Here is a 64507-nt window from a genome sequence, read left to right as displayed (position 1 = left end):
GCGGGTGTGTTCTCAACTTCTCATGGGATCATGAGCCTATATATAGGGTTAAGGGTCTCGTTCATGTGTGAACCACCATTCCATGTGAACCTGCGAACTAAAAGAATGCGGGCACCGTAAGTACTACATGAATGTACTACTACTCCAGTTCTGTGACTACTACATGAATTCACCGAAATTACCACACGAATTAATGCACTGCACACATCCGTGCGCGTCCTCCAAGCATCCCTGAGAGTAATTGTTATGCATTCATTGAGAACTTACGGTGCATTCCTTCGTACGTTCGTAGGTTCGCATGGGAATGTTGGTTCTGATATGAACACATGGGGTAAGGGAGGGGAATTGTCCCAGTGCCCCCCTCTATAATATGCCTCTGCTTGCCAACATTTTTTCGGTCGAGCCCGTTGAGCTATTAGTCTATTACATATATGCATGGTATATAAAAATAATCTAGTTTTGGGGGTAACTCTAGCCAAAATCGTAAGAGATCCACACTTAATACTTGTAACCACAAAGTTACGAATTCGAATCCCTGTCCTCTTAATTAATTTGAGCTGGTCAACCATGGCTAATTAACCTAGACTGGTTTACAAAAATAACATATAGTTTTCGGCTATGGGCCACAAGCTATATATATATATATATATATATATATATATATATATATATATATATATATATATATATATATATATATATATATATATATATATATATATATATAGGCGGGTTCAGGTGCGGCAGTGTCTTACGGTGCGGTTATTTCTTACGGTGCGGCAACACCAATAGTTCAACAAATATGCACCATCAACGTTAGGAAAATACACCACACAAAACAGAGTAAACAGAGCCCTACATCACCAAACACACACCATTAGGTGTGAGTAAAAACACCATACACTGTTCGGAAATACACCATTGGGGGTTGTGAGTTATATGGTGTATTTTTTTTTAGTCTGTTGTGTATTTTGTGATGTTTTATTGCATTTCATTGTGGTGTGTTTTTATTACACTGTTGGTGCATATTGTTAACACTGTTGGTGTATTCTGAAATTTGACCGCACCGCCGCACGGTAAGACCCCGCCGCATATGAGCGCTCTTCTATATATATATATATATATATATATATATATATATATATATATATATATATATATATATATATATATATATATATATATATATATATAACTACAATTCGATCGCCATACGTTTTAGGACAGCATGCAAGAAGACAACATTCCTTAATTCCTTATTCTTCTTAATAACAGAAGATTAAGAAATTGAAGGGCGACAGATCATATCGAACAACTTTAATTTTATGCATGCATGTATTCCTTTTGTACACTTATATAGTTATATATTTATACATCTTTTCCATGTCTTCTCTGATGGATCTTGTGTTAGATGTACTTGTAATCTACTCCGTAACATAATAATCTTAATAATTTAACATGTAATATATAGTAATTTGATTATTCTTGTTTAAACCTATAAACTTTTAACCGATCATAGAATGGTTTAGGCCCGACAACTCTTTTTGCTGATGTTATTGATGTGGCTATGCTCAAATTTTTGTGATTTTTTTGTTTTGTTAGTTTTTTTTTTTTTTTTTTTTTTTTAATAATGTTGTGGTCCGCGTCATTTCTCTAGTCTTTATTTTTTTAGGTTTGACTCATTTTGTTGATGAGGACATGAGGAGCAAATACCAATTTTGATCCCACGAGTATTAGCAAAATGACAGTTTTGGTCCACATATTTAATTCATACCAATTTTCATCCACGACTATTGTTTTAGTACCAATTTTCATCAACGACTATTATTTTAGTACCAAAATTTATCACGTCGGTCACCCCTCCATTAAAGACATGCCGAAATCTAAAAATTTTAAGGGCATTTTCATCATTTTCAACTTAAGATTCCAATTTGAGCATGAATAAATGGATTTAAGCCTTAAGATCGATCTCAATTCGCAATTCTCATCCTCATCCTACCTTAAATTTGATGAGAGAACTACGAATTGTGACAGATCTTAGGGTTTAAATCCCTTTATTCATGCTCAAATTGATATCTTAATTTGAAAAGGACAAAAATACCCTTAATAATTTCATATTTCGGCATGTCTTAAACGAATGGGTGACCGGTGTGATGAGTTTTAACACTAAAATAATAGTCGTGGATGAAAATTGGTACTAAAATAATAGTCACGGATGAAAATTGATAAGAATTAAACACGTGGACTAAAACTGTCATTTTGCTAATACTCGTGGGACTAAAATTGGTATTTGCTCAGGACATGAGGTAACTAAGCCCAACTATATCTACATTTCTCTGTCTTTATTTAATTTGCATTTACACTCCCCACATAGTAAAAAAAATAAAAATAAATAAACAAATAAGCCCTTAAACTTTATCTGAATAGTTAATTAAGCCCGTAATTTTTTTAAAGGTGCAATTACGCTCATCAACAATTTATTTTAAGCAGGTCAGTAATTGATTTTTGAGCTTCATTGCATCAAAATAAATTATTGATAGGTGTAATTGCACTTTTAAAAAATTTAGAGGTCTAATTAACTTTTCAGGTAAAGTTCGATAGCCTATTTGACACGTAATTTTATTCATTTTTTCCATATATTAGGTGTTTGTCAATGTTTGTGTATATATAGAATTTGGTTCAGATTAGAATTAGCAACCTTGAAAATACATGGACTAATCTCATATGTCAATCTAGAATGATCAAAGATCAGAAATTAATGAAAAAATGTAATGGTATTTTCATAATTATGTTTGATGGGGTGAGAACCCCGGCCCAAGAAAAGAGGCCCAGAAAGAATGCATGGGCCGAGTCCAGGACTCGGCCCAGGTCCAAAGAGGGAGGCCCAGTTCAGAGATCGGAAGGACGGCCCAATACCAAACGGGGACGAGGAGTCGGCCCAGGCCCGACCTAGGAGAGGACTCGGTCCAGAGAGCCGTTGAGGGAGCCTTCAACGCAGTTAAGACAAGGAGCCGTTGAGGCATTAAAGGCCGGGCTCGGTCCGCCAGTTACTAGCCAAAGAGAGCCGTTGGCAGAATCCGTAACGTCGCCCAACGGATCGGCGCATTGAATGTAATCTTTAAGTCGGCCATCATAAGCCTTTAAGTCAGTAGAGGAGGAGCCACTATAAAGAGGGCTCCTCCACCCTTGTATGGGAGAGATTCAAGGACCCGGAGAGGGAATAGACAAGTACTACTAAGCATCATATTTTACGAAGACTCAAACCCTTTTTTGAAAGGTGTATCCACCAGCTTAAGGTTGTGTTGGACCTCCTTGGGCCCGAAAACCCAAAAACCATCACTGGCGCCGTCCGTGGGGATCGAAACGAAGAGTCACGTGTCCTCTTGGGTGAGGCGAGTCCGAGAAACAATAGTTGAATCAGGCCAACTCCAGACATGGCTGGAAGCGGGGAACAGTCGAGCCGTCAAGACAACGGACGAGAGGCCGACTTGAGAAACCAGCTGAATAGGAGAAATGCCCGAAGCCAAGAAAACGAGACGACACCGCCGCCGACGCCGCAGAGAAACCCGCAAGCACCTCAAGTGCTGCTCACCCCGGAGCAGTTGCGTGCAATCGGACGCGCCTGCGCGGAAGCGAGCCTAGGAGTGAGAGAACAGTCCATCACTCGCCAGTTGCAACGCGAGTTGCAACCGCCTCAGAGGCCAGACAATCGGCAATTGAGCCGACGGGCAGAAAGCCAACCGGTGCAATCCGTTCATTCCCGGCTGGGTCCCAGCGTCGGACGTCGGTCGGCAAGGGAGCGATTAGGCCGAAAGGAGCCCAGTCGTGCCCCATTAGTCGCCCGCGACCGACAAGCTGCACGAGAAAAGAGCCGAACCAAAAGGGCCAGGACTGAGACTCGCCGCGTGGAGCAACCTCCTCGCAACCCTGCCCAATCGGCTGAGTCTGAAGTCGGCGAAAGCACGGAATCCACGGGAAATCGCACCCGGGAAAGGGTCGAAGTGGCCAACCTAGTACAAGAGGTACGAAATCTAAGAGAACGGATGGAGGGAAAAGCCAAATCCCCGGGGCGTACGTTGCTAACCGCCCTGCCCTTCTCGGACGAGGTCATTGCCTTCAAGATACCGGGCGACTTTAAGTTCCCGGAGCAAGCCACATTTGACGGATCAGGCGACCCGCGAGAACACCTGTTGAGTTACCAAGCTAAGATGCAAGTTCTAGGAGTGCGGGATCCGGTCATGTGCCGTGCCTTCTTACCCACGTTGAAGGGGCCAGCCCAAAGGTGGCTTGTAGGTCAGCCCTCGGGGTCGATCCACAGCTTCGAGGAACTGGCAGACCGCTTCATGAGCCATTATGCCGCTAACATCAGGCCACAGAAGGATCTGACACACCTAGGCGACATCCATCAGGATGAGGGTGAGTCCTTGAAAGCCTATCTTGCTCGCTGGCAGAGGGAGATCCAGTCGATAGAAGAGGTGGAGGACCAAACAGCGCTCACCTTCTTCATTGAATCTTTGCGATCCGGACAGCTGTATCGAGATCTAAGGGACAACCGCCCGGCGACATACGCGGAGGCTGTCCAGATGGCCAATAAGAGGGCCAACACAGAGCAGGCCATGAAGCATAAACGGCAGCGCGAGGTCGGTGGGTCCACCAGCGGAAAAAGGACGCGGGTGGAAACGAGAGAAAGGCGTTCGGATGCCGCCCGGCGACCCGAGGTCAGGCGACCGTATGACCGACCCGTCGTTCACACCTATCGACCGGTTCCAGAGCGACCAGTCCGCGAAGTACAGGCGGTCGCCCCGCCTCCGCCTCCGCCGATGGACGATCGAGCAGCGGACGAGGATACGGGTAAGACTTCTAAATATTGTCGCTATCACAAATCTTATACTCACAGCACAGAAGAATGCTACTATCTAAAGAAGATTATGGAGGGGATCATCCAGCAAGGGACACCGCCCCCTAACCAATGGAAGCGAGGGTCGACCGGCCGAGGAGGTGAGGGACCCGTCGCCGGCTCAGAAAACAGCCGAGGCAAGCAGCCGGCTTCCGAAGAGGATGAAGCCCGATGGCGCCAGAAGCCGGTCATTAACATGATAGTCGGTGGGCCAGAAGGCGGCGATTCCGCGAACACCCGAAAAGCCTGGGCTCGGCAGCTATATGTCGGAACAGTCTATGGTCGAGAAGAGAGCTCCAAAAAGATATGCCGGGAGCCCATCGTGTTCACCGATAAAGACCTGCCAGCCGGGGAAACCCCGCATCGAGACGCGTTGGTCATCGCCATAGACATCAACGGTGTGGTCGTTCGCCGAATCCTGGTCGACACCGGGAGCAGCGTCAACGTACTGTACCTGGAGACCTTTACCAAGATGGGGCTGACCCGAGAACAGCTCAGGCCCGTGAACACCCCTCTCGCCGGTTTCACCGGGGATTCGGTGGAGGCGGAAGGGTCCATCACTCTTCCTGTGGAAATCGGCAGCTATCCGAATGTGCAGCAGTTGAGCATGAAGTTCATCGTGGTCGATCTAGCCTGCTCACACAACGCCATACTCGGCCGCCCGGGTTTGGAAGACCTCGGGGCTCTGATCTCAATCGAACATTTGTGCCTGAAATTCCGCACGCCGAACGGAATAGGAACGGTGCGTTGTGACCGCAAGGTCGCCCGCGACTGCTATCTGCAGGCATGTAGAGGTATGGGCAAGCGTGGGATGCAGGTCCATGAGATCACTGAGAGGCCCCCTAAGAAAACAGTGATACCACGCCCGGAGCCGGCCGTCGAGCTAGAGGAAGTTGAAGTGGACCCAGCGCAGCCAAGCAGGCGAGTGAGAATCGGAGTTGGCCTTTCGGAGAAGTTAAAGGGGGAAATCACGAGAGTACTCCAAGAGCACCGGCTGATCTTCGCCTGGGGCCCAGAAGATATGCCCGGCGTAGATCGATCGGTCATATCGCATCGACTTGCCGTAGACCCGGAGCACCGGCCGGTCGTGCAAAAGAAACGATACTTGGCCAACGATCGGAGGGAGTTTGTGAAGAAAGAAGTCAGCACGCTGTTAGCAGCCGGACACGTCCGTGAGGTCAAGTACCCGGAATGGCTGGCTAACGTGGTCCTTGTGCCCAAGCCCCCGACGTGGCGAATGTGTGTAGACTACACAGATCTTAACAAAGCGTGCCCAAAGGATCCGTTTCCTCTGCCCCGAATCGACCAGCTAGTCGACGAGACGGCCGGGTCGGCGTTGCTCAGTTTTATGGATGCCTTCAGAGGGTACCATCAAATATTCATGCACCCGGCAGACGAGGAGAAGACCGCCTTCCTAACTCCGGACGGAGTGTATTGCTATCAAGTCATGCCATTCGGACTCAAAAATGCCGGGGCTACGTACACCCGAATGGTCGCCCGGTTATTCCACCACCTGCTAGGAAAGTCGATGGCTGCGTACGTCGACGACATGCTCGTCAAGAGTCGAGAGGAGGACAAACACGCGGAGGATTTAGCCGACTGCTTTAAAGTAATGATAAAGTATAACCTCCGACTGAACCCCAAGAAGTGTGCGTTCGCCGTCCAGGGCGGTAAGTTCTTGGGCTACATGGTCACCAAACGAGGCATTGAGCCTAACCCAGAGAAAGTACAAGCCATCCTCGACATGCAGCCTCCTACTACTATCAAGGACCTACAACGCTTGACCGGACGACTGGCCGCTCTCAGCCGTTTTCTGAGCAAATCGGCGGATAAGACTGTGCCTTTCTTCGAAGCCATGAAGAAGAAAGAGGGATTCGCTTGGACTGCCGAATGCCAACAGTCGTTCGAGGAATTAAAACGATATCTGTCGACTCCCCCAGTACTGTCTACCCCCCAGGAGGGCGAGCCATTACTGTTGTACCTCGCCGCCTCGGCCAAAGCGGTAAGTTCGGTGTTGGTTCGAGAGGAGGACCGAGTCCAGCACCCGGTTTACTATGTAAGCCGCTCACTGAAAGCTGCCGAGACACGGTACACTGCCCTGGAAAAGATCGTGTATGCCTTGGTGGTCACCGTGCGCAAGTTGGCGCCTTATTTCCAAGCCCATACCGTCCGGGTCCTGACGGATCAACCACTCGGGAGTGTACTACGGAACCCCTTGTCTTCCGGCCGGCTAGTGAAGTGGGCCGTCGAGCTGACTCAATACGGGATCGAGTACCAACCCAGGCCCTCCATCAAAGGCCAAGCTTTGGCCGACTTCCTGGTCGAGTGTACGGCGAGCGAGGAGGAGAAGGAAAGTGCCTCGGAAAGCACCCCGGGCGAGTGGTGGGAGATGCATGCGGACGGAGCATCAAGTCGACAGCACTGCGGAGGCGGCGTTGTGCTCATCACCCTGGAGGGATTTCGGCTGTATTACGCCCTAAGGTACCTGTTCCCTGTATCAAATAACGAGGCCGAGTACGAAGCAGTATTGAACGGCCTCCGACTCGCCAAGGGTCTAGGAATCGAACGGCTACGAGTCAAAACCGACTCCCGACTAGTGGTCGGGCAGATCTCGGGTACGTGCGAAGCTAAGAACGCGAGGATGGCGTTGTACAAAGAATGTGCCACCAAGATGTTGAAGGGGTTCGAAGCTTACGAAATAGAATACATATCCCGGGCGGACAACGTAGAGGCCGACATCTTGTCTAAAATCGCCCTGGAAGGGGTGCCGGACCGCTTAATAAAGATTTGCCAGAAGGAGGAGCTAAGTCGGCCGAGTATCGAAGAGGCGCCGCTAGATGTCCAGCAAGTAAGCATCGAAGGGTGGGATCGAGAGAAAAACCCGGAGATGTTCTGGATAGATGACATCCGGCGATTCAAGGAAACAGGCGAGTTGCCAGCTGACCCATCAGTCGCCGCAAGGGTTCGGCGGAAAGCTCCCTCTTTTCGGATCGTAGACGGAGACCTATATAAACAGTCGTTCGGAGGACCCTTGTTGAAATGCCTACTTAAGCCTGAGGCCGAGAAGGTAATGGATGAAGCCCACAGAGGCATTTGCGCTGCGCACCAGGGTGCTCACACGCTCGCCCGAAAATTGGTCGTTCAAGGGTATTACTGGCCGACCATGATGCGAGATTGTGTTGAACGGATGTCCAAATGTGGCGTTTGTCAGGCATTCGCCAGGAAAGACACTCGGCCAGCCACCTTCTATACACCGGTCACCACTGCCATTCCCTTCGCCAAATGGGGAATAGACCTATTGGGACCATTACCCGTCGCCCCGGGAGGATTGAAGTTTTGCGTCGTGGCCATCGATTACTTCACCAAGTGGGTCGAGGTGGAACCCCTGGCTACCATCACCGAGTACCAGTGTCGACGTTTTCTGTGGAAAAAGGTGATCTGTCGCTACGGTTTGCCCGAGCACATCGTCAGCGATAACGGGCGACAGTTTGATTGCCAGGCGTTCGCCGAATTCTGCCGCCGACACGGTATCAAGCATACCAAGGTATCAGTGGCCTACCCCCAGGCAAATGGACAGGTGGAGAATGTGAACCGAACCCTGGTCGATGGGATCCGGAAGAAACTCGGAGACGTCCGAGGAAACTGGGCGGACGAGCTTGATCGAGTCCTTTGGGCCTATCGCACTACCCAGCGGCGAGCGACGGGAGAGAGTCCGTTCTCGCTCGCATACGGCTTTGAGGCCAAGGTTCCCGTCGAAGTGGTCGAACCCACCCACCGGGTTCGCACCTACTCGGACGCAACAAATGAGGAGAGCCTGCAGATTGAGAAAAATTTTCTAGAAGAAAGAAGGGAAGCCGCGAGTGCGCGAATGGCTGAGTACCAGCAGGCAGTGAAAAGATACCGCGACCGCAGAACTCGCCCGCGAACCTTCCAGGTTGGCGACCTAGTGCTGCGGGATCGACAAGCCAGCCAGCCCACCGAAGGGGGCAAGCTCGCGGTCAAGTGGGAAGGACCGTACCGCATCGCGACCGTAGTTCAGGCCGGAACTTACAAGTTAGAGACCATGGAAGGCAAGCTTATAGATCGAATATGGAATGCTATGCATCTGAAAAGATTTTATCAGTAGCCAATGACAAGTCATGTATGAGATCGAGGATTCCAAGAAATCCGAATAGAAGTGTGTGGGTTGCAGCCAATCGTCCCCAGGGACTCGGCAAGTATATATAGAAACAACGGGGCACTGACCCTAAACCGTTTCTGAGAACAGAAAAAGCCTAAAGGAGTCGCCTCGACTGAGGGACTCGGCGAGAGAAAGATAGGAAACAAGGGCCCAGACCCTTAGACGTTTCCGTGAAAAAGCCAAAAGGAGTCGCCTCGACTGAGAGACTCGGCAAGTATATATAGAAACAACGGGGCACTGACCCTAAACCGTTTCTGAGAACAGAAAAAGCCTAAAGGAGTCGCCTCGACTAAGGGACTCGGCGAGAGAAAGATAGGAAACAAGGGCCCAGACCCTTAGACGTTTCCGTGAAAAAGCCAAAAGGAGTCGCCTCGACTGAGAGACTCGGCAAGTATATATAGAAACAACGGGGCACTGACCCTAAACCGTTTCTGAGAACAGAAAAAGCCTAAAGGAGTCGCCTCGACTGAGGGACTCGGCGAGAGAAAGATAGGAAGCAAGGGGCCAGACCCTTAGTCGTTTCCAAGAGAAAAAGCGGAAAGGAGTCGCCTCGACTGAGGGACTCGGCGAGAAAGAGCTGGGAGACGAGAGCCCAGGCCCTTAGTCGTTTCTCGGAGGAAGCATGAAAGAGTCGCCTTGACTGAGGAGCTCGGCGAGGAAAAAGTAAAGTTCAAAGCCTTAGAAGAATGCCAATATTAAAAGAGCCCAAGGACAAATTCCGTGAAAAGAGATGAAAAAACTGTTTCTTTATTAAAATACGACCGATAAGGAGGCCAGCCCTTACAAAAAGAGGGTCTATTCTAAAAAGACCCTAGTCTACAGTGGAGGGGGTATCGACGGCGACCCCTTCAACTTGCGCCCCCGCCGATGGTCCAGCGAGGGGAACAGAGGAAGGGTCCTCCGCCTGAGGAAGGGACTCGGCAAGCTCTGGAGGCGTCGCCGCAGGAAGAGTCGCCGGGTCAGTAGGCGCAATCGGCCCATCAGCGTCCAGCACCGGCTTGAGGCCCCAGCTCTCGGGAGTAAACGAAGGGTCGCGGGCCAACAAGGTGGCGTGAATCTCCATCTGCGCCTCGCGGAAGCCGAGGCAGTAATCTCGCTCGCCCAGGTCGAGGAGGAAATCATCGCCCTCCGGGGTCGCCAGCCACTCCTTGGCCACCTCTCTCCTCCGAGCTGCCACCGCCGCCTACACATCCGCCTCGAAGGCCGCCGACTTCTTATAATCTGCGACGGAAGTCGCGGCGATCGTGGCCACTTTGCCCTTCTCCTCCTCCCATTGACGGGTGACCCTCAGCAGCTCGGCGTTGTGCACCTCCACCATCTTGAGTTGCTTCGCCTGCTCTTCCAGAAGAGCTTCCTCTGTTTGGCGCTGCTTGGCGGTCATGGCCCGCATATCGTTCCTAAAGCCCTGGAACCGATTGCCCAGTTCCATCTGGAGGGCGAGGTCCTGCACACCCAGCCATCAGTCGAACAGAAAAGAAAAGCAAACAGAGGGAAAGGCCGAATGAGTAACACTTACGCGATACGACTGCCGGAGCAAAGCCTCGATGATGAACCCGTCGCCAAGAGCACGGGTCGACTCCACATCCTTTGGCAAAAGAACATCCTTGCACCACTTGCGAACGGAGGTGTTGCCCATCCAGATTTGGGCGTCCTCGTCCACCTCGTGGCACAGCCTGATCCTCTTTGGAGCCGGCCCCTCCGTAGGCTCAGCAGGCCGCTTAGAACTCGGACTCTCAGTAGAGGGAGGAGGCGGCTGCCGACTGGGCGATACCACGGGCGAAGGTGTGAGGTCGACCACGTTGTGGGTAGACGAAGGAGTCGGCCGGACCGCCGGCGATGGCTGAGAAGAGGACGCAGCGGCCGTACCCGTGGAGCGTTGCGTCAGGTGACGCCTCATCTTTTCCGCTCTATTTGCCATCTCAGGAGTCGGTGCGATTGCTTCGCCGGAGCTGGAGGTATCGGAGTCGTACGGACCTGTAAAAGAAATACACTCACTTGTGAGTGTTCCCGTAGAAAACAAAAAGCAAGACGAGAAGGAAGAGGAAAGAGACGCTACCTATGGTGGCGGCGCCCTCCGGCAGAAGGCCATGCTTGGCCATGGCCCGGACTCGAGACCAGTACTTAACGGAGTACGGCCCGAAGCCCTTCAAGAAGTCGCTGCCCATGACAGCATCCTCCGTAAAGACGGCGCGCCGAGAGCAGGGCTTGAAGAGAGTCGCCGGCCAAAGGGTCGGAAAGGTGAAGGAAGAGGAGCGAGGTCGGACGAAGAAATAAAGGGGCTTCCACTCTTTTATCGAGTCGGACAACCCCTCGAAAAGTTGTCGCCCCGGACGGGCGGCGACTTGGATAAAGCCGGGCGAGTGAGAGCCGACCTTGTCCACGGTAAAGAGGTACCGGAATAGGTCCAAATCTGGCTCGCACTTCCACCAATGGCAGAGATTGATGAAGCTGGTCAGGAGTCGGTGAGAGTTAGGCACTAACTGGCCCGGAACCAAGTTATAATGCCGAAAGAGAAGCGAAAGAAATGGGTGTGGGGGCACTCGGAAGCCGAATGCAACCGAGTGCAAATGGATACCCACAAAACCCTCCGGCGGGTCGTGGATAGGCCGGCCCTCCGCCGCGACGACCATGGCCGAAGGGCCAAGCAGAAAGCGGGCCATATCCAGGTCCGCCGCTGTGGCCGACGATGGAAGACCGGACGACCGGACAACTGAGTCAAACTTGCCTCGCGGCCGTGCAACGCCGCCCGGCAAAGCCGCCACCGTAGTTAACGGGGCTGGGCTCATCGGAGTGGCCGCCCCAGAAGAAGAAGGGGCTAAGAGGGAAGAAGAAGACACCGCCTGGAAGTCCGCCGGCATTTCCAGGCGGCGGACGACGGAAGAAGAAGAAGAGGATGATGGAGAGGTCCCCGCCGGATTGTCAAAAGACGGCCGACGGGAGGAAGAAGAAGAATGAGAAGAGGAAGGCATTACTTACAGATTGGAGTTGAGGCTGAGAAGACGGTGAAAGAGCAGAAGCTTGGTGGGAGAATTGAAGAAGAAGAATGGAAGGAAAAGGCCTTTTAAAGGGAGAAGGAAGTCCAAGAGGCTGCCACGCGGCGCCTCCGTAGTGGAGGAATCGGAGGCGACAAGACGTCGAAGGGACGCCGCATTTAATGCCTCGATGGGCGAAACGACGGTTCAGGCCTAGGGCTAGCCTGCAAGCGGCGCGTCTACCCTAGGCCAAGGCTGAGTGACGATGACCCGGCCTGCCAGACCAAAGGCCCATCAAGGCAAAGACTAGGGGGGCCCATCCAGATCTCGCTGGAAGTTTCTAGAAGTGACCCGGCCGGGTCCGGCCAAATAAAGAGGCCCGGACGAGCTTCAGGTTGCAAGATCGGCTGACAAAATTTGCCGAGTCCCCCACCCACGGGACTTAGTCGGACAGAGTTTACAAGTCGGTCATAACGACCAAGAGCCGGCCAAAGGAACACGTAAAAACCGGGGACCAAAAAGTAAAAACGAGATTTTATTCCATAAAGACAAGGGTACAAGGCCGAGGACTCGGCTATAGGCATTACACAGAAAAGACAGGCCTAGGGCTTAACTTCCTCCTCCTCCGCGTGACGCACCGGCTCCGGACCCTCCAAACAGTAGTGGGGGCGGAAAGGCAACGGACTCGGCTCAGGCTCGGGCTCGGGCAGTTCATCCAGATACACAGCAGGCTTCCCATCTACGACCATCTGCAGGGGTCTCTCCAGAGCACTCGGCGACATGGCCACGCCAAAAAGCGGAGGAGCCTCCCAGTCTAGGTCCCCCTCTGGCTCTAGATCTTCTACCATGGGCACCATCTCGTCCTCCTCCGGTTCCACGACCATCGGATCAAGCATGTCAGGAAGCACCACGATGGGATCAGAAGCGGAGTCGCCCACCAGGTACCCTCCGCTAGCCGCCCTCTTCCGCCGGAGCTCCTCCTGCCGGGCATGCTCCTTATTACGGATGGACCAACGACGATCACCGTCTCTGAAACTCATAGCTTGAGGTTTTTGAGGTGTAAAATGGTGAGAAAGCACAGAGCTACCAAAAGCCCTTATATAGAGCCTCGAGAGAGCAACGACCGAGGCGCAAATCACGGAGGGAATCGTAACTGACATAACTAAGCCGGATTGGATGGGCAGCGTGAATCTCTGTCAGAGATTAATCCCATCCAATTAGCTCGGGAAGGGTGAGATTCGCACGCTAAACTGAAAAAAGCCTGGCTCGCCCTGGGAAGCGAGATTTACAGGTGTCAAGCGGAAAGAGGACTCGACATCGCAGCCGACTCCTCGACAATTGAGACGGACGAGTGCACTAAATATACTGAAAAAGATGAAAACTGAAGGCCGAAAATATTTTATTATAAAATAAAGAAGGTGCAGGTTACAAGGAGCTTATTACAGAGTAAGCGAGTGCTCCTAACAGAACTACCCCTCTAGAGAATCCGGCCGACCCCAGTTCACAAAGATCACTCACTCGGCGAGGAGGAGCCGCTTCCAAAGAACCCTTCCGACGGCCCAGGAGAGGGTGGGCAAAGCGAGTCCCAGAACGCCGGCATGAGTGGCGGCACAACCAGCTCTTCATTGTCCGGGCACATCTCCTGATAACGAGCGAAGTCTTCCTCGTTCATTAGCCCGGTAACCGGACCGTCCAAGTCATCCAGAGGAATAGAAAAGGTCATACGAAAGGTCAGCTGCTCTGGGACAGGCACGTCAACAACGGCCCCGCCTGGGGAAGTTACTCGAGCAGACCCCGGAGGGGGAGAATGGCGAGAAGTCGGAGCGACTTCACGACGAGCAGGAGTCGGCGGATGAAGAGCCATAGAGGTAGCGCCAGCAGGTGATCTCTGTGGAGTCGGACGGGGAGCCTTCCTTTTAGGCTCCCTCTCAGGCCGAGTCCGTTTCAAAGGCAAAGGGCGCCGGGGCGACCCAAAATCAATCTGCTTCCCTTTCAGTGGTGAGCGACCCATAAGGAATTAGTAAGTTAAGAAAAGAACGGCCAAGGTCATTTATAGGTGTCAGGCCAGGCCGAGGAGATCAGAACGGTCCCGTGAGATCCGGGAGATAGCGAATAATCTGGGCCGATCCTGAGTCAATCAAGGCACGGATTCGGTGAGCAGGAGATGGTTACTACTTTTCCAAACCCAGGTTGGTGGACCGGGTATGGAAAAGTGAGGGACTAGTTGATGGGGTGAGAACCCCGGCCCAAGAAAAGAGGCCCAGAAAGAATGCATGGGCCGAGTCCTGGACTCGGCCCAGGTCCAAAGAGGGAGGCCCAGTTCAGAGATCGGAAGGACGGCCCAATACCAAACGGGGACGAGGAGTCGGCCCAGGCCCGACCTAGGAGAGGACTCGGTCCAGAGAGCCGTTGAGGGAGCCTTCAACGCAGTTAAGACAAGGAGCCGTTGAGGCATTAAAGGCCGGGCTCGGTCCGCCAGTTACTAGCCAAAGAGAGCCGTTGGCAGAATCCGTAACGTCGCCCAACGGATCGGCGCATTGAATGTAATCTTTAAGTCGGCCATCATAAGCCTTTAAGTCAGTAGAGGAGGAGCCACTATAAAGAGGGCTCCTCCACCCTTGTATGGGAGAGATTCAAGGACCCGGAGAGGGAATAGACAAGTACTACTAAGCATCATATTTTACGAAGACTCAAACCCTTTTTTGAAAGGTGTATCCACCAGCTTAAGGTTGTGTTGGACCTCCTTGGGCCCGAAAACCCAAAAACCATCAATGTTTATGCATTTAAAAACGCTTAATCGAAAGTCCATTCGCAGATAACTATTATTAGTGCACTCATATTAGTGCATTATTATAGATCTTGAGTGCATTGTTGGTTATCTACGGATACATTATCGAGTGTATTGTTACCTTTTAAATGCACCATCATAATTACAAAAGTGCTACTGCATTATTTTTTTTTTTAAATTTCCTTAGTTTCCAATCCTTGATCATTATAAATAGACAAATGAGATTAGTTTGTACATCTTCATCACTACTTATTAGTTCTCACCTTATCCTGACTATATATATATATATATATATATATATATATATATATATATATATATACACTTCCCACTTGGTGATTATTTGAGCAATTTATTAATTTCACCTTTGTTGTAATCCTTTCCAGAGTCAGTTGGCATTTACTCATTTTGCACGATCTGTAGTAAAGATCAACTTAACCATAATTGATATATAGCTGGTCGGCATAAATTAATGATCTCCTTTAATCCCCCTCAGCTCCCCCCTTATTATCAAAATTTTATTTTTAATATTTTTTCTTTGAAAAACAGCTATCATTCTTATCATTACTTCAGTAGGGACCAAACCGCCAGCATGAGATTATATTCCATGCATGCATGAAGCTGGTTGGGGTGTCGTCCAAATTAATTAATCATCATTATCAAGTTTTATTAATTAATCCATTATAACAGATTTAGCCACTTCAGAATATTTAGGAGTTATATATATATATATATATATATATATATATATATATATATATATATAGGGATGCGGGTGAGGCTTTCCGTGCGGTGTTAAGCATTAATCTCAAAGTACAGAACACACATTAAGCACACAAACAAAACACCTTAAGAACACAACCTCACGCACGTTAAGCACAAGCCTTACACATCTTAAGCATAGAACTCAGGCACCATTTAAGTTTCAACAACTACTCACATTAAGCACAAATTGACGCACGTTAAGCACAAGACTGACGCACCTTAAGCACAAGACGCACGCACCTTAAGCACAAAACTCATGAGTTTCAACCACAACTCACATTAAGTACACACTCACGCACATTAAGCACAAAACTTACCCACTTAAGCACAAGACTCACACACCTTAAGTACAAAACTCACATTAAGTACACACTTACGCACATTAAGCACAAAACTCACCCACTTAAGCACAAGACTCACACACCTTAAGTACAAAACTCACGCACATTAAGCACAAAACTTAGTATGCACGCACGCACGCACATTAAGCACAAACCTCACGCACTTTAAGTACAAAACTCACGCACTTTAAGTACAAAACTCACGTACATTAATCACCCGCACAACTGCACAGGAAACACTTACCCGCACTGGAACTTTTATATATATATATATATATATATATATATATATAACCTGTATATGACAAGGACATGGGTTGAAACCAGAATGCGAAGAATGAAGATGGAATAATCACTGGAAAGTTGGATCGGCGGTGAAGCGTGGAAGGTGATGGCGATGGCCACGGCGGTGGTGGTGGTGGTGGACAGCGGACAGCCTCACAACAAATTAAAATGCGCATAGTATAGGAATGTGGCCGACAAGGTGTCCATATGGATCATAGCCAAACATGAAAACAATCGAAACCGTTGGTTTTTGTTCAATTATTGTCGTTTTAATGATTCCTCTCTCAGCTTTAGGAAGAACCCGTCAAAAAGTTTGACGTAAATATGCACCTCATATAAGTGCTCTACACCACACACCTTACTATACCACACCGTAAATAGACTATTAATGTAATTATAGGATTAAAATATTAATGTTTTATTTATCGATAAGTCTGTAATTCCTACCTAAAAATATATTTGGAGAGCACCACAAAGAAGGTAAACTATAAATCAACACCAAGCCACCGACTTAAAACATCGACTCATAGATGACAGGCCTAGGTTGTTGATCCGTATTGCGAGGTGAGTCTCTATTGAATGGGAATTGAATCCCTGGTTAAGACCCGGTTGGATTAATCATATTAATGCCACAAGACATTATTATAAAATGTAAAAGGAGAAAAAAACTTTTTGAAACAACCCTAACCCTAACCAAGTCGGGTCAGACTATATTGTTAACTTAGTAACAATGTTATACAAATTCAACTCCAAACGGAAGCAACCTATTGCTAGGCAGTTATTTATGGGCTACTACCTCCCAATAGTCCTTTATTGACAAGAGTTACAATGCAAAATTTATCTACTACACACCCTCAAATAATGACTGCAAGTTTACTTTATCACTAAAAAAATAAAAAATAAAAAAAAACTTTTCACATAATAAAAAAGACCAATATTTGTGTTAAATACATGCTTTGTGGTTTCTACTATTTATATATAATAATATAAATCCTAAATGAAAAAAATAATAATAAAGGAAGCAAAAAGAGCCCCTAAATGATGAGTGTGATCTACCCTAATGAAAAATGTACAAGTGAGGTGAAAGAGGGTTGGATTTGGATCAGAAAATGGTGTCAATTCTCAGCTTCCTTCTGGGGGGAGTTCTCTCCACAATTTGCTTCTCCAGGTCCATAAAGTTGGAGCCTTTATGCGCAAATAATCTCCTGAGATTGATGACTGAAAGCTCATTGTAGCCGCCAACTGTAAGGTCAGCCTGATCCAAATGATACCTGCAAGTTTCATTCTCCACAAATCAGTTTCTCTAGAGACCGACAATCAACAAATGATATTTCATCCGGGGGGGGGGGGGGGGGGGGGGGGTTGGGAAAACAGTGAGGATACGAGGAATGTTAGAATCTGATCATCGAGAAAAGACTGGAATGGAATGGTAAGAGATTGACATACGCTGGGTGAGCACCGATGAGTGCTACAGCCATCATTGTACAGTTGTGAGCCGCTGTTATGCCTCTAGGGTCGTCTTCAAACACCACGCACTTAGATGGCTTCCTATCCAACTGCGAAAGAATTCCTAGCATAAGCGAGGTTCCTAGAAATCGATTCCGGGCAATAAAGACCGTAATGGCTGTAAACGAAGGGAGTTGGGAGTAATTATTTCAACCATACCTTTACCGCTGCAGAAAGAAACCTCTGTGCTATGGATTCCATGCCGTCTTCCTCTGACACAATAGCCTGCAGCTCCAAGAAGATTACGATCAATTGAAGCATGTGCTCAACCTCGACTAAAAGCCTAAGCTGATAGTTGGATTGCACATTTATGTTTATATATTATATGTTCAAACACGCCCCTCACGTGTGCGGGCCAATTACTTTTTGATGGGCTCCAATGAGCTCCAAGCAACACGTGGACCATAGTCTCTTTTTTATCGGGTGACATGGAGATTCAACCCATGACCTTTGGCATGGGGTTGGCTCTGATACCAAATTGAAGCATGTGTTCCATCTCAACTAAAAGCCTAAGCTGATAGTTGGATTGCACATTTATGTTTATATATTATATGCTCAAACACAGCCAAACCCACACCTCAACAACACGTGATTATAGCAATTAAATGATAATAATATGATTGCGAACCTGAAAATACTTCATGAGCCCCAGGTGTTCTAAGGCGTCAACCATATTTTTTCGATCTAGATTTGAAACAACTGCACAAGGAATGCGTGCTGTTGATATAGCATCAAGCCATTCCTTCAGCCCTTCGATTGGTTTCGAGAGCTGGATAAGAGGGAAAGCGTTATTCTAAAGATATGAACTAATACAACAAACTCCAAAACTGGTCATACAGGAGTGTCAACAAAGGCGTTACTTGGAGTAGATTGTCACAGAATAACTGTGATAACCTTAACCTCAATCGAACCAAATCATTTTCTTCCTTCTCCCACCGCAACACCTGCCAATCAAAGAATACTTGTAAAAACCGTATTAAAGATTAGAGTCATCTTCGTCTGAGTTAAAGTTAAGTTGAAGTAATCAGAAAAGAATAGAAATTAAAGCATAAAACGCAATAAATTATGGGAGAAACTTTTCAAATTTGTAGCGAAATTTAATAAGCATTCAAGAGTACGTAAGCAATCATGTGACGCTAACCTTGTTTAGTACATGATCGACACCACCATAAAGCAAAAGTCTTTGCATACTATCATCTTCGGCAATTTCCTTCCCTGAGTAATGCATATCATCATAACTAAAGTGCTATTATAGGCAAATATTTCTTCTAAATCCCATCCTCACTAGGAAACGCTTCAATATCACAGTTTTTTTTCAACATTAAATCGATAAATGCACTCCATGAAAATGATAACGGGCTAAGAGAAGGGAAGTAACTAGAAGATAAAAAAGAACTTAGTAAGTAGTCCTCAATAATCAAGGGAGGAAGACCTAGTCACCTTCTTCAGAAGCAAGTTGCTTCCAGGCATTCAACCTTAGAGCATGAGTATCTGCCTGAAAAAACAAAGATGAACGAAACAAATCAGGCAGGAAAGGAAAGTAATCAAATAATCATTCAAACGATAGAACTCAAGGAAGACCGTGATTATGTAACAGAGTTTGTGCCCGGTAGGAATTTATTCTAGCTGGAGGGATATTCTTAGAATTCCCGTGTTTTCTTTTCTTTGTGTTTTACTTTATAATATCATAATTTCTTGAATTTCTTGGTTCAAATCCATCCTGTCTCTTTACACCAATCAACGAACTACCAGGTTTATACAAGCAAAATTCTTTTGAAGTACAATCAACAAACATTCTTACTCTTGAGTTGATTTAGGATTTATCGATTTAACCTATCTCCCCTCTAGCCACAAGCAGAAGGAATATTCAATTACATTTTTGCAGGCAGAAAACGTCAAATAACCAGCAAGATATTGAACCTTACCACTACATTGTCCCAAGAGAAAACTAATCCATAAGCTTCGTCAGGTTTCATTGCATACCGGATTCTTTGAAGGAAACCTTCTTGCAGTCTATCATTTAGAAAATCCTAACCACAAACAAAAATAAAAATTTGATCAATTTAGAGAACAAAAAGCTTTTTAGCAATTCTCGACGAAACAATAGAAGAGTACATGTTGCCACTTACAACATCAACTTTGAGTAATCCATCCGCTCTAAATGTCTCAAACCCCTCTCCATATTCTGCTCCAATGGCCTATTAAATTTGAACAATAAGAAACAGAATACTTAGCCCCATAGGCTTTGTCATCCTTAACCCATTATCACCACTAACTTCACAAACTTTATCCTTTCAGCCAAAATAAAAACAAAACCCAGTGTTTCTGATTGATACCCATTACCCAGAAACAAAATTCTGAAAAGTTGACACCTTGAGAGAACAAATTCAAGAATAATTAATTAAATTGCAGAAAATCAAGTGAAATTAAAATACCTCTTCCACGAAAATATTGTTCGGTGAGACTGGAGACGGGTCAGAAGACCCATTGATGCTCGACCCGGAAGACTTCACTATCAACAGGCAATTATTCTGCCGATTCTGCACTCGTCTGGAGCGCTTTAATCTCTGTGTTTTAGCAAAAACATAAATCCATTCATACGAAAATAACATTCAAAAAAATTAGGAAATTTAAGGAAAAAAAAAAAAAAGTTTTGGTATATAAGGGTTGCTAACCAATAAATTGAGCTTGACATGAGACTGAGGAAACGACGTCGTGACTGGGACCCAAGTGGAGCTCCTGAAGCTGAGAGCTGTTTCCATTTTCAGGCATAAAAGCTCTGAAGAAGCTATTGGAAGAAAATAAATGGCCGAAGCTTATCTCAGAATGGGCCTATTGGGCCGTCAACTATGGGTCAACTTTGACAAATTTGGCCCGTCAGACTTTGGGCTTTTCTCTACTCATGACTTGGCCCATTTGTCCATTTGGACATAGTTATGCCATGGACCTGGGTCCACCTTACAAGGTGGACCCCGGTCAAAATACACAATTGTCAATATTCACAATTTATGTAGTGAATGTTTAAAATTCAAATTGTAATAAATTATGAACATTTAGTATATAAAGTTGTGAACATTCCGTATGTAAATTATGAACATTCAGTATGTAAATTGTGAACATTCAGTATATAAATTGTGAACATTTAGAATATAAAAATTGTGAACATTCAGTAGGTAAATTGTAAACATTCAGTATATAAATTGGAGTAAATACCCAAAATGGTCCCTCAACTATAGCTAAATTCACAAATTGGTCCTCGACTCTCAATTTTAACCAATTAAGTCCTTAACTTTGCAATTTTAACACAATTTGGTCCTCTGTCTATTTGACCGTTTGTTGACTGTGATTTTTGAGGATATATATGTAATTTCATGGTCCATCGTCGGGTTTTTAAGGTTCCGATTGCATTTTCAGACCACACTGTTACATTTTAATCCACTGCCGAAAGCAATCTACCAAATCCGGTCGCCTTTCTTCGTCCTCCCTTTGGATTCAATGTAGTTGAGTTCGTACCAGAGCGAAGAAGACGACGTGTTTCCGAACCGGTGCAACGTCATCCTGGAGGCATCCATATGCTCCGACGAGAGCTGATGGTTTTTCTGGTGATCGTCGATCACGGTCAACAAATGGTCAAATAGATGGAGGACCAAATCATGTCAAAATTGTAAAGTTAAGGACTTAATTGGTTGAAATTGAAAGTCGATGACCAATTTGTGAATTTAGATACAGTCGAGGGACCATTTTAGGTATTTACTCTATAAATTGTGAATTTTTAAACCCGGGTCCACCTTACAAGATAGACTCAGGTCCACAAAATAATTTGCCATTACAATACATAACATGCAATTTCACCCCAAGCAGAGAGGAATTGGTACAAACAAACTTACAGTCACGATCTCATAGTGTACACTAGGTAAACCAGTAAATTGTACTATGAAGATTATATACGACGGTCTCAAGCGAAATGATGTTATCAGGATTATACTCTATCCACTCATGCATATACAACAGGCTCAAGCAAAAGGGTATTATCAAGGATTGAACTTATAATAATTTAAGATTATGAACTTAGGATTTCAGTATAAATGTTTGTTGTATGATTGGAATTACATAATTTGTTTACTTTAATATTAAGAATTGTATATGTTATCCACTAGATATTTGATTTGAATGAATTGTTTTCACCTAATAGGGAGGGGGGCGGAGAGTAAAAATATTTATAAACTAGCACACAACATATTGTATATATATGATGATAATACAATCACATGATGCTTATACTCAAATATAATAACTACGAATTGTTCTTGACAATAAAACAAATACGATGATAACACAATCACATGTCTATACTCAACATAGTAAATGCGAATTTTTCTTAACAACAAAACAAAATATCACACAATATATTGTATGATAAAACAAGTCTGTGGTTCCTGCTGCTGCTTAGGCCTGGGTTGCATGGGGGGTTTGGTTCTGTTGGAGCCATCCAGAGAAGTTGAGCAGAGTGTCGGTGTCAGACCTGTAATGCAACTGAGTGAACTCAAGGAGGGTCGGCCATTTGAAGTCTGGATATAGCCTAGGTTGAGTGGAGCCCACCAGCTCCGGCGGCGGCGCCACCACCTTATCCTTGTGAGGGCAAAGGAAGAAAGCTATGGACTTCCTGGGAATCATATTGTTCACCACCGCCCTATGCATACAACTCTTGTATATCCCATTCGAAAGCGCCTGACAGTTAATTAGTTGGATATAAAAAATTGACGGAATAAATATAGTAGTGCGTATCGGGTTCGAGTCTCATTCTTTGTATCTAAGTAGTTAACAGATACTCCATTGTAATAGAATCCGTAGTAGTGCGTACCATGAAAGTGTCGCCTATGTTAACGACAAAAGCGTTTAAGCTGGGGTTAACTGCACGCCACTCGTTGTCCACAAACACTTGAAGCCCACTCACGTTGTCTTGATGGAGGATTGTTAAGGATGTTGGATCACAATGAGGTCCGGTCCCCAAGGTGAGCTCTGGTGTCTGGCATGGCGGATAGTAGTTCAGTCGCATTACTGAGTCGTTTTCTTGGAAGAATTCACTGAAATGCTTTTGGTTTACGCCTAAACCAATCGCCAGCAATTCCATGATCTCCAGAGCCAGTTTGCTCATCTCATTGCTGTACTTTTGATAAACCCCCCTGTATATATATATATATATATATATATATTCATCATATTATTGTACTATAGTATTACGTGATTAAACCATGTATATATTTACACTACTGGAAATTATGAAATTTTCGACCACCTGAAAGTGATCTTAAATCAAGTTGAAAGTCTTGTTCCGACCACTTTTTACTATTTAAGTGGTCGGAAATTTCATAATTTTTACGGGTGTTATGTGTTTTGAACTTACCCGATATCAGCGAAATCTTGGCCCAATGTTTTCTGGAAATACTCTTCCACGATGTGGGAACATTCTTTCTCGTCGGAATATCTAAAAGAGAGAGTTTCCTTCCACGGCAGCTTGGCGGAGAATCTGCCGGTGAAACTGCTGGCATAGCCGCAATGCTCGCCGAGCTTTCTCGCAGCTTTTTCCTTGGTGGACAGCGGCAAGTCAAAGAAGCGGTCCATGTCACGGATAGCGTCGGAGATGAGGTCATAGTCGACGCCGTGATTCACCACCAGAAAGAAGCCATGTTTTCTGCAGGCTTCGTCCACCAGCTTACAGGTTTCCGCGACGGCGGCGAGATCGCCGGAGCGGAAGGCGGCCAGGTCGATGACCGGGACCGGGAATTCCCGGGCGGCGTAGATGCCCGGCTTCTCGTGGTCCGGCCACACGAATTCCGTCGGGATGTTGGACTGGTGGCGGAGGACGGCGGCGTCGAAAACCACCGCCGCGTCAGGGATAACAGTTGGTGTTGTGATCATAGTCGCCATTATTGTATGAAATGAAAGCGGGAAGAGAGAAAGAGAGATGTCAAAATGATTTGTGAATGATATGAGAGGAGAAAATGGTGACCCCTTTTTATAGAATGGTTACCAATTTAATCCAATATTTTTTTCCTTTTACGTTAATGATTAGTATGGTAATAATGTTTTTTTTTCCTTATCAATTTAAAGTAATATCTTTTTCCTGATACGCTAATGACTTCAAACGGAAAAATATAATATCCATAATTGGAGTTATAATAGTATATTTACAATTTACAATTCAAAGAATCTCAAAAACAATATTGGTTGAAAATTTTAACAAATATGATATATTTATTTTTTTTAACTTGTAGGATATGAAAAATATAGATGGATTTTTTTTAATATATATATATATATATATATATATATATATATATATATATATATATATATATATATATATATATAGGATATTTGGTAAACTAAGATGAATGATGCATGATATATTTCAGTTGTACGTATTTTTGCTTATTGATACAATTATAAGGTATTAAACATAAATCATTACAAGTTCTTATTATTATTATAACTATTATGGATCACTTTTAAAAAATAAAAATGTTTAATGAATAAAGATAATCTTACCTAGTACAAAATGCCTTGATCTACATAAAAATATTACTTCAATTATTATAGATAAAATTCAACATATTTTTAAAAGTCTTTGTAAGAAAATAATAGCTCTTATTATTAAAGTTGTATCATATAATTCCATCTATAACTTTACATTTATTTTGACCATATATTTGTGCAATTTTATATTATTTATTGGATAAATTTTATTCGCATATTGGGCGTACATATAACTAATCTTTATATTATATTATATATCGTGCTATACATTATATCTAAATCTAACCTAAAAGTATAATAAGTGTGAAGAAAGATTGGTACCGTTCATTTATATCTGTATTTCTGTTAAATTTTTTGATACATTAAATTATAAAAGTTGTACTATACAAATTTTTGCGGTATGCATGCATGCACTATCATTCAAGTTGAGAAAGAAAGCAAATTAGGCGTTAAATATTTCTGTATTTGGCCCCCTAATTTACTTTCTTTGTAGGGAACAAAGAAACCAAATTAGGGGGTCAAATACAATATTTAACGCCTAATAAATGCCTAATTCATTGTATTTTTCTACATTTCTACCGTTAATTTTTTTTTAATAAATTATTTATGGATTGCAAAAACTATTCTCTAAATATTGGTGATTTTAAAATTTAAATGTTTATATTAACTATTAAGGGAAAAAATTAAATGAGATATATTGTAGTGTTTAATTGGAGTATCATAATTAAAATTAAATTCTTAGTAATTGGAATAGTTTTTAATAAAAGTAGATTATTTTTTTTGTTTGGTAATAGATGAAAATTTGAACCGAAATCAGAACTAGAATCAAAATATATAAATAAATATTATATATGTGTGACATGAAAATAAGCGCAGTTTATTTAGAAATTTATTTTTATTTTTCATTGCTTGTTTGGGAAAAAAGAATTAAAAAGATGGTTTTAAAGGTTGCTTCTTATAGAAATCAATGAGTAAGTTAAGAATAATAAATAGCTAATGAAATATTTTGTTATTAAAGTTTACACTAATTGAATGCGGAGATATTTAGAGGAAAAAGTAATAATAATGAAGGGTAAAGTAGAAAAAATAGTAAAAAATAATTTTAACACAAAAAATAATATAAATCATTAATTTAAACAAACAATTACACCAACATTTTTTTTTTTTTTTTGTTTCGACCTAACTTTATTGGCTTTTACATATATTATTTTCCAACTAATATAATGCACATGCTGACAGGAAAGTGGTTCCCAATGCAATGAAAGTTGGACGTTGCTTTGGTTGGATGAGAAAATTACATTCGCCAAGAAAATCCCGCTTTCTCCCATTTTCAACCAAGTGAATTTAAATGTCCCTATAGTTCTCGCATGCAAGGGTTTTGAGTTCTACTACATAAATTCACAATCTCTACTACATCACTTTTACTCCTGATGTGACAAGCTAAGATATGTTACGTTAAGTTATCTTCATCTTGTGAGTCCAAGGAAAATATCAACACCAAAATTTTGACTAAGTGAGTAAAAGTAGAGATTACAGTAGAACTTTTTTTTTTTTTTGGGGAAATAAGCTTCATTCAAATTAAAAATCAACCGGCCTCAGCCGAATTACATCAGAAATAAAAAAAAGAGGGAGGGGACGAAAACCACTCCCTGCAACCAGCATTGAGCACGGCATCCCTAGCCAACAAGTGGGCTGCCGAGTTCACGGATCCCTTAACAAACCTAAAACTAATGTTAGGAAAAACACTAGCTAGTTGAAAAATACTATTGAACTCTTAAAAAAAAAAGTGTACAAGAATATGAAAAAAGCTAAGTAACTCTGAGCAATACCAGCACAACACAAAATCCTACAAACCACATCCAAATCTAACGTTAATGATATGAGAAGCAAACCAAAAGTGAACAAAAAACCACACAAGCACAGGGAAAGAACAGTATAATGTGTCTGATACATACATACATCTATATGTTATCTCTGGTTCAAAGACTGAGCCTTTTTCTTGTTGTGCCTAGGAATTGGAACTTGGATAAACCCAAACTTCTTCCTCTGTGCAATGAACTGCTTGTGCACAGTAGTACTCCCATTATCCTTCCCCGACGACTTTGCTGGATTCAGTATGATCCCGCTTTGTTCTCGTAGCATTTGGCTGAATGAAACATGTTGTTGTTGTTGATGTTGTCCCTTGGTAGTGTGTCTCTCCACATGCTTCCCCACCATGATATGATCATCCTGCAGAATCAGCTTTCTGCTAAGGATGTCTCCTATTGAGATTGATGATCTGAAGACAGGAACATCAGTTCTGTCTGTCAGGGTATCATTCTGCAGCCTAGGACTGTCTGGTTTCTTGTCCATATTCTGGTCTGTGTTGCAGAACTTATCAGCCTGCTGAGCCTTTTGAGTGAGGGCAAAGTATTGTTCATAAGGGAGGGTTATTATCCTCCCTTCTGCTGCAGAATTAGTGGTGGTTTTGCAGTTTAAGAGAGCTTTCCTTTCTGCAAAGGCAATGGCTTCCACAGCTTTGGCAGCTTCCTCCATTTTCTTGGCTGCAATTAGCCTCATTTCTGCAAGCTTGAGGCTGCCTTTTGTCCTCTCAATCTCTGACATTGCCTTCATCACTTCATGCCTGGAAGCTTCGGCCATTTTCTTGAACTGTTCAGTCTCCAGAAGGACTTTTTCTTTCTGCATCTTCTTGTTCAGTGACTCCACAGAGGTTCTGATCACGGCGAGATCCATGGACATCTTGTTTAGCTCGAGTTTTGCTTGGTCTAACTCCATTAGAACATACCCAGGAGACTGATGAACTGGATTGTTATTGAGTGAGAGTTTGTGCATTTGGGTTTTTTCTGCAGGAGTAGTGGATACAAATGCAGATACTTCCTCCATTAGGTTTAGTTTCAGTCCTTCAACAAATCTCTTTGCTGCTTCCACTTCTCTTAGGAGTTTAAGGGCTTCTTGCTCCTTCATCATCAAGTCCCTCTCATACTTCACTGCTTGCTCCTCCATTTTGTTTAGATCCAACACTTCATCTTGCTCCTATCAATAATATATATAATTTTTTAGCAAAACCTTGTGATGAATTATATTGAGGATTTGGCGGGTAAAAATAAAAAGGATTGCACCCTAATCGTGAAACCTTAATTGCCCGTCCTACTTAGGAGGCTTCGCATGATGTAGGATGTTTGTACATTAGTGTACACCCCAATTTCGGGACCCCACCAGCTTGCTCGATCGAGAGGCTTAGCTTTGTGGAGGATGTTTGTACATTAGTGTACACCACAATCCCGGGACTCTGTTCTGCTTGGGAGGCTCGGTGGAAGATGCGTGTACATTAGTGTACACAATAGGATCAATTCTATACTCTCCATTAGTAGGAATCGAGCCTTGAATTTTACTATTAAAACTCTTTGGATTGGCCAGACCAACGACTGATGAGTAGGGATGGCAACAGGGCACTCCCCGCCCCGTCCCCATCTTTGACGGGGAATTGAAAATAGTCTCCATTTCTCCCCACAATGAATTAGGCGGGAATGGGGGTTATCTATCTTCATCAACTCTTAGTCAAAATCTTAAATTAGTGTAACTTTTAATTTTAAAAACTAAAACCTAAATCTTAATTATATACATACATATAATCATTATTAAGGAACGGGGTGGAACGGAAAAGGGTATCTCCATCCCCGTTCATGACAGGAAATTACATACATTCTCTTGTCCTCGTTCCTCAACAAAAAATTCCATAAAATTGTCACCCCTACTGGTAGGGATGAGCTATGCTGGGAAAACGGGTAAAAATCAAAAAAGGATTGCGCCACAATTCAGAATCCTCTAATGAGAGACTTTTTGGAGGATTCGATATTTGTACACTAGGGTGTACAATGACTAAATTCTATACCTCCTATGAGTAGGAATCGAACCTTACACTCTACAATTACCCATCATAATTTAAAGATATCAATTTTCTTTGAATTGATCAATAATATGCCGGGGACTACAAGTAACAATCAAGTGGAATGGTGGTTGTGTTATACTTACTTGGGGAGGATAATGAGGAGGAGCAAGGCGGAGCAAGTGGTGGGGAATCCAAGGGCCACTCCCACCAAACCGGACGACAGCCTCCTTAACAGACTCGAACGGCGGCGAGGTATCGATTTCCACCCTCGGGCTCACAACATTCTTAGTGTCCGCCGCCGCAGCCGTGCCGGATTCTTCCTTCTGCGCCATAGCTGCTGCTTCTTCTTCCGACCACTATTCTTCCCCCGAATTCAATGTCGGATTACAGTTAATTACAGCCAGTGGAGTACAGTGCAGAAATCTGCAGAAAGAAAGAAAGGAGCAGAAAGTGAAGGTTCATGGAGGAGTGGGCGCGGAACAATAAATTCCAGCAGGGTCAATGCCGCAGGCCATATTGATTTCCATTTTCTTTTTGTTGATTTTCAAGAATTTTTAGTTGGATTCTGTCGTGGAATTTCCTCGTTGACCATGACAGGAGAACGCGATGTTAATGATGATGTTGGGATGTGTAACAGGCGACAGTGGAAAGCAGTAAGTACACATAATTTCCATTATATCTATACAAGAACCAATCTTCTTTCCTGTGCGTGTGTACATGCTTGAGAGCTTCGAGAGATGGAATGAGTGGCCTGCACGGACAACTCCATTGATACTCAGTCAGTGTTGCAAAAATTCCGTATAGACACTAATTAATTGGTACCTAAATGTTAGACGTTGGTCAGCCGCCTAGCGTATCACTATAATCGGTGGTCTAGGTGACTGATCGGACCCACAAGCATGAGGTCAATCAGTGCCTAGCGCCTCCCGCTTAACAGAGCCCTCCTCCCCCATACTCACACAAAACACTTTAAAAAGATGTTTTTGCCTCCCAAGAAAAAAATAGTGGGTCGATCGAGTGCCCTTTAATAATGAATGGTTTATACAAATTGATAAATGTATTCAAGCATATCGACTTCTCCCTATTTTATATATCTCATATAAGTACTGTTTGAGTGACAAACAAAAAGTAAACAACAACTTAGTATTATATAATGTCTATGTTACTTTGAACATTTGTTAAACTTGTCTTTTGCAAAAGGAAAAAGAACATTATGTGAACAAGGTTGATATACATATAGACAAATAAGTAAAGATGGATACACCATTAGTGATCTTTTGACTAAGGAAAACAATTAAGAGAAAAAGCAAATTAAAGCACAAGGGAAAAAAGCAGAATTGAAGCACAAAAACATGCACGTATGGCGGAGATAGGAGCTTCGAGGAAGTGAATGATTATGCACGCAATTGATTGCCCAAACCATTTGCGTGATTATCGCCCCCGACAGCCGACAACATCGTATTGTAATGCTATCATATAAAAAAATAAAAAAATCTCTCTTAAAGAAATGTGAGGGATGTGTGTTTTTCGGAAACTGGATATCAGATTTTTGGTAAATAACTATTAGCTGTTAGCTGGGTTAGTGAGTTTGACTTCTTGATAACATTAACTTATTGTAGAAAAGTGTTTAGTAAATTAACTGTGCGAACTGATTACATGCAAAATGACTTTCTCAAAAAGCTGATCGAAAAAATAAGATGTTACAAAAAACTAATTAATTAAACCCTCATATTGATTGTTTAATCAAGTTAAACAACTAATAGTGGTCAAATAAGTCAAAATTGACTAATAAGCTAACTATGTTACTAAACAGGCCCATCATATTTTTAAACGATCGGCCCAACCCAAGCCCGTATAGCGAATTAGAAATAATTTATGAGTTTAAGTGTCTTAGAGTTTAAACAAATACATGAGCCCAAATATCCACTAGGAGATTTAGAAGGAAAAAACCCCTGATTCGGGCTTGATCGGGCCTGAAGCTCACTAATCCAATATTTTCTGTTTGAGATATTTTGGGCCCTCTAAAATACATATACAAAAACAAACAAAGAAAAAACAATAAATAAATAAATAAAGACAAAATTTTCAACCAATAGAATGAAGTACAAATAATTAGGCTGGACCACGCATAATGTAAGGACTATGGAGGACCACTAATGTAGGGAAGGTCTATGACTCATGTAAGGAAGGTTTGCTATTAATTATAATAGGGAAAATGATGAAATAGGCCCTTAAACTTTAGTTTAAAAGTCAATTAGACCCTTAAGCTTTTTAAATGTGCAATTACATTCATCAACAATTCATTTAGGTGTAATGAAGCCCAAAAACAAGTTAATGACCTGCTATCACAGGTCATTAGGGGTCAGGTCACCTTCCGACAAAAAAAAAAGTGACCGACGACCGACCGGCAAAATTTTCAGCAAAAAAAAAAAAAAGTGACCGGCGACCGGGTCACTTTTTTGCCGGAAGGTGGCCTGAACAGGTCATTAACTTGTTTTTGGGTTCCATTGCACCTAAATGAATTGTTGATGCGTGTAATTGCACCTTTAAAAAATTTAGGGGCCTAATTGACTTATAAGTTAAAGTTCGAGGGCCTATTTGACCATTTTTCCCATTATAATAGAGTTGAGTCTATCATCCTGTCAGCAGAATATGTCGCTGACTGTTATGTAAGTATAAGAAAATAAAGTTGTGTTTTTTATATCAATTATAATTTTTAAGTGTAATTGAGCCTATATTGTGACGAAAGTAATTGTAAATTAAAAATAAGAAATTTGAGAGTAGTGGAAGCATGAGATATAACGATGAGTAGATATGATAATTTTGATGCGTCTAAATAATTTAAGGAGATATATATTACAACAAGTGAAAAATAATTGAAACTTAATTGATTGAAAGGGTTTCAATATCTAATGCCAATATATATTATACATCTCTTATGTGCTATCACTCTATAATTCCAATTCTAATTAATGTAGACAACGACCTCATTGTGTAAATATTTTAAAATTAACAAATAATATATAATATATTTTTCTCTTTTATTTTTTTTTTTTTGAATGCTACTGACTCTACTATAATGTAGTATTAAGAGCCAATAATGCCTCTACTGAGGCTCAAACTCACGACCTAGAAGCCTAACTTGGGTGTCATTAGACCACAAGGTCTTGGCAATAATATATTTTACTTTAATTTTTTTTATTAATATATATATGTGAGTGAGTTCAGTATTGTTAGTATTGATGTCGAACAACACCATAAAAGAATTCATATTCGATAATGTTCGAGATCCAAATTCATTTGAGATTACATTTGCGAAGATTTAAAATTCAATTTCAAATTAACATCCCAAAAACGTTTCTGGGATAGGACATGCATGCAAAGTTGCCATCGACAGTTGTAACATTAATGGGGGAGGAAGAAGAGGGCGGGCCGGGCAGGCAGCCATGGATGTAAGTAAGCCATCGCCTCCCCAACTAAGGAAACATACAGCCATACAGGTGCCCAAAATGGGCATGGACCACACGTACTATTACAGTGCCCAATTTTCATTTAATTTATTCAGCCCCACTTGGCCTGTGACAAAATTTATTATACATGGCTTTTATTCATTTCATCATCAGATCAGAGAGGGATTCATTGTATATATATATATTTTAAAAGGCTTCAAGTTTGATTTTTGATACGTGGAAGTTGTCTATTAGCATTCTCAATTTAAATCGGTCAGTTATGGATAGTCTAGACTTTTGTAATTATTTGTTGGCTAACTAAGTCGCTAGGATCGTCACAACGTGAGTTTCACCCAGACTCCACTTTTGAATAGGAGTATGGACTTTCTCATAAATCAAAGAGAAGATTCATTGTTTAAATATCCATCCAAGTCAACATCCTTAATCAATGGCCTCAAAAATAAAAATAAATAAATAAATAAAATCAGTCACTCCCCTTATAAAATAAATTGAAATGTTGAGATTTTTATAATATATCTAGACCAACAACACCATTAAATGTGTACATACTAACAAAATTATTATAGAGTTGAGGTTTATTATAGGTGTACCTCATACTAAATAATATATATATATATAGGATCAAATGAGAACAAGTCCTTAATAAAAAAAAATAAGAACCAATATAATTCCAGCCTTACATTTGAAAAAATCGGATAGATCAAATCAATTTTTTATTTAAAAATGTAGTGGTATTTTTGTAATTATGATCAATTTTACAATGCTAACTTGAACACTAAAATCTGCCATTTTCAGACTTTTTCAAGATTTGCACATTTAGTATTAATATTGCATATTTAATATTAAAAGATTGAACTTGTAAAAATGCGAAAGTATATTGCACTTAAAGGTTTCGATTTTAGAGTTTAGGACTAAATTTTTTATTTTATTTGGTTTATTAGTTCACTTTTTACTGCTTAGGGTCTAACATTTATGGTTTGGATTTTTATTTTTTTTTTGAAACCAAACGATCATTAATACCTCAACCGAGTAGAAATATAATAGGGCGGATTATCAATCCACGACCCTAGGACAGACGAAGAATCTGATGTCCGTGCAAGCACATGAGCTACATGATTCGTTGGCCTCTTGACATGGTGAACCGTAACATTTATGGTTTGGATTTAAAATTTAACCTTTTTGCTAAATATTTTGTTCTCAAATGGCACCTCTATGGCTCTCCTCGAAGGACGGTCACATGATCGAACCCCGTTGGTGGGAATTGTATTACAGTAGTATGTAAGATTGAGATTTGTTCTTAGTTTTCTACTAGGGTGTCTTCTACTAAGGTGTCTTCTCATGGGATCCAAAGCAATATATAGAGTTAGATCTAGTCAAATCAAATATGATTTAAGAGGTGTCCATACAATAAAAATCAATTCTTGCATGGCTACAATATACTATAATAATGTCTGTAATTAATGTATGCAAAGCCCAAACTGTTTAAATTAATAACTATATAATTATTCAAGTATATTATTGAATGGCATCACTCACTATGTTTCCTACTCTTCATTGTATCTTCTTCCTCATTCAGATCTGCTGAGATAATTGACTTGAAGAAAGAAAAAATATGAAAACCAGAGAATCCAAAGCCCATAATACCCAGAAAGTTCTCAACGGCGGCAGCCATGATCATCGTCAAGAATCCCTGCATATCAAGCAAGATGACAAGTTTTTCTCCAGGCTTTTATCCAAGGAGAAATCATCGTCGTCTTCCATAAAAGGTGAGTCGTCTTTCAGATTCTTCTACTATGGCGATTCCTCCAAAGGCTCGATTCCTTTCCGGTGGGAATCGCAGCCGGGAACCCCGAAACACCCCCTCTCCGCCGCGTCTCTCCCGCCGCTCACTCCTCCGCCGTCGTACCAGTCCTCCGCCGAGCTGAAGTCCGGCAGCCGCCGCTCCTCCTCCTCCTCCTCGAGACTGCCGTCTTTCTTCTCCAAGCTTTCTTCCAAGAAAACCAGTTTCTTCAGTAATGTTTCTTCCTCGGTTTCTTCGTCGTCGTGTTCGTCGTCGTTCTCGCTGCCGTCTTCCGCCCCCACGGCGGCGCTCACCGGCCGGAGACACCGCTCGCAGTCGGATTTCCAGTTGAGGCTTGAGGACTTATTCAGAGATGATGAAGCTTCTCCGACTTCAACCCTGTGCTTTGGCGGCGGCCGTGGTAACGGCGGCGCAGCGGCTGCAAGTGAGAGTGGGTCCAAGAGCTTCCATGTTCGCCGGTCATCATGGCTGTGCTTGAACAATATTAGCGTCTTTTAATCCATTCTTAATTTCTGTAAGGACATGATATGATGATGTTCGCCTTGTACTTCATTAAAATCTGTCGGTTTGTAATTTTCTGAATAATAATCCATCATAGGCACCAAAAGCCTTATGGTCTTTTTCTACTTCTGGGATGAATCCATCTTGTCTTGCCAAATGAAATATAATCAAATATTTTTGTTTTTGTGTTTAACTTCCTAGTAATAAAATTATTTTCTTCATCTATAACTACAATTTTCCAAGTATTTTTAGTTTTAAGCTGATTAGTTAGACCATAAAGTCTTTTAATTTGCTGATGAAGGAGGGTGCATGTTCAGTGGTGTTGTTTGATTGTTCCCTTATAACCTTTCATTTTGATTCAAAAAATTATAATTTAATTGTATTATGCATATATTTATTGTTTTGAAAAAAAAAAAATTATAGAGACCGGTGCATGAATTGTTTATTTAATTATAATATGGAATAATTTTAATTTAAATAAATAATTTATATAATAATATTTTCATCGTTTTCATTAAAAAAAAAATGTTAGATTAATATGGTAAATTGTCCTCCTTTGACTTCCAACTTGCTCTTCTATGGCTATGCTTTAGTGAGATCTAGTCCTGCCTTTATTTAATTCAAGAACATGTTTGGCAATTTAATTAATTATATTAAATAATTTGATCATTATTTAAATAAATTATTTACTCATTGTATTGTTTTCAATTTGTCAAATCATATTATGGGTCCAAACTGCAGATTTTGTAATGTTAATTTTAAGTGATTCAATTTGTTGGGCAGAGACTTTGTAAGTTCTGTCCATCATTTTGCCACGGAATGTGACAGCGGAATGTGACATTGACTGCTATGCAAGTATAAAAGAAAATATAATTACGCATTTGTTACGAATAACATCCGCCCAACCACTATGCACATGATAAAAGTTATAGTTAGCTAGTAATGAAGATGCAACTTTATTTTCTTATATTTATGTAGCAACAAACATTACGTTTGAATATTTGGCCTTCCAGACCTCAAACCAACGGTTGGTAAAGGCTTGGTGGGCCGGGCCAAGTCTAGCATCAATCATTGAAACGTGGAGCTGACTATTATACACGTATATGTAAATAAAGTTACACATTCCTTACTAGCTATAACTTTGACATCGTAGTGGTAAACGCTTGATTTAGATTTTGTCCTCCAGGCCACATTTAAATGACATAATGCTAGATTTTTCCCTCCTAGCCTCACCTCAACTGTTGGACTGAAACTTAGAGAGTTGGTTGAGTCCCATGTCTTGCCATCGAAACATGGCGCTAACAGCTACACAAATATATATATATATATATATATATATATATATATATATATATATAAATTACAAATTATTTACTAAATTAGTTATAACTTTTAGCGTAATGATAAACATTAATTACTTCATCATAACCCCATCTATGTCTCTTGTAAGCCTAAGAGAGGACATATATACTACATGTGGTTAATTGAGCAACATTAGTAGGTGACAAGGGGCCAACCTTAATCAACAACGTAACACTGCAGAATGAGAATGGATCCTTCGACATATATGGATTCAAATGTATGTTTGTACCATAATGAATCCACATTTAATATATTATATATTGCCGTAGCGTAGAGGTTCGTGCATGTATCTGTAGTGTAGAAACCAAGCCATATATTACTATGCCCAATTGCCCATTTATTTGCCCATTCAACAAACACATATAATTATATCTTTATTTTTATTAAACAAAAAAAAAAAAAAAATCTCGTGAGGCTCAATTAATACTCTTCCATCATACTATAATTTGAAAATTCATTGATATTTTGGGTTGTATGCTTTATAAAAATCACAAATTTTAAATTCTCTCTTCTTCTATTTTTTTTTTCAACGCTAACCGAAATACTACTATATTCTACAATTGTGGATGCTCTTAGAATCCATCCATTTATTATTTTCCTTTAGAATTATATATTTTTTAAAAATACTATTAAACAAAAGGGAAAACGAATTTAAAAATTATAAGATTTTTTTTTTTTTTTTAAAGGAGAAGAGTTAAACTAACAAGTGAATAATATACAAGACTCGTAAAATAGTACAAAGGAGTAATAATTAATTAATTGACCTTGTCGAGATGATTAATTGGTGCTAAATGGGGTAGAAATAATCAATTAGTTGCCGTTGTTATACCATGGACCAGGGTCTACATTTTAAGGTGGACCATGCTCTTAAATTCTATATTTTTAGTTTTGAAATTGTGAACATCTAGAATATAAATTATGTTTCTATGTTTTAAGAATTTGTGAATACAATATTAATACACGTTCATCACAAATTATAAATTTTTAAAAGATAAATTGTAAACATTTAATATGTAAATTGTATATTTTTTTTACTCGGCTCCACCTTGCAAAGTGGACCCTAGTCCATAGAGTAATTTGTCATTAAGTTGAGGTTGGGCCTAGCTTGTATATATTAGGCCATTTACATTCCATGCAACAGTGTCTTCTGGCCCATCCATTACATCACATTTAAATAGTATGTATGTATATATGTATGTAAGCATGCTTGCATGTGTATATAACTATATATACACTATTGGAAATTATGGAATTTCCGACCACCTGAAAATGATGATCTTAAATTAAGTTGATATCAAAAAGTCTAAAAAGTGATCGGAAATAGCAACAAAGGTTTTTCCGAATACCAAAAGTGGTCAGAACAAGGCTTTCGACTTGATTTAAGATCAATTTCAGGTGATCGGAAATTCCATAATTTCCAGTAGTGATATACTCAGTATAAAAGATTCAGAGTATAAAAAAAAAAGGTTCAAAAGTAAGTGGACAAAATTTTCATAGTATGATCTATGATTTATTACACAGTTGGGAAGTTTACCCAATATATAAATATAAGTTAGGCTTAGAATTTCATAGAACAAAACAAATCACATGAATCTTCACGGAGCTAGCTAGGTACTCTAACACTGTATGTTAGTCAAAAGCAAGTGAGCAAATGCCATTGAATGATGTGTCAAAGATGCAAATGGTCAATTTGTATTGTCAATCAATTCAATTAGTTGTCGACACATGAACATGCATGTTTTCCTAAGAACATGTCTATCTAGGATCTAGTAATCTAAACCAATACTTTATTATGAATAGTTATTTTTTCCGTTCTTTCAGTCTTTGAATCCTTTAATCTTAAGTCACGATCGTATCTTGTTTTCTTGGCATAGTATATGTTAACCACTTTCACATATTTTCTCTGAATTTCATTAGTTTCATATTTAAGTGTACGACGCACCACCCGTCATAATGCAAATTCTCGGATCCCTCGATAGGTCATTATTGAGGTGTAATTTTTTTTTCTTTGCGTTATGTTTACGTTTGTGCAAGCACTTTAGGTAACTTGTAAGTCGTTGATGTACATTCAATAATTTTTCTAGTCTACCAAAATTTCAAGTAAAAATAGGTGGAGATTCTTAAAATTGGGATAAATTATTTTAACTTTTTTTTTTTTTAAATGGCAATGAACAATGGGGATTGGGGAGGGGTATTTGCCTTAAAATACGGGTCAAACAAGAATCTATTATATTCCATGGGAATGCCATTCCCTTACAGTTGAAGCAAATTTATGCCTTATAATAATTCAACATTAATTCCCAATTAATATGTTATTTTAGTTTATCATACATATATATAATATTACATTATTATATTACACTTTATATTATCTGTATGTAGCAATTCCTTAGCTCCTTTTCATCACCCACTTTGATTTAACAGTTAACAAAGTTCACTCCCAAGCAAAACTTCCAGTCTCTGTCTAACAGTCCTGGCCTGTCTTAGCCAGCAATTCTGCACATACACTGCATATACAAATAAACTCTAAAATATATATATATATATATATTTTTGTATGACAAGGGAAATAAACCTGCAATAACTATCGAAGGATGTGCAATGAATAAACGTCATTTCTTTGTTATAACTCATAAATCACACATGAAAGAAAAATATCAAAAAGAAAGACTGTATTCTGTGTAGCGAGCTCTATCAAGAATGTGTTGGCAAGATAAAAAAAAATGTTTTGACCAATATAAAGGTTATCCAATATCCATTACACTCTATCAATATTACAGTAAATTATTATAATACATTCCCAATTCTATATTTCTAAACAATTATTTTGTTATGGAATATAGGATTTGTTTTATGATATTTGAATCTCAATTTGATAAATATAACTAAAGTAACTTTTTTTTTTTCTTTCGATACATATCAGGTTTCCTCAGTCAATTGACTAACAACTACACACGAAAACTAATCATGTTCACTTCAAGTAAGACTTCAAAGGGTGGCAAAGCATCCAAGACTAATCATATATGTTCGTGCTGAGTAGGAGCACAAATGGCGGCGAAACGCCCCTTCATGAGTTTTAAGGAGGTAGTTGCATTCTAATACTCAAAATCAAAACCTTTAATTAAGATAAAAGAGACCCACACTATCTCATCAGCTCTGACTACTTAATTGTGATATATAGAAGAAACATTGTTATCAAATAGTTACCAAAATTGATGTAACATTATCAATCAGTGTCTAAATAATGAAAGTGTAGTGAAAGTTGAAACAGTTAAAGAAAGTACTAGTGGCAAGATTCATGGTTCAACATTATTAGTAGACATAAATTGGGAAGGTAGAGGTGAAATGTCCCCAACCTAGCAAGCTTGTGTGTAAGCCTAAATTTGTTTCACTAGCAAATTAAAGAAGCTAAGCTGCAGAGCCTATGCAAACTACAAGTCTAAGTTATTGTGTATGTGGATTGTGGTGTTCCATCATTTTCTGTATACCTCAATCATATTCATATTTGTGCATATGCCTATATATCCTGCCAAATGTATACTAATTGTCAAATCTCTAAAAGTAACACGGTGGAAAATCCCCTTATTTTTGTCCACTTTTGAGTGGCCCAAAATCGGAATTTTGGGACAAATTAAAAATCGTGATTTTTGTCAACTTGAATGGTCCGTAGAATTATAAGTCACTAATAACTAATAGAGGACGTGGCAGATCAGGTCGTTACTGGCGACCACCTTAAAAGTAAAGTAAGAGTGAGCAAAGCTCGCATGAGCAGCTCAGTTGGTCACTGAGATGAAGTTTGAGAACAATGATCCGGAATCGAGTCACAATGAACACTTCTAATATCAATAGACTTGTTCTGCACCCCTTAATACTCCCTTCGTCCTATTTTATGTGTCTGGTTCGGTTAACCAGGCTTCACTTAATACGGACTATGATATTAGAAGCAAATATGTTTTTATGAGACAGCAAAGCAATTGATCACCTATTAGGTTTTGCAGCCATCTTTCAGAATCATCTGAAATCATCACATATCTATATTCCATTTTGTCAGTTTCTAAACCATCGTTTTCTTGTATTCCTTAACTTTTAAGCACTCTTTGCTTACCCCTACCCATATCAATATTCCCCCCCCACCCCCCCCCATCCTCCCTCCCAACCATAACCCCAACAACCCTAACTAAGCAACTTATATATATTTCTGTCTTCTGCAATAAATCACCTTTCGATCTCTTAGCTTTCTCCCTCTCCTAAACCTAGCTGCCACTGCTAGCTCCGGCCGGCCATACAGAGATAAGATCAGACAGCATTTATGCCTGAATGTCCAGAGAAAGGTAATCATCTATCTCTCTCCACTTCCATCGTGAAAACAAGAAAAGAGAGCTAAAATAAAGAAAAACATAAAGTTTAATTTGTAGAACCCAAATATTTTAATCTTGTTTCTTACTACTCTAATATTTTTCGTGTTTTTTTATTTTTCTCATGTATCAAAAAAAAAAAAAAAATCCATTTTTGTTAGTTTGATCATTTTGTTTGTTTTTATTTTTGAAAATAATTTATTAACTAAGCTGTGTTTTTGTGTTTCATTTGCGGCGGCGGCGGCGGCGGGTGGGTGGCGGCAGGGAGAGATATGAAGAAATAGGGAAGAAGATAAAGCGCGAAGGTGATGACTTCTCTCAAATGGCATTAGGAAGAAGGCATAATGTATTGGGGCCCGCCGGAACCCTAAACACCGTTACACCTTGCGCCGCCTGTAAGCTCCTCCGACGCCGTTGTGCTCAAGAATGCCCTTTTTCTCCCTACTTCTCCCCTCTTGAACCCCACAAATTCGCTTCCGTTCACAAGGTTTTCGGTGCTAGCAACGTTTCCAAGATGCTCATGGTAATAACAACAAAAACCCTAATTTCTTCAAAACCTTATATATGTGTGTGTGTGAAACAACTTATACCCACTCAAATTTAAGAATTTCCCTATATTATCAAGATTAGTATCCATAGTACATGTACAATTATGTGTATTATACTAATATATAATACTTGATATAACTGAAAATATTATATATGATTTTACCCGGTTGTATTAAAGGCACCATAAAAAAGTCAAATTTTATAAATTTCACTTTATATTATAAAGGGTATTTCAAATTAAAATTGTCCTATCAATTGTATAGTAGTTCAAAATGTACCAATATGAACATGGAAATGAAGATAAAACATCATAGATCAAGAATTCATGATAAGTCCGTCCATTTAAAGGACAACCCCAGTTAAATTGGTCAGATTGTAAATTTTGTAACCACAAAGTTTCAAATTTATCTTAATTTGAGTTGAAAAGTTATAGGCAATTTAGGGCTGATTTACCTCAGACCCTTTTTCGACTTGAATTATAAAGCAAATTTCACCCAAAACGAACATTCAAGTAGCGATTGCGCAAATTTTACTCAGAAAACCATAATTTTTGTTTTTTTCTTTTATTCATGGGAATCTTTTAGTTGTATTCTTCTAACACATCCTAGAAAATCTATCTATCTATCCCAGGATGTTCCAGAGAGCTTGAGAGCAGATGCGGCGAACAGCTTAGTATACGAAGCGAACTTGCGGCTAAGAGATCCTGTTTATGGCTGCATGGGAACCATTTTAGCATTACAGCAGCAGGTACAAGCTTTACAAGCGGAGCTTAATGAAGTGAGGGCAGAAATAATGAGATATAAGTTTGGGGAATCCGCCGCCAATATCATCATTCCGTCACCTCAGGTATCCTTCTTCCTTACTTCCGGTGCCGTTTCTATTGCGGCGGCGCCGCCACCTCTACCACCTCCGCCGCCGCCGCATCTGCCGCCGCCGGTCCTGCTCCCTAGATCGGCATCTTTCTCGTTGTACACCCCGGCGCCCTCCGCCCCTGATAATGCTGATTTTGGCACCATCTCGAGTGAGAACATATCATATTTTGATTAATTATTACTATACATTATTATATTTATATAGGTTTTGATTATCAATTATCATGATTTTTTAATTTATTAATTACATATATGGAACAACAAAACGTACGTGATTGATGCCTGGTATCATCGTCAGTACTATAATGATCATTGGTAACACAATAATGTTTAATAATATTGTTATAAATATATATGTGATGAGAAGACATTTAGTTACATGGATTATAGTTTCATTTGTTATATATTCACATATACATACATTGACTAGGGTTGTTGGTTAGTCTATGTCTTTCCGATCCTTTCCACTTTTTAATTTGTATGCTATTTTTTTTTTTTAATTTCTACTGATTCTGTTATAATGTAAAATTTTGTCCATATATACTTTCTCATCTACTAAGCACAAAGAGTCAATACCCGGACTGAGATTCTAACATGTCCCTCTCTTAAGAATAAGATGTGGTTCCTGTTCGTTGTAACTAGTTCATTTTTGGAGTGTTTTCTGTCCAAGTAATCTTTTGATCCGAAAATTAAGATAGAAAAAAAAAATCTTAGATGAATCTGTATGCATACCATACCTTCTCCTTTGAGTAGGTTTTAAGGGAGGATGAGATGAGGTTCTGAGTTCTAGTTATATTGTGTTTCCCGCATAGTCGTTATTTGATTTTTTTTTAAAAAAAATAAATCTTAGATAATTTGTATGTATAAGGTAAGTATGTATGTTTGGATAATATAACTAAGTTAAGGTTGAAACTCTTCCGATCTTCATATATAGCTCTTACCATAGTAACTAGTGGAGACGGGAGAAGGTAAATCGATAGATATACCTCAACTAGTTTATATACCTAATGCTTGTATACTAATGCTCACGACAAATCTAATAGGGTGGATGAACAGTCTTGCCAATTGCTTGTTCATATATTTGTATTATTTAGGTGTTCCTTGGCGTGTGGAGTTCAACCTTTCTTAGGAGTAAGCAAAGCAACAACCTTAATTAATTAACAATGTAAACAATCTTAGCTTATTCACAACTTCATTCCTCACTTTCTCTTTTTGTTTTCATTGCCTAGCTTCCTTAGTTTAACTTCTTGGTTGTCTTAGCTTTAATATGCGGGAACCCTAATAATTCTAAATATTAAAATTTTTTCTTGAAAAAGAAATGAGAAAAAGAATTATATATTGCATATTGCATAAGAGTTTAATTGTTTTTTAAATTTATAATGTATATACTCCGTTATTAGATATGTATTCATTTATCATGCAGTGAATCTAGTGATATTGTAACCATCTGAATTTTAAAAATGTTTTGAGGTACATATCCTAAATTATATTCATAAAACTAATTAATAAAATTTCAAGAAAATCTTTACAATGTCAATGTAAAATAGATGAAAGTATTTTGGTTACATCTAGTGGTTAAAAACATAAAGAAAAGAAAAGATTGATATATGACTAAAATGTCCCTTTATTTCTTTTGTTTTCTCTCTTTTTTGAATGACGAGGAAACCTGCAACCACTTATTGAGACTTGAGAGTATGCACTTGGTAAATCACACTCATGTCTAATAGCTTGCAAACCACACTTGAGAGGTAAATTGTAGTAGGGAGAATTGGTGCAACGAACTTGATCGGGAGAATGTTGACAATAATTGAATTTGTGACCTTTTGTGACGGGTTCCTTTTTAAAAATAAAAAATAAAAAATAAAAAATTAACATGACAATACGGGAGTAGGCAACACCAAAATATTTCCTAGTAACACTAATGATTTGAATACCCCTATAATTTTAAATTACAATATCAGTTTATACAACAAGTTTACAGTGCCAATCACTACCGGTACCTATGGACTGCATCTAATGCAATAGGCACGGGTATTGGTTGACACCTTAAAATTTTCTTATTTTATAATACATAATATAGAAATTATGAAAATTCTAGTACTACATGAGGAAAGAATTGCAACCTAACACAAAACATTGATGTATATATATTTGGTTGAGTATTGTGCCTCTAGGTTCTAGCTTAATTTGATTGTCTCTATCATTTGAAGTCATTTTCAAGTGTCATAAAATTTTTTTTTTTTTTTTTTTGTATAAAATAAGTGATGGAATTTGGTCTAAGGTCATGGTTGCTTCAAAATGTGGCATGCATCATACTTATATTGCCATTACACAAATTCCCATTGATCTCTTAATTGAATATTGCATGCTCCAATTTAAAAAAAACCTAAATAATGTACATCTTTACTTTCCCCAAAATCCAATCTTTTGATACAAACAACTACATATGCAACTTTCTAGAGACATTACTTAGTAATTTATATATATATATATATATATATATATATATATATATATATATATAATAGAGTAGAGGCGTAAAAAGTGTATTGGTATTACATATTTGTTAAGAAAAATACAATTACATATCTCATATGACACGGTTTCACACAAAACTAATCAAATTGAATATTCATGTATCATATTGGTACACTGCACCTGTTATAATTGACATAATTTATTTCAAAAAACAACTACAAAGTTATAAGTTCAACTTACAAGAGCGGTCTATTGGCCTTCTCGGTTTGAGCCGGTCAACTATGGACAATCGAGATTGTTTTACCTCTTTGTGGTCCTTTACCGGAAGGGGTCACAAAGAGGGGTTTACCCATTGCACACCTCGGATAGTAGTTGCGAGTTTTCATTGTCACTCAAAAAATTGAAAAAAAAACAAAAATTATTTCAAAAAGGGTCTGAAAGGGGTGCCAAGTGAGTAGAACATGATTTTAGCTTGTGCCAACTAGTTAGAAATTCGATTCTTGTTAACAGTCTCTTGGTTGAGCCTGTCACACAATGTCTAGCTTCCTAGTACGATTTATCGCTCTTGAATGGTTTGTAAGTTATTGCACAAGAACGAAATTTATCTAATATACAACATGAATAATTTATTTCGAAAGAAAAAAAAATCAAATAAAATGCTATATAACCTTTGGCGGACCAGGCCCGATACCTAGGATTTGAAATTTAGAATAAATACTCAGATTCGTGTACGATGTTTCCTATTGGGCCTTAATGTTCAACGGTTTGAATCTGATCTGATTCTTTTTACATATTTCGTGAATTGGATCCAATTAAATTCTGAGTTTAAAAGATATTATAGTATAGGGTATAGCAATTAAAATAGGTAAATATGATGTAAAATACACTGGAGCGTTATGTTGTGCATCCGTGTCCACCATGTATGGTGCACGGATGCAAAAACGACGTCGTTTTGACGTTGACTTAAAAAAAAAAAATTCATAACTTCATAACTATACATCCAGAATTGCATAACTACACATAACTTCATAACTATACATCCAGAATTACATAATTGTACATCCATAACTTCATAACTATAAATCCAGAATTGCATGCATAACTACAAATCTATAACTTCATTATACATCCAGAATTGGATAACTACACACCCATAACTTCATAACTATAAATCTAGAATTGCATAACTACACATCCATAACTTCATAACTATACATCCATAACTTCATAACTACAAATCCAGAATTGCATAATGATAATTACACATCCATAACTTCATAACTATAAATCCATAATTGCATAACTACACATCCATAATTTCATAACTAAAAATCCAGAATGAATGAACTAAAAATCTAGAATGAATGAACAACGTAATGTTGTTACTGGGAATCGAAATTGAATTTTTTTTAAAAGTAGGACGCACGTTTTTAATCAAAACGACGTCGTTCTTGCATCCGTGTGCACCCTGCATGGTGTACACGGATGCACAACATAATTTGCCAAATACACTCATTACACACATAATTAAAAAGTGCCAAAAGAAATAACCAATCCTTCATCCAATCACAAATACATTTGTACTTTGTATTATGGTGAACACATATATTTAATTATAATATATGAACGATTACAATAGTAGCTAGGACTCCGTATAAAACTATCTATATGTTAATACAATGTAGATAATACTTCCTATTTTAACATATGATAGTCAACAACTAAACATTTAGATTATAGATACAGCCTAAATTAAAGGGGAGGAAATTTGAATTGGCCTTTAATTTTGTGGGCATGAAATATATATGTTTTAAGCTAAGGGAGCTGGATTTCTATGGCTTTGTCATTGTCCAGTTCCAAATCCTCCTTCACTTCCGTCAGCTCCTTCTTGTAGATATACTTTGTTGATGCCCAGATAAATGCGCCCAGATTCAAGATTGAAATGACCAGAAGGAATCCATAGTAATAATCCAAGTGAGAATCGTTAATGTTGTCCCCAATCCAGCTCTTGGATCTTCCTCGTCCGGTGATCTTATCCACCATCGTCACTAAGAAGCTGTTCAAGAAGTTTCCGATCCCGATCCCGCTCGTGAAGAACGTCGTGCCGAGGCTCTGCAAGTCCTCCGGCGACTGGTCGTAGAAGAATTCCAGCAGCCCGATGGCGTTGAACACGTCGGCGACGCCCAGGAGGACGTACTGCGGCAGCAAGGAAAAGATGGTCATGGGGACGATTTCTTTGGGGCCGGTGATGCCGTGGGCGGCGATGACGCGCATCCGCCGGAGCTCCACCGCCGAGGCTATTGCGATGGCGACGGTTTGGATGGTGAAGCCGATTCCTAGGCGTTGGAGCAGCGTGATGCCTCTGGGGTTGCCGGTTCTGCTGCGCATTAGCGGGACCAAGTAGCGGTCGTACATAGGGACGGTGACCAGCATGGAGAGGGTGACGAAGCTGCCGAGTGAGGCTGCCGGAATTTGGAAGGCTGAGCCGCCTATGTGGCGGTTCAGGGTGGTGCCTTGTTTAACAAAGAGGGTGTTGATTTGGGCCCAGATGGTGCTGGGGACTAGGGTTACGACCCATATCATAGCCATTCCTAGAACGACCTTGGCCCCTTCCACTTGAGTCACCGTGCATGGCGGACTAACCTTGCCATGCTTGATTGCAGCCTTGTCCAAGAACCTAGATTAATTAGACACAAATAAGTTATTAGACTGTAGTTAACTGCTGGGAAAGTTTATTTAAGAGCTTATACCTTATTTTAACCTATTAATAAGCTATAAGCTCTGGTAAACAATGTTCTTAAAATAAGCTAGTAACTTAAAATAAGAGCTTATTTTAAAATGCTATTTTAGGTAGTGTTTTGAAAATAAGCTAAGTAGCTATAGATGGTTAACAAACAATAATATTACCTAACCTTAAAGGACCAAAAGAACCATGTTTTGGTTAGGTTGTTTTGATAAAAATGGTTGATTTGCCACCTATTAATGTAATGTAGAAGGCATACCTAAATATTGGAGTGTGTTGTACTTGGCGTTTTCCGGTACTAATATAGTACTGAGAGTCAAACTCATGGAGCTCCGACGGGTCGGAAGGGAGGTCGAGTTTCCGGTTGGCGAAGGCAACGGCGGGCACCCGGAGCAAATTCCGGGCCGGAAACCGATTCAATCTCTTCTTGTGCCGGTACAATGGAGTCCCAATGTAGAATATAATCAAAGACAGAATCAACCCAATGGTGGGGATTCCATAGCCCAATCCCCAGCTCAAGTTTTCTTGGATGTAAACAAGTCCGATGGTGGCCAGCAGAGCTCCGGCGAAGGTGCTGAACATCCACCAGTTGAAGAAGGAAACTTTCAGGCTCTTCTCCTGCGAGTTGTAGTCGTCGAACTGGTCGGCGCCGAAGGTGGAAATGTTGGGCTTCGTCCCGCCGGCGCCGATGGCGATCGTGTAGAGAGATGCGTAGAAGAAGGTGATCTGCGAGGTGGTCGCCTTGTTGCACACGCCATTGTCGCAGCTTGGTTTCAAGAATTTTATCGACACCGCCATTGTCAAAAGCACCATTCCCTATATTATATATGCACCATTCAAACTTGTCCATTTAGCTAAGTTTTATATACTATTAGCATTGAAATACCAAAACAAACACACACACACACACACACACACACACACACATATATATATATATATATATATATATATATATATATATATATATATATATATATATTGTTAGGCAGGACCAGTAAAAGAGCCATGTCGTGACGAGAGGATTACTAGGGAAGTCGGTGAAGTCCCTAAGGACCAAGTTCAGCAATCAGTCTATCTCGGTCAATGTGATGATGGTTTATAAATAAGGAAATAAGTTGTGTTTTTGCTACCAACTATAATTTTTTGGGTGAGTGGTAAGCGCTTATCCTAACAAGTGGTATCAGCAATAACAGTTAAAATTGGTTGGTGCTGGGAGCGGGATGAATGAGAATATGATGTGTAAACATAAAATAGAAAATAGAGTACAAAATTGAGAGTATGTTTAGTATTATTCATCTTGAATAAAACTTGCTAACAAGTAACAACCAAGACATCAAAAGTACAACAACGTCAACATTTAATGTCAAATGGATGGGTCAACATTTAGTGGAGAGAGTGGCAAGAACATAGAGTACGTCAATGATGAATCATATATATGCATGTGGTGAGCCTTTCTACATGTCATTCTTGATCATTATTATATTTTATGCCCCACACAATAAAAAAAGCCTTGTAATAATTATATTGGCCAACCCAAATATGGGCAACCTCAATATATACAAATCTTATCTAAGTGGTCTAGGAATCAGCATGCACTTGCACGGCATCCCCTCCATGGTTACGTTCCTATTCTAAAATTGAGTCATCATTCACATAAATGCCACTATATTCATCACATTTTATTCTTTAATTTACTAACTAAAATTTTTAATTAATATGAAATGCGTGTTATGATATGATGTACTTACAATGACATAAATGAAGGACGAGATAGTAAAAGTCCAAAATCGACCCAGGTAAGCGTCGGCCACGTAGGCGCCGAGGAGAGGGGTGATCCATACCACGCCGGACCAATTGTTGACGTTCCTAACTGATGCAACGGTTTCTTCATGGAGTTGGGTTGTCAAGTAAACCACCAAGTTTGAAGCTATTCCATAGAAAGCCATCCTCTCAAATGCTTCATAACCTAGGATACATGAATCAAACAGTCATATGATACATGATCTCAATGTATAGTCCTAATAGGTCGAGTTGTCAAAATTAACTGATAAGTAATGCACAATATCAATATTAACACATTTGTTGATAAACCTAAGTCCAAACCCTAACTCTACTATCCTATAAGTTGGGTTGTCCTAGTTAACTGATAATTGAACTCTAAGACCCCTCACGCCCTGGCTCAACAGATCAGAGCATCTGGGAGAATGTAAATCATGGTAACTCAGCTGTACACGCCTATTGCACACAAGGATCTGAGCCCTCCTCACTTTGAGAAGTTGCTCATAGTGTCGCTCGTGAGACTTATCTCGGGTCATTGTTTCCAAACTTCACCCTTGTGACTAACTGAATTGCCCATGCAGGCTTTCCTACCATACATTGACCAGCACCAGTCGTTATATCATAGACCGCAGTGCACGATATAATTTGCCGACCAACACTCAAGCAGAAACCTAAGATTAATAAGAGAGATAGATAGAATTTGTGATGCATACCAACGAGGAAAGCGCAGGCTTTCCATTTGCCAGTTTTGTCTGAGAGGACAGGCTGTCCATGAAGATCAACAGTGCCATCTTGTGTATACCCTTTGTTGGCTTCCATGATAATTAAATTGAAGGAAGAAAAAGAAAAAAATGGAATAGGAAGAGAACTTAGGAGTGAGGAATAATGGGAGTAATTAGTTGGCTGGCTATAAGTAGATGAAGCTAAGCAGTCATGAGGAGTGTCCACACAACATATCAGTATATTATGGGCCACACATTATTTCATAGTCTTGTAGCGTTCGCAAAATGTGTCGTGTCTCCTCGACATATAATAATCAAGTGCAGCATGCGTCATTGTATTTGACAGATGCTCCTCAAAATTTATTATTACATTTTAGTATCTGTTATACATATTTTCTCAATTTAATGAAACACATAGAGTCAACAACGCTTCCACTGAGGCTTGATCTTATGACCACACACAGGATGCTGACTTAGTTATTTTTTTTTTTTTTGAATGCTACTGGCTCTATTACAAGCTGACTTAGTTATTTAAGTTTCCATCCATTATAAAAATCAAGTGGAGTATATTAACAATAATTAAACTCAGGAACTTAAGAATGAGAATCATACTTTACCCACTAAACTATACCTTTTGAGGGAATATCCCTTCTTTTTTGCTAGTGCGACTCAATGCTAACCAATAACCATCCCGGACAACACTAATACTTAAGCTAGTCCTCGAGTCTTAACATAGTAGTTCATTGTCAAACTTGATGTCATGACTGAAGACGATAGTGTGGAGGTTCGAATCCCATAAGAAACATAAACAGAAGAAAAGGTTCAGGGTGATGAACGGTGTGAATTGGATACCTTGTGCGCACATGATGAAAATCAAGATCTCACCGCTAAGCTGATTGTGCGACTTCTAATTAGTCCATCGAAGTTAGGTTAACATAATAATAATAATTAAGAATCTTGTAATATAGCGACAGATGTGAGTTTGTCTATAAGATATCTTGATATCAATTCTCCTTATTATGCGTGGAAAAGAAAAAAATATTACAAAGTGAGTGACAAATTGAGTAGTGGAGTAAGAGGGTATTGTCAATTTGGCATTGTAATGTCACTCATGGTACATTGGTATAGTCATTAAAGTGAATTGCCATCACAATTCACAACAGAACCCCAAACATGGCGGGAGAATATAGCTGCAATAGTTATATCATAGACAAAATCAGCATATACATTATGAATTTTGTCCAGATCATTAAGTAGTTGTAATAATTAACCTATTATATTTACATTCAGTTGCAATTAATGTATTATGCAATTTTAATTTATTTATTACAAGTATATTAACGGGCGCCTGAGGGGTGCTTAGCGCCTAGAGTGACTAGACAGCTAAGTAATACAAGAATATCGTCTCCACTTTTCTCACTTAGGATTGGGAGTTGTTAGACTGTTATAATCTCTCAAACTAGTCAACTGCAAAACAAACCACTCAACCGAGTTGAACACCAACTCGGCCGAGTTAGGCGTCCAACTCGGCCGAGTTAGGCGTCCAACTCGGCCGAATTAGGCGTCCAACTCGGCGCCTAGTCGATCGGTTAGTCAGCCGGCCAACTAAAAGTTACCTAGAACTGAAATCACTTCAGATTAGGGACACATAGGCCAATTTTTACAATACTGACTAAAAGTACATAATATGTTAACTACAAATACATAATCAAGACCAAAATTCACAATGCGCATAATTAACCTTGACCCACAATAATTTGCGATATAGCTACCAAGAAGTGAGTCTGACGAAACATTATGTGACTTTTAGCTGAGCCCAATCAGCATTCCTTAACATGTTCATTAACATCTTGGTCGGCCACCTAATCTATCCACTTAAATGCTTAATCCTGTTTATGTGCTCACATTTAACTATACACCAAAGTATCAATCTTTTCAAACAATATGTAAACTGATCGAAAATCTAGAGTTTGAGGTCAAAAATTAAGTTTTTAACCACTTTAGGTATCTAAAAAAATTCTTATTGGTAATTTTAATCGATAATTAAAAGTAGTTAGTATTACTGATCATCAAAAAATATTGATGAAAGTTTTAAACAACTTTAATACAATCTATGGTTGAGGACAATTTTCAATTGAAATAAAAAATATTCAATTCTTTAAATTACAAACGAAGAATCACTATCGAGTTTAACTTTTTGTACCTTATTCCTTCCCACTTCTTCTATAATCATGATTCCAAGGAAGTCACTTTGGTAGTGGAAGATGGAGCACTAATTCAACCTGCACTTTGGGTTTTTCAAGACATAGATTATTTCATTAATATTATTAGAATAATTAAATTTAGGATTATTATTTATGTTACACGTAAAATATTGTATTTGTATATATAGAATTGTTTATTGGCAAATTTTGTACTATATTAATTGGTTTGATATTGATTACCATATTTATTTACCTACTTTTACTATCTTACTATCGGATTTATTAAATTCATTAGTAATCAGAAAATGCATTTTATATGCACATAATGTATTTTTCGGTGGTGTGCACTGAATAAATTATGCTCCTGTGTAATAACATGGAATACACTGGATAGACTCTACTTCTGTGTAATAATCAACAAAGTCGCTCGTGACCATTCAGTATGACAATTATATATATTTTACCCACTCGACCACTCCTGACCATTTGGTATGAGAATTATATTATACCCACTCGAGTCTCGACTACCCTTTTGGAACAATAAAAATATTTCTCTCATTTGACCGATAGAATGATTGTGTGGCTCGCGATTTATCTCTGTAATAGATCCAATAACGTGGTCCTGTGGAAGAAGAATTAGTCCGACGAAATTGAAATTACCACTCATCACCTAATTTTTTTTAATTTTTTTTAGAAAAAAAAAGTCTTCTCCCACTTGAACCTATTACAATTATTACGTGTTTGATTCGAGTTACACTTCTTATTCAAATGTTTGAAACAAACTTATTTCATTATCCAAATACATCAATCATAATCTTATTCTCCCCGAATAGACTGCCTTTGAAATTGATTATTAAGAGTTACGCAAAATCATTATGATTAATCGATGTGACAATTGGATTAAACAATATCGTCCAATTAGTCGTATTATTCAGGAAAAGCATATTTCTTTTTTGTCCAATTAACAAGTTGTGATGCATAAGCAGCACCCAAAAAAAAAATTAAAAATATAATAATAATAATAATAATAATAATAATAATAATAATAATAATAATAATAATATTAATAATAATATTAATAATAATAATAATAATAATAATAATAATAATAATAATAATGCATGAAAGGGGTGACCAAGTGGATAGAGTAGATTTTGATTCTTGTGAACTTTCTCAATCGAGCCCATTGCATACTCTTTATAATAAATAGTAAAAAATTATTTTTGATACCACAAAGAAAATAGTAAAGAAAACCAACACTAAAAATAAAGATTATGATTTACATTAAAACTCGCAATTTTAGAGTAAAAATAGTTTTTAAATGGTTCAAATATTAAATTTAATACATTCAAATATTTGTTAATTGGCTTTTTTTTTTTAATATTTGAAATAGTTTATTTTATTTTTTACTATGTCTAATAGATTTTATAAATACATTATATACAAATTTTGAAAGAATGATTAAAAGTTTCCTTAAAACTGTCCAAATAAAATGTTGCGTATGACTATGTTTGACAAACCTAACTGAAAAGCTATAAGCTAGAAGTTGATAAATGTAAAACGACTAAACTAAAAATGACATTTTCATAAAATTTAAATAGGTTTGTTTACCTATTAAAATTTAACATTTTTAAATGAAATTTTTAGCATAATCATGATCTAGCATCACATAATAAAGTAACAAAAAATTTCAAGCATAATGGATTCATTTTCATGAACTAAATTCAGCACAGTAAACTTTAAATATTCAAGCATAATGGATTTATTTAAAATGTCAAAAGGATTTTAATTAAAAGGGGTAAAAGATGTCATTTATTTAAAATAATAAAGATAAAAATAAAAAAAAATTAAGAAACTATTGACTTATTTTTGAAACGCTACCTTAGGTATACTCTTTGCAAGTGTTACATCAGATTGACGTTAATAATATTTAGTGATCAATGAAGATGACATAAAAGGAATCTAGCCTTATCGCAACCGTCCAATGAAGCTTTTCACATTTTCATGTCTCACTCACCTTGTTAGGACTAAAAATTAACCACACAACAAATAGTGACCAAATTTGGAATATGAACTTTGTATCAGAAAGTTATAGTTAAATTATTCTTCCTAAAAGGTTGAATTTCCAATCCTAATTAAGGGTCCCTTACACCCTGACCCGACAGAGCATCTGGGAGGATGTAAATCATGGTAATTTAACTGAACCACAGAGGCTAGACCTTTGCTTACTGCGCACAAGGAGCCCCTCACTTTGAGAGGTTGCTCCCACAATGCTAGGGTTATTCTTCCAAACTTCACATCTATGACCAATTATAGTTTAATTATAGTCAACTCTTTTGGTTAAGCACATCGTATAGAGTCTTCCTGCTACAGTTTACTTTTTGAGCTATTACATAAGAAAAAAGTTTAATTTAAACAATGCATATATATACCCTCGAGTAGTGATTGTGAATTTCTCTTTTATCATAAAAAAAAAATATGATTATGGCCTAGTGTATTTTTTTTTTTATAATTATTTACAATAATTGACATTATTACTATTAGACATTGTAAAATTTCACCCAAACATTATATATTGTAATATTGTATTATCCTCCACGTGTGATAATTAAATCTCTATGTGAAGACCGCAAATTATGCTTTGCATGGTGCACACGGTTGTAAAACGACACCGTTTACTATGATAGAGTAACGGTGCCATTAGTGGCACCGTTTAACTCCACCAATCAAATAATTCTTTTTTATTTATTTATTTATTTATTTTACAAAAACTCCAATCGACGTGTAATTATGAATATATAGTAGTTATGCAAGTCTAAATATATAGTTATGAAGTTATGGATATATAGTTATGAAGTTATGGATATATAGTTTTGAAATTATGGATGTGTAATTATGCAATTATGGATATGGTTCTCTGTGAACAAGCACTTTAAGAATTATAAATATGGAGTTATGTAATTATGAATGTATAGTTGTGAAATTATGAATATATGAATATGAAATTATGAATGTGTAGTTATTATTTCTGAATGTACTGTTGTCAAATTATGAATATATAATTATGTAATTCTGGACATATAGTTATGTAATTCTAGATATATAGTTATGAAATTGTGGATATATAGTTATGAAATTGTGAGTATATAGTTATGAAAATATCCTACTGTTTGAATACGAAAGGAAATCGCCTAACGCCGTTAATGACGATCTGAACAGATTTTTTTTTTTAAACAAAACGACATCGTTTTGCAACCGTGTGTACCCTGCATAGTGCACACGGTTGCACAGCATAACGATTGATGTGAAGACCGTAAAAGAAAGATCAAACAATATGATTGGTAATCACTAATCAACTATCCATATATATATATATATATATATATATATATATATATATATACTAATGGACCACAATCTCAATAGCCTGTGAGCAAGGGTGGTGGCGTGGAGCCCAATTAATCAGAGTCAAATCCATTGATGAAAAGAAGAAACCTATTCACCCATTGCAGCAAATACCAAAAACAACTTCCCTGCAGATTAATGACTGCAATGTATATATGATGTACAATTTTAATTATTCTTGCAAATGCATGAGTCAATCGTAGTTTAGTATACAAGATTATAATACATAACTGCAGATGGTATAAAACGAAAATTGAGTTTTAAGATAATGGTCTTGTTTGGTAACATAGTTTATCAGTCAATTTTAGCTTATTTGATCACTATTAGCTGTTTGATTTGGTTAAATAGTCAATATAAATGTTTGATTAAGTAGCTTTCTGTAACAGTTTAGTGCTCCAAAACACTAAAATTCAAAAACCTACTCAAAGTAGCTTTTTGAGAAAGTCATTTTAATTTGCATGTAATCAGCTATCATCTAAGAGCTAATTTACGAAACATCTTTCTACAATCAGCTAATAATATATATCAATTAGTCAAACTCACTAACTCAATCAGCTAACATGCAACTATTTACCAAACACTTCCATAATGCTTAACTACACCAGATATATAAAATGAGAAGGAAATTAATTAAGAGTGTCATTTGCATTGGATATATGTTGGGATCGGAGGCAATTTGGAGAAGCGAGTCTAACATCTTGTCATTGAAATATGACGCTAACTACTATGCAAATACAAAGTAATAAAGTTTGCGTCTTCACTACTAACTATAGCTTGTGCTTGAGAATAACGATAATCACGTACATATGGACCTACCAAGAGAACGCTCCAAGGAAAAAAAGTACAATTAAACATGTCAAGATATTTTGTGAGAATCTGTGTCACTCAAATGAATATAACAACTAGTGTAGGTGTTATCCTAAAGACAATGATATGATAGAAATGGCAGCAGAATCCATTAGAGGCATGAACAAAGATGTCATCTTAGGTAATAACTGTTGCATGGCAGGCAGGGCAGTGGAAGCAGAAATAGGCAATTGTTTAAAAGAGAGAACTCATCAGAAGGGGCCAAAATTGATGGCCCTTTGAGAGTTCGGTCCTAAACCAACAAATGTTGTTTGGTTGCTTCAAGAGTGTGACTGAAGACCATAGGTTTTCACTGCCCCCTGTGTTGAACTGTTGGCTGAAAACCACATGTTTTCTGTGCCCATTTCAACTTGGTAGTACAAACTTTAGTCACTTTAGGCATTAAAAGGCATGGGATCATGCCCTCTATGTTGAATCCCTTTCATAATAGAGTCCTCAATTATGTTGTAGGATATACTCCCAACTACTAGGCATTCATCTGGTAATACCAAAAGTTATAGCTAGATATACTTGCATAACAGTCAATGCTAGACACTCGGATGGTGGGATGATTGACTTAGAGGTGCCCATCGTAAAAGACTAGTCCAATAGATATGTAATATTGTCCAAATAGGTCAGGTCATGAGTTTGATTATTGCCAACACGCTCTTTGTCAAGCCCATCGATCACATAAGGCTTACACAAGAATATGGTTTACTTAGTGCACATTCTCAAGTAATTGTTCGTGTTTCTCTAAGCCAAGACTCAAGTGAAAGGAACCCTAAGATTTAAGTATCACTCACGAGCTCTTGTGGACTTGATATGTGGGGTCGTATAATCTAATTTGCATTGGTTAATTCCCATGAATGCTAAACAAAATGAACCCTCCAGTTAAACAAACCCTGCAGATGAGCATAGGAATTGGTTTAATGTATTATATGGTCTGTGACTGAAACCATAAGTTTGCTACATAAAAAATGAACCAACAGCCAAGGAGTTGAGATGACCCATAGCCAATATTATGGCCTAGCAAAAAGTACCAATTAAGTTTATGAGATATTTCTTGTGTGGCTACTATACAAATATACAGAAGAATGAGCAGTATAGTACGGAGTAATAAATGAAAAACCAAGAATATATTGCTAGTCTTCATTTGGATACAGTTTATAAAGAGTAGGATACTAAGATTAGGCGGCCCGTCAAACAGGATAACCCTGCATAAGGTGTCATCACGCTATAGGAAAATAAGGGGGGCAAATTTCGGACCCCAGCTGTGTAGACAACGGTCCAAAACGACGTCGTTGAATTTTATAAGTTAAAATAATATACTTTATGGGTTAGAATAATGTACATTATGAGTTAGAATAATGAAACTTATGGGTTAATTAAGATAATGTACATTATGCGTTAGAATAATGTACTAAAAAAATATACTTTATGTATTAGAATAATTATTGGCGCGGGGATGGTCCTATCTCTGCCCTTTTTTTTTTTTTATATTATAAAGAAGGGGGAGACCCTACATATACACACTATTTGCCTCAAATGAGGTTCAAACCTTACACCTCTCACTTAGAGGAGCAATCCAATATTAGTGGACTACAAGCCACTTGGTTTTTTTTTGGATCTTATTAAATAGAACAAATATTCTATCAAAAGTTTCACCGGAATGGTGCGTGGAGCCTCTTCCCCGAGTAGAAGGGCAAGCCATATGTGGCTGGTAATAGCTTATGAACTGTGAAAGCTACTGAGTACTGACTGTATTGGAATCTAACCTGTTTACACCTTTTTTTTTGTTTGAGAAAACATGTTTACACCTAAAACATGCCAATGCAGATCACGTGGCCATTCGACCATGATTATGTGAAGTAACAATTCATGGAGCGCCTATGGTCAGCAATTCGTGTTTTCCGACCAAGATTGTTCCTAAGACGCCTTTTGAATTGCACAAAAGTTAGAAATCGAGTTTGCAGTATATGCCTGTTTGGAGTTGTCTATTTGAAGTGAGTATGACTCTGTTTGGTAGGCTATTAACTGATTGTGTTAATTAGAGGGTATAACTAGTTTATAACATTAGATCATTGTAGAAAGTTGTTTGGTAAATTGGTTGTTAGCTGATAATTGTTTGGTATAATTTGTTTTCTCAAAAAGCTAATTGAAAAAGTTATTTAGAGTAACATTCCGAATTTTAACATTTTGGAGTTACAAAAATTAAAGTTACTTAACCAAATACTTATATTGCGTTTTTAACCAAGTCAAACAATTAATAGTGGTCAAATAAGTAAAAATTGACTGATAGCTAACTATTTTATCAAACATATATAACTCACACGAAAAGAAAACTCAAGATGATCAATGTTTTCTTAATTAGATATATACATAATCTTCTTAGGACTATAGGTTTAATTTTATTGTTCATAGATTGAAGGCCAAAAAGAATCAAGCTCAATTTATGCTCCCAACTTTACTCAGAGAAAGGGAGATTCTTTACAATCAAGAAATGCAGGGCAATTTTTTATTGTGTATTGAATTTTTTTTTATTTTTCTCTCTTACTGACCAAAATTTTTGCCTCGGCCCCTGGTGGTCGGCATTGGGAAGAAGCTACATGGCACCGCCGTGAACGGCGGCGTGGCACCGCATTATAAGACCCCAAAACTCCATTATCACATTGAGAATCGCATAAAGCATACACCTTTAACAGTAGTCCATTATTTTTATTATATTATTATTTTAACACAGAAACAGTTATCAATCAGCAACGCGGAAAGCGGTAGTAGGAGAGAAACGGTTGAGAAAACCTTATAATTATCAAAAACCAACGGCTCATCAACCGCGTGCAGAATACATTCTTTTCAATGGAATATATATTCATAAAGCCAATGGTTTTTAATTTCACTTTTGTTATAACAAATATTTTATTTCTGATTTAATATTACATCTGATAATATAAGTATTACATTTACATATTAATCCGACTCGATTCATATAAAAGATCCATGAAATAGTCTCACAAATATGACCCTTAACAATTTCAAACTTTAAATAGTAACCGAAAATTTCATTACCACTCAAAAAAAAACTTGTTTTTCTTTTTCTTTTTCCTCCTCCACATTTCAATTCAGTGGTCCAACTAACAGTCAACAAAACCTGGGGGCCCTCACCAAACACCCACAGAATATTGCCATTTTTTTAACATATCCACTGCAAATACTGCATGCATCCCAATCTCCCTCTTTCTTGAATCTCTCTATATATGCATGTGTGTATGTTTCTCCATTCCACTCAACTTTTCATCTTTCCATACACCAATACCAAATCTTCCATTAAAATTCCTTTCGAGTTGAAGGATCAGATCAGAGAGAACGAAGATGGAGGCCATTCAGACATGGGTTTCTCAGCACAAGCTCACCACCATTGGTAATTACTTAGCTTATTCACTCTCTCTCTCTCACTTAATATTAAAAGCAAAAGATTGCCGCACATGCATGCAGGAGATCAGAGAATAAAAATAATACTCCTAAGAGAATAAAAAACCTTACTTTATTATATAAGATTGATTGATGTGGTGTAACGTGTACAGGGAGTGTTTGGGCATCTGCAATTGGAGCTTCCTTGGCTTATTCACGCTCAGCAACCCCTCTCAAACCTAGCCTTAGACTCATACATGCCAGGTAACAACTTATAGACATTTTTATAGTGTCACAACAATATAATATGTAATATTTTTTAGTACAATATATATAGATGTATTGGATATTATTTGCATTAATGCCTAATGCAACGCCAGTCAAGTTGCTCAGATAATTGGTTTGGAAATTATATATATAAGGTTCTAAGTTAGATTCCTCCTGAGAGTTGTCTATTCGTTTTTATAGTTTGAGTGAGTCAATTATGAACAATTTAGACTGTTTCTCTCCTTGTGGTCTTTTGCTGACTAAGTTCAAGGGCTTCACCAACCAAGTTGGTCGAATAATTAATTTGATAATTACAATGTTCCAAGTTAGCTAGATTTCTCTTGGGAATTATCTATTAGTTTTAATTTCTTGGTTTGAGCTGATCAATTGTTGGGAATACATCCAGTTCTCATCGCTGACAACTTAGACTAGTTTACCTTATGATTTTTTGTCAACTAGGATCACAAAATGAGTTTTATCCAAAGCATACCATCAAATAACGACGGTGGACTTTCTCATAATGCAGATTGAATTGCCAATATAGAAAAGTTGAAACTTATATATGATCATAGCAACTTAATTAACATGCATGTTGTTTGGTTTTGATGTAGGATGCATGCACAGGCATTGACATTGGCAGTGCTATCTGGGGCTGCGGTTTATCATTACTACGAGAAACGTGGACCCAATTTGGAGCCTGCAGGGGATCACAATTAACCCATCCCATACCAGAAAATTGGCTGATTAGTGAAAGATAATTATGGCTACTAAGAATTATATTATAGAATAATATTATTATTAATTAATTTCTTAGTCTTATCTCCTTGTACTATGTGGCTTAGCTAGCTCACACGAAGTTTACTTTAAGCTTGCCTCTTTATCCTAGCATTGTACATTGTTGTTGGATTTCTCCCAACCTTAATTATTCTAGTAATGCTAATGTTGGCACGGTTTTGCCACCGGTTGTTTCATTTATAAGTCTCGAACTATTACCCAAGAAGTTGAGCTTATCAAGAAACACTGATTTATACGGGGGAAAATTTGAACTATTACCGAATGAGTTATTTTGGGTTTGACACGAGGGCCCATTGCGGTCCACTTTAGAGTAGGGCCCAAATGAATTTCTATGCCTATTGGGCTTGACTAGATGGCCTTTACGATCCAATGGCCCAGTACACTAATACTCATGGGCCACTATGAATCAAGTGCACCCACCAAGTTATGAATCAAGTAGTCACACAGACCAGCTTGGTTGGCGTGAGTGGTCGTACACTCTTGTCCCTTAAGAGAGGTTAGCAGTTTGAACTTCTTGTGTGAAAAAATCAATCTAGTCAACACTTTATCTCTTAATTGAGCCGGTCCGGTGTGAACAGGATTAGTCTGAGTGTGGTAGTGACTTAAATGTGTCTCTTATAGTTAAGATCTGCTCAGAGCACAGAGGTGATTTAATCCAAAAAAATCAAGTGGTCACATTTCGTATTTAAATATTACGAGTTCGATTCTTGTCAAGCGAGTGAGTCTAGTCACACAATGTTTTCTTAATTGCAGGCTATTATACGAGAATTGAGATTTATTTTTGGGGGTTAGCTGGGGATTATGTGTTGGCCTTACCTCATATGTGCTGTTTTGTAAGGTTGGAAAGTTGTTTTCCACTTCCTAACTTTATTCCCTTCCCTTTCTCATCAACGATTGAACTTCCAATCTTAACAATTTTTTATTTTTTATTTTTTTATATTCATTTCTCTATCTTTCTACCCACTCTTTGGTTCACCAAACAATGCCAACCAACGTATATTGCAACAAGTTTACATATCCATATATTTAATTAATTTAACTATTTGTGTATTATTATGTTGCATACTTTGCCCACCATGGGCCGCCTTTTTTTTTTTTTTTTGTAGTTAGTAATTTATTTAATAATAATGGAAGTGATGAAACTTAATAATTTCAAACATATATGACATCGTTTGGTTCAAAGAATATGATTAGTATCATATGGAAGTATTCTAACCACCTAAGAAGCATTATTAAAATGTGCTAATAGTATCATACTTTTGACATACAAATGAATAGTTACCTGCAAAACAGTATTATTAAAGGTTCAATCCTCAAACCAAGGACCCCTACGGTTCGGCTCAAAAGAACATATTTGATTACTGTGCACAATAAGTACCTTCATTTTGAAAAGTTGCTTCTATATTTTCGATGGTGAAACTCTATCTGAAGTTATTATTTTCAAATTTACCTAATCAACTGCGTTGTCCATGCAGTCACCTATACAGACACCATATATACATTAAAATATAATAATTAGTAATAAAAATTGGAGTTCAAACTCAAGAAAGTGACTCCACCTTGAAAGTAAAAAGTTAATCATTCAGAATATTTTGTGCCCACAACAACCAAAATAATACATACTTTGCTAAACGAAGATAATTCGCTGTAATTAATTATTTTAATTTGAGTATAAAAAAAAGTAATATTTCCCAATTTAAAAATATATATATAGATATATTCAACCAACCATCAACCATCCTTTATTAAAGCATAAAGTCTCTAACCATATATATAAACCATAAAAATTAAAAACGCATCGTCATCGTCTTCCTTGCTGTGCGTTGACGATAAGAAACTTCCCTTCTCCACCTCCGTCGCCACCACCGTCGCCGCCGCCGCCGCCACAACTGCCTTGTTATTCGTCGGCTTTAATTTACTAGATTGAGATTAAAATTAAACTTAGTCGTCGAGATCGAGGAGAAATGGATTGTTCAATATGCAGCGCAATGCCTTTTATTCTCCGGCCGCCGAGGAACACCATATGCGGAGCATGCTACGAAGGAGCCAGAAGCATAATCACCTTGACCAACAAGCTCGATCACGCCGACAATAAATCGCCGGAAAATAAATCGGCTAACGTTAATCCTTCATCGTCGTTGTCGTCGTCTTCAAGTTCTTCTGTCAAGGTACGATGATTAGAAATAATTTTACTGTTTTTTTTTTTTTTTTTTTTTTTATCTATTTTATTACTCTGTATTTTTTTTTTTCTTGTCTTTTTAGTTATGGAGTAAATGTTAGAGACTTCCTTTTTTCACTTCTAATTTAAATTAAAAGCATTTATTATATCTAATAAATATAAATTAAATGTTTACAAGTTCAACTTCCACTAGCGGTCCAGCAGAAATGACATAGCTTTCTTGATTTAAGTTAATTAGCAGCTAGTTTTCTTTATGGACTAAAGTCACAAGGCCGAACTTATTATTTTAATCGTTTTTATTTAAAAGTATAACATTATGTTGTCTGTTGTTGTTGTATGACATTGTAAAATTTTTCTTAAATTAATATGAATTTTATGAATGTTTTATAATTATAATTTGTATTAAACTATTTAATGTCAATTTCTATGAATAAGATGTTTTATTTCATAGTATTAATTAAGTGGGAGGGCATTGTCAAGAATTTGGCAGAACACCAAACACGATTAGGTTGACCGGCCATTGAATTGAATTGTTATACCATGGACCATGGTCCACCTTGTAAGGTGGCCGGACACGAATTCTAAACGACGTATAAATTGTGTATTTTTAGTATTGGAATTGTAAACTTTTAAAATATAAATTATGTTTCTAAATCAAAACATATAACAACTATAGTATTTGACTGTAATATTTGGAAAGAACTTGTGAATACAAAACAAGGTAATCAATTACATATATGTTAACATTGTATGTTCGTAATATACAAATTGTGAATTTTCAAAAGATAAACTGTGAACATTTAGTAGGTAAATTATAAACATTTGTACCTGGATCCATCTTACAAGATGGATCCAGATCCACAAAATAATTTGCGGCGGCCACTAATGACCATGTTTTTTCGGTGAGGAGGTAACTACTATTCAAGAGTGTGTACGTAATACATTATGATCTTATATAATAACTTAAAAAATAAAAATCGCATATAAAAGTATAATCACACTATAAAAACTTTGAACATTCTGACACACGAATTTAGTTTCACCCACTTCATCACTTATTTTGGGCCACTACTGACCATTTTATCCATTTTGATGTTTACTATACAAAATTGACATTGACATTCACCTAAGAAGCCCATCATATATTCTTCAAAATCTTGACTTTTCCACATAAATAAATACATGAAAATGCCTCTTTTAAAAAAAAAAAAAAAAAAATTACTCCGTATTTTTTTTAAAACATGGATAGGAAATATGTGTATTTTATTTATTTTTAAGTTGGTAATATTCTTGATTTATCTAGCTAACTCATTAAGTTTGCACTTATTACATTTTGAACATAATATTATAATTAAATAAACAATTACGGAGTATTTTATTTTAAGATCCAGGAAGCAGCACAAACTCTATATGTATTATTTTTATAATGAAAACACATGAATCAATTATTAAGATTGTTAATAATTATTGAAACATAATTCAATATTTAAGATTAGATCACTATTTATACAGCTATATATAGAGAGAGGTTTGTGACACCTTTGACGTCACTTACTCTAATCTGGTCATGACTAAAAAAATGTAATAGGGGCAGTTTTGAAAGAAGGTCGGTAACATATTTTCCTTCTTTTCAACTACTCGTAAGATCAAAATATCTTGTTATAAGGTTACAAGTTCAAACTCTCAATGATAACTGTCTATTGGTCTTTTTAGTTTGAACCGATTACTTATAGACAACCTAGGTTAGTTTACTTCCTTGTTGTCTTTTGTCGGCTAAAGTTACAAGACAATATTTAATTACCATGTGCCCACCATGCATATGTCAGATAGTGCATGTAAATTTTCCTCGTTACTCAAAAAAATTTATTATTATATTGAAAGGGTGATCAAGTAGGTGGAGCATGACTGAATAATGTTTGTGTATCCATACAATTAACCACAGGGATTTGCAAATGCATTGAAATGGGTAAAGGAAATGAGGGAGATGGAAGAGGAGCTAAATGAAAAACTGAATTTCCTAGGTGGATTTGCGGCTGCTTTCCGACAAGACATCCACACAGACATCTTAGTCAAGCCTGGAACTAATAATGGACCTCCCATTCCAGCACATAGAGCTCTTCTGGTACATACTATACATAACATTATTAATTTCTGCTAAATCTTATCTTAAACATACATTTCATTTCCCATAATTAATTCCTCATTAAATGTTGTCAATGTTTTAGGACCCACAAAATACTTTTAGAATAAATTTTACTTCATGTGACGGGTACTGATAAGCTTATTTTTTTAATAATCTATTGCAGGCGGCAAGATCAGACATATTCAAAAACATGTTGGACTCAGACGGCTGCAAGGCGGCGCCGACCGACGACACCATTACACTGCCGGAGCTGAGCTACGAGGAGCTACACGCGCTGCTGGAGTTTCTCTACGCCGGAGACTTGCCGAAACAGAAGGCGGAGAAACATGTTTACTCGCTGTCGGTCGCCGCCGACAAGTACGAGATCCCGTTTCTGCAGAAGTTCTGCGAGCAACAGATGCTGGGATCCTTAAACTCCTCGAACGCCCTCGACGTCCTCGAGATCTCCGACACCTGCTCCAACCA

At 38.7% G+C, this 64507-nt stretch overlaps 7 protein-coding genes across 7 annotated transcripts in view; 3 read left to right on the top strand and 4 right to left on the bottom strand.

Annotated features, from left to right (window-relative positions):
- Positions 1-17105: 17105 nt before the first annotated feature.
- LOC109186813 lies at positions 17106-20525 on the bottom strand. The gene is made up of 11 exons (XM_019336966.1): positions 20410-20525; positions 20170-20301; positions 19864-19932; positions 19660-19764; positions 19175-19229; positions 18876-18949; positions 18595-18678; positions 18363-18503; positions 17894-17959; positions 17675-17784; positions 17106-17499 (listed from the first exon to the last, which is right to left on the bottom strand). The coding sequence occupies exons 1-11, from the start codon at positions 20494-20496 to the stop codon at positions 17331-17333; spliced, it is 1092 nt and encodes a 363-aa protein (XP_019192511.1). The 5' UTR covers positions 20497-20525; the 3' UTR covers positions 17106-17330.
- A 1642-nt stretch (positions 20526-22167) lies between these two features.
- On the bottom strand, positions 22168-23662 carry LOC109186269 (gibberellin 20 oxidase 1-D-like). The gene is made up of 3 exons (XM_019336195.1): positions 23139-23662; positions 22596-22917; positions 22168-22462 (listed from the first exon to the last, which is right to left on the bottom strand). Exons 1-3 carry the CDS (start codon positions 23660-23662, stop codon positions 22181-22183), a joined length of 1128 nt encoding a protein of 375 aa, XP_019191740.1. The 3' UTR covers positions 22168-22180.
- A 2408-nt stretch (positions 23663-26070) lies between these two features.
- On the bottom strand, positions 26071-28894 carry LOC109186812 (WEB family protein At3g51720-like). The gene is made up of 2 exons (XM_019336965.1): positions 28304-28894; positions 26071-27304 (listed from the first exon to the last, which is right to left on the bottom strand). Exons 1-2 carry the CDS (start codon positions 28490-28492, stop codon positions 26240-26242), a joined length of 1254 nt encoding a protein of 417 aa, XP_019192510.1. The 5' UTR covers positions 28493-28894; the 3' UTR covers positions 26071-26239.
- A 4139-nt stretch (positions 28895-33033) lies between these two features.
- LOC109186815 lies at positions 33034-34125 on the top strand. The gene has a single exon (XM_019336969.1). The coding sequence runs from the start codon at positions 33243-33245 to the stop codon at positions 33927-33929; it is 687 nt and encodes a 228-aa protein (XP_019192514.1). The 5' UTR covers positions 33034-33242; the 3' UTR covers positions 33930-34125.
- Positions 34126-39529: 5404 nt separating this feature from the next.
- LOC109186814 (LOB domain-containing protein 15-like) lies at positions 39530-41448 on the top strand. Its single transcript, XM_019336967.1, has 3 exons — positions 39530-39625; positions 39914-40172; positions 40829-41448. Exons 1-3 carry the CDS (start codon positions 39612-39614, stop codon positions 41243-41245), a joined length of 690 nt encoding a protein of 229 aa, XP_019192512.1. The 5' UTR covers positions 39530-39611; the 3' UTR covers positions 41246-41448.
- A 3672-nt stretch (positions 41449-45120) lies between these two features.
- LOC109186120 (protein NRT1/ PTR FAMILY 5.1) lies at positions 45121-48963 on the bottom strand. Its single transcript, XM_019336028.1, has 4 exons — positions 48787-48963; positions 48043-48260; positions 46551-47107; positions 45121-46225 (listed from the first exon to the last, which is right to left on the bottom strand). The coding sequence occupies exons 1-4, from the start codon at positions 48890-48892 to the stop codon at positions 45364-45366; spliced, it is 1743 nt and encodes a 580-aa protein (XP_019191573.1). The 5' UTR covers positions 48893-48963; the 3' UTR covers positions 45121-45363.
- Positions 48964-61486: 12523 nt separating this feature from the next.
- The window catches only part of LOC109186161 (BTB/POZ domain-containing protein At3g56230-like), a 3287-nt gene continuing 266 nt past the window's right edge, over positions 61487-64507 (top strand). Inside the window, exons 1-3 of the mRNA XM_019336086.1 lie at positions 61487-61888; positions 63842-64021; positions 64206-64507. The exon at positions 64206-64507 is cut by the window's right edge and continues 266 nt beyond it. Of these exons, the coding sequence (XP_019191631.1) occupies positions 61685-61888; positions 63842-64021; positions 64206-64507 (686 nt within the window). The 5' untranslated portion in view covers positions 61487-61684. The remainder of the gene's footprint in view (positions 61889-63841; positions 64022-64205) is intronic.

Source organism: Ipomoea nil, unplaced genomic scaffold (assembly GCF_001879475.1).
Source record: "Ipomoea nil cultivar Tokyo-kokei standard unplaced genomic scaffold, Asagao_1.1 scaffold1407, whole genome shotgun sequence".
Lineage (NCBI taxonomy): Eukaryota > Viridiplantae > Streptophyta > Magnoliopsida > Solanales > Convolvulaceae > Ipomoea > Ipomoea nil.
The sequence above is the reverse complement of the archived record's forward strand: the minus strand, read 5'-3'. Positions and strand labels throughout refer to the sequence as shown.

Bases quoted from the DNA above. Each gene is read 5' to 3' on its own strand.
- LOC109186814 (XM_019336967.1), top strand. The intron at 40,173-40,828 runs GTAATAACAACA...TATCTATCCCAG, and splicing joins ACGTTTCCAAGATGCTCATG to GATGTTCCAGAGAGCTTGAG.
- LOC109186815 (XM_019336969.1), top strand. From the start codon at position 33,243: ATGAAAACCAGAGAATCCAAAGCCCATAATACCCAGAAAGTTCTCAAC.
- LOC109186812 (XM_019336965.1), bottom strand. From the start codon at position 28,492: ATGGCGCAGAAGGAAGAATCCGGCACGGCTGCGGCGGCGGACACTAAG. The intron at 27,305-28,303 runs GTAAGTATAACA...TATTATTGATAG, and splicing joins CTCCTCATTATCCTCCCCAA to GAGCAAGATGAAGTGTTGGA.
- LOC109186813 (XM_019336966.1), bottom strand. From the start codon at position 20,496: ATGGAAACAGCTCTCAGCTTCAGGAGCTCCACTTGGGTCCCAGTCACG. The intron at 19,230-19,659 runs GTAAGGTTCAAT...TTGTTTTTTCAG, and splicing joins TCTCTTGGGACAATGTAGTG to GCAGATACTCATGCTCTAAG. The intron at 18,950-19,174 runs GTGACTAGGTCT...TGCATTACTCAG, and splicing joins GCAACTTGCTTCTGAAGAAG to GGAAGGAAATTGCCGAAGAT.
- LOC109186120 (XM_019336028.1), bottom strand. From the start codon at position 48,892: ATGGAAGCCAACAAAGGGTATACACAAGATGGCACTGTTGATCTTCAT. The intron at 48,261-48,786 runs GTATGCATCACA...CATGTATCCTAG, and splicing joins AGCCTGCGCTTTCCTCGTTG to GTTATGAAGCATTTGAGAGG. The intron at 46,226-46,550 runs GTATGCCTTCTA...TAATTAATCTAG, and splicing joins CAACACACTCCAATATTTAG to GTTCTTGGACAAGGCTGCAA.
- LOC109186269 (XM_019336195.1), bottom strand. From the start codon at position 23,662: ATGGCGACTATGATCACAACACCAACTGTTATCCCTGACGCGGCGGTG. The intron at 22,918-23,138 runs GTAAGTTCAAAA...ATATATATACAG, and splicing joins CAAGATTTCGCTGATATCGG to GGGGGTTTATCAAAAGTACA. The intron at 22,463-22,595 runs GTACGCACTACT...ATTAACTGTCAG, and splicing joins ACATAGGCGACACTTTCATG to GCGCTTTCGAATGGGATATA.